Source organism: Vulpes lagopus, chromosome 24 (assembly GCF_018345385.1).
Source record: "Vulpes lagopus strain Blue_001 chromosome 24, ASM1834538v1, whole genome shotgun sequence".
In the NCBI taxonomy this organism is placed as follows: domain Eukaryota; kingdom Metazoa; phylum Chordata; class Mammalia; order Carnivora; family Canidae; genus Vulpes; species Vulpes lagopus.
Window position 1 is genome coordinate 3,663,536 of NC_054847.1, and position 72,089 is coordinate 3,735,624.

The following is a 72,089-nucleotide window of genomic DNA, read 5'->3' on the forward strand; positions in this document are numbered from 1 at the left end:
TGGAGTTATTTCTGGCAGTAACTACCGCAGTCTCCCAGTCCAGTCCACACTGGCCTGGATGTTCCCAGGGGAGGGGATGCTGACCTGCACAGCAAAGGGGGCACCCAGCGGCAGGAGGGTCCTCGCTGTCCTGTGCCCTTCCTGCCTCTGTCTTTCCTCGGGGAGAGTGCAGGGTCCTGGGCTTTGTCTCCTGGCACCCTGGGATCTGGGGCCTGTGGTGCTGGAATCATGCTCCTGGGGCCATGGCTCCCAAAGGCAGCAGGGTGCAGCACCCTCTGTCCAGAGCCACTGCCTGAGCTTCTCCCGAGGCCCCACCTCGGGCTCCAACCCTTTACCAAGCTCGGCCCACAGTGTGTGCACGCTCTACCCCGGGGTGCACTTCCTCTGTTAGTGACTCCGGGAAACTGGAGGCTCCACTGCCCCTCCTGCAGTTCTGCCTGAGTTCCCTGCTAAGCATCTTTCCATCCAGGAAGAATCTGGTGCGGATTTTTAACATTACTGCTTCTCCAGGACTGGGCTTTCCTGTCCTGGTGGCTTTCAGGGGCTTTAGCCTGCTCCTCATGGGGGCCCCTCCCCCATTTGATTCTTTTTAATTTTATGATTATTATTTTTTTTTTCCATCTTCTTACCTTGTTAGAAGTGAAAACTCTTCTCTCTGTAGCGTTCCAGCTGTTCTCTCTTTAAATCTCAGGTTGAATTCATAGGTTTTCGTGATGATTTGAAAATTAGGTAAGTTGGTGGGGCCAGGGGACTTGGGGACCCTACTCCTCCGCCATTTTGTGCCACCTCAATAGTTTATTTTTGATTTTGTTTCTCTTTCATCAGGATAGACATCTAGAAAAATGTTGCTATGAGCAGTGTCAGAGAAATTCTTGCCTATGCTCTCTTCTAGGATTTTTATGGTTTCAGATCTCACATTTAGGCCTTTCATCCATTTTGAATTTATTTTTGTGTATGGTGTAACTAAGAAAGTGGTTCAGTTTCATTCTTTTGCATGTAGCTGACCAGTTTTCCCAAAACCATTTGTAGAAGAGACTTTTTCCCATTGGATATTCTTTCTGCTTTGTTGAAGATTCATTGTCCATATAATTGTGGGGTTTATTTCTATTCCATTCTATTGATCTGTGTGTCTATTTTTGTGCCAGTACCATACTGTTCCGATTATTACAGCTTTGTAATACAGCTTGGAGTCTGGAATTGTGATACCTCCTCCAATATTGCTTTGGCAATTTGGGGTCTTTTGTGGTTCCATATAAATTTTAGGATTTTTTTTGTTCTAGTTCTGTGAAAAATGCTATTGGTATTTTTTTAGGGATTGCACTAAATATGTAGATTGATTTGTATCAATGTATAGACATTTTAATAATATTTGTTTGTCTAATCCATGAGCATGGGATGTCTTTCCATTTCTTTGTGTCATCTTCAGTTTTTTTCTTCAGTGTTTTATAGTTTTCAAAGTACAGGTCTTTCACTTCTTTGGTTAGGCTTATTCCTAGGTATCTTATTATTTTTAGTGTGATTGCAAATAGGTTTTTCTTAATTTTAATTTCTGCTTCTTCATTGTTAGTGTATAGAAATGCAACAGATTTCTGAACATTGATTTTGTATCCTGCGACTACTGAATTCAATGATCAGTTCTAGTAATTTTTTTGGTAGTCTTTAGGGTTTGCTATGCAGAATATCATGGTATCTGCAAATAGTGAAAGTTTTACTTCTTCCTTACCAATCTGGATGCCTTTTATTTTCTTTTTGTTGTCTGACTGCTGTGGCTAGGACTTCCAGTACTATACTGAATAAAAAGTAGTGAGAGTGGACATCCTTATCTTGTTCCTGACCGTGGGGAAAGGCTCTCAGTTTTTCCCCATTGAGCATGATGTTTGCTGTGGGTTTTCCATATATGGCCTTTATTATGTTGAGGTATGTTCCCTGTAAACCTACTTTGTTGAGGGCTTTTATCGTGAATGGATGTGTACTTGCCAAAGGCTTTCTCTGTGTCTATTGAAATGATCATATGGTTTTTATCCTTTCTCTTGTTGATGTGATATAAAGTGTTGATTTTTTTTGTGCAGATATTGAACCACTCTTGTATACTGGGAATAAATCCTACTTAACCATGGTAAATTTTTTTAAAGGATTATTAGTTTTTTTTACTAGTATTTTTTTGAAGATTTTTGTATCTATGCTCATCAGGGATATTGGCCTGCAGTTCTCTCTCTCTCTCTCTCTTTCTCTTTCTCTTTCTCTTTCTCTTTCTCTTTCTCTTTCTCTTTCTCTTTCTCTTTCTCTTTCTCTTTCTCTCTGGTGTCTTTATCTGGTTTTGGTATCAGAGTAATCCTGGCCTTATAGAATGAATTTGGAAGCTTTCATTCCTTTCCTATTTTTTGAAATAGTTTGAGAAAAATAGGTATTAATTAAATGTGTGGTGGAATTCACCTGTGAAGTTGTCTGGTCCTGAACTTTTGTTTGTTGGAAGTTTTTTTTATTACTGATTTAATCTCTTTGCTGGCAATCAGTCTATTCAAATATCCTATTTCTTCCTGCTTCAGTTTTGGCAGGCTATATGTTTGTAGGAATTTATTAATTTCTTTTAAGTTTTCTAATTTGTTTACATATAATTTTTCTTAATATCCTCTTGCAATTGTTTGGATTTCTGTGGTGTTGGTTATAACTTATCTTCTTTCATCTGTAATTTCATTTAGTTGAGTCCTTTCTCTTTTTTTTATGAGTCTGTCTAGAGATCAATGAATTTTGTTTATTTTTTTTTAAAAAAACAGCTTCTGTTTTTGTTTATTCTACTGTTTTTTAAGTTTCTATATAATTTATTTCTTCTTTAATCTTTATTTTTTTAATTTTTTATTATTTTATTTTATTTTATTTATTATTTATGATAGTCACAGAGAGAGAGAGACACACACACACAGGCAGAGGGAGAAGTAGGCTCCATGCACCGGGAACCTGATGTGTGGAACCCGATGTGGGATTCGATCCCGGGTCTCCAGGATCGCGCCCTGAGCCAAAGGCAGGCGCCAAACCGCTGCGCCACCCAGGGATCCCTCTTCTTTAATCTTTATTATTTCCTTAGTTCTGATGGTTTTGTGTTTTGCTATTCTTTTTCTAGCTCTGTGAGGTATAAGGTTACGTTGTTCATTTGAGATTTTCTTGTTCCTTAAGATAGGGCTGCATTGCTATAAACTTCCTTTTTTTGAACAGTTTTTGCTGCGTCCTAAAGATTTTGGACTGTTGTGCCTTTATTTTCAGTTGTTTCCGTATAGTTTTGGATTTTTTCTTTGATTTCTTAGTTAACCCATTCATTTTTTAGTAGCATGTTATTTAACCTCTATGTATTTGAGTTTTCCCAGATTTGTGTGTGTGTGTGTGTATGTGTGTGTGTGTGTGTGTGTGTGTGTGTGTGGTTGATTTCTAGTTTCATAGCATTGAGTCAGAAAAGATGCATGGTATGACTTTGATCTTTTTTAATTTGTTGAGACTTGTTATATGGTCTAATACATGATCTACTCTGTTTTCTAGGTCACTAATTTGTTCCTCTGCTTTTTTCTAGCCTGCTGTTCATTCCATCAAGCCTGTTTCTAATCTCACTTATTGAGCCCTTTATCTCTATGTTATTCCTTACCTCTGTGTTAAGAGTCTCAGTGGTGTCTTCTACTCTTTTCTCAAGTCGGTGAATATCTTTATGATCATTACTTTAAATTTTCTGTCAGGCATGTTACTTATATCTCTTTCACATAGACCTCCGGCCATGGCCTTATTCTGTTCTTTCAGTTGGGACAAATTCCTCTCTCTTTTTATCTTGTCTAAGTCTCTTTGCCTGAGTTTCTGTGTTAGGAAAGTCAGCTATGTCTTCTGTTCTTGAGGGTAATGGCCTTATGAAGAAGAGGTCTTATAGTACCCTCAGTGCAGTGTCTCCTATTCCCTAGGGTCTGGCATTTCTGAGAGTGTCCCCAAGGTGTGATGCATGCACTCTGCTATTGTGTTGTGACCACTTTATCTTTAGGCCAGTCATCTGCAGAGGCTCTCTTTACCTGTTGTGGGCAGTGTTTGGTTCCTGGCCTTAATGTGGTGTGTTTTAACTAGGTGTGCTATGATCTGCTTGTGCAATGAGACCTGTCATCACCATCACTGGAACTGAGGCTCTACAAAACTCTTAGGTTGGGAGACATGGTGTTGGCAGGGGTTTGGGTTGGTCTTCTGAGGGAGGAGGCTTACTGCACTGGGACTGAGACAGGTGTTTTTTTTTTTTTTTTTAATTTATGATAGTCACACACACAGAGAGAGAGGCAGAGACACAGGCAGAGGGAGAAGCAAGCTCCATGCACCGGGAGCCCGACGTGGGATTCGATCCCGGGTCTCCAGGATCGCGCCCTGGGCCAAAGGCAGGTGCTAAACCGCTGTGCCACCCAGGGATCCCAGCAGTTCCACCAGAGCATGGGGGTACAGGGCTTGGTGTAAGCAAATTAGGTCATGAGTATTGAGACTGCACTGGCTCCTACAGGTGACCCTGTGCTTATGCTGAGGAGCAAGGGATGGAAATGACACTTGCCAAGTCATTTGTTCCCAGAGGAGTCTCTTTGGAACATGCCCTGAGATGAGCAAATGATCTCCCCACTGTGTGCCCAGGTGCTTGTTAGGTCACTGTTTTCATGCTGTATGTTCATGGGCTCTTTGCTCTGCTTTCTCTCCAAAAGCAATCAATGCAGTGCTCTTGGAGCCCTATCCCAGCCAAGCCCATTGATCTTTAAAACTCTAGGCTTTAGAAGTCTTCACTAAAACTCTGTAGCAAGCAAAAAACTATTTTCTCAAAAGGAGAGTAGTTATCCAAAGTAGTTACCCAAAGGGATTTGCTTCAAAATGTTAATGTTCATACTGTGATTCACCCAAAGGGGTGTGACAAAGGCTCCAAACGGCATTTGCCTGTCACTGAAACTTCAGGCATCTTTGGATCTCCCGGGTCATATGACCCAAGTGGCAGAGAAGCTTGTGTGACAGTCTGGACCTGTTGCAGACCTTTCTTTGTTCAGAGCCTCGCTGAAAACTAGCCACGTTTTGGGTCATTCAGTAATTGAACCAGTGTAACACACTCAAATGAGGACATGTTGCCTCGAAAATCCAAAGAGATTCCATTAGGTGTGGTCCCTCTTCTTTGGTAATAGGGGGTACCATATGCAGCAGTGTGTCCCTTCACTGTAGAAGGGATATCCCACCATGCCCTATAACTCACTAGAGTTATGCCCTATCCTCATTAGATCCCTATAACTTTTATTACCAAGGAAGGACACTGAATTTGGTGGGATTTATTCTCACCCTAGAACATAAATGTTTTACCAAAGCATCTAGAGTACTTGCTACTTCTTGTTCACTGAGTTCAGTCAGCATAACATCATCAATGTAATGGCCCAGCACGATGGCCTTGGAAGAGAAAGGTGATCAATATTCTTGCAAACTAAATTATAGCACAGGACTAGAGAGTTGATATTCCTCTTAGGTAAGACAGTGAAGGTGTATTGCTGGATTTGCCAGCTGAAGGTAAACTGCTGCTGGTGCTTTATGGAGAGATGTGGAAGAAAAAGAATTTGCCAGATCAATAGCTGGATATCAGGCACGAGGGGCTGTTAATTTACTCAAGCCACATCTGGTGCAGGAGCTGCAACTGGAGTCATTACCTGGTTTAGTTTGTGATAATCCACTGCCATCCTACAAGACCCATCTGTCTTCTACATGAGCCACATAGTGAATTGAAAGGCGATGTGGCAGGAACTACTACCCTTGCATCCCTTAAGTCTTTGGTGGTGGCATCATCTCTGCAATCTCTCCAGGAATGAGGTATTGCTTTGGTTTACTATTTTTCTAGGTATAGGCAGTTTTAGTGGCTTCCATTTGCTCTTTCCTATCATAGTAACCTTCACTCCACAGATCAGGGATCCATTGTGGGGGATTCTGCTAGTTCCTGGGTAGGTCTATTCCAGTCATGCATTCTGGAACTGGGGAAACAGCCACACGATGGGCTCCACTATGAAACAGACCCCAGTTAGCACTCCACTGATCACCTGACCCCCATAAGTGCTTATTCTGACTGGTGAACTACAGTGATGTTTTGGGTCTCCTGGGATTAGTGTTAGATCAGAGACAGTGCCCAGTAATCCTCCAAAGCCTGATTTTCTTACCTCCCCCAGTTCACAGTCACCTTGGTAAATGACCATATCTTGCTTCCTAGGGAAGGCTGGGATAAAGATTAACAGCATAAATTTTGGCACTATAATGCAGTCTTTCTTCAAGGAGACCCATCCCCTCATTCAAGGAGTTCGGGTCCATACTTTACTTGTCTGGGAATTGGTTGATTAGGGGGACTTTCTGTTTTGGTAATTCAAGTCAGATTTTGCTCACTAAAGTGGCATAAAGTAAGCATAGTTCTTTCGCCACTAAAGTAAGCATAAGAACCTAAAGAACCTGCATTTCTCTGCCCCTACACTTTATCCCAGTATTAGCACTTGCCTATTGACTTGTCTTTTCCTCAGTAGGCTATTAAAGTTCCCGAGGAGAGGGTTGTGTGTGACTTACCTTTGCATCCCCAGTATAGGGCTTTGTACATAGCCAACATGCAGTGAATGCTTGTTCAATGGAAGTGTGTTTTTATTTATTTTTATTTTTAAGATTTTATTTATTTATTCATGAGAGATACACACACACACACAGAGACAGAGAGAGAGAGAGAGAGAGAGAGAGAGAGGCAGAGACACAGGCAGAGGGAGAAGCAGGCTCCATGCAGGGAGCCTGATGTGGGACTTGATCCCGGGTCTCCAGGATCAGGCCCTGGGCTGAAGGCAGGTGCTAAACTGCTGCGCCACCTGGGCTGCCTGGAAGTGTGTTTTTAAACTGTGGTGCTGAAAGTTTCTGAAAGATGTATTGACCCCTCTTGGATTGACCTGACCAGGTGAGATGTGTGGACATTCCAGATCATTCTCATGACTGTAACTTAGTTGTAAAAGGCATATTCTCAAATTTCACTAAACTCCATTCTGCATATCCAATCAGCGATGCTGGAAACTTGGCATACCCTGCACGATTTTTTGTTGTTGTTGCTTTTGACAGTCTTTGCTGTCTGTCAACATGATTCTCTATAAATTGTTCTAATTTATAAGGCATTTCACACTACACAGGCTGGCAGGAACATGGGAGTGGGGTGGAGTGGGAAAGCCAGCTCTGAGGCTTGTAAAGCTGTTTGGGTTCATGTAGAATGCTGTGGAGGGGTTGTTCTCCTGGCTGGAGCAAGGGATCAGTGCTGGGCAGGAATTTTAATTAAAGGCAAAAAGTTGGCACTTCTGAGCTTTACCACTTTCCCCAGCTCCCAGCTCTGCTTTGCAGCCCCTGGAAATTCCTGCATCAAGCAGTGAATTATTCAGCAGGACAAGGCAAGTAAACAAAGAGGTGGAAGTGTTCACCTTAGCTCCAGTGTGTGGAGGTGAGCAAAGAGACTCCACAGTGGCAAGAAGCATAAACTTAGCGTGGAAACAAGAACATTTACAATGCAAATTATTTTTAACCATCCATGTCTAACCAGAAGCAAAAAATCAGGGCATGCTTTTTGTTAGTCTACTGATTTATTTATCTATCTATCCTCATTAGGGACCCGTAACATAGCATTTTATTTATTTATTTATTTATTTATTTATTTATTTATTTATTTATTTACAATTTCATGATTTATTGTTATTTTTAAGGTTGTATGGATGTCATTTCACAGAAGCGCGTATGGTTTTATGTATGTGTTTGCCCAGAAATTAAACTTATAAAATACATTTATCTTATGAAGCAGTTGTTTGCCATATTTAAAAGTTATATCAAAGTTGCACAAATCATTTATCTTGGGCCTTTGGGGGGTTGATTTGATATTCTCGCTTTAGGGTTTGAAAAAATGGTAGAGAATTTACTTCCGGCATCCTGTCAGTAGGGAAGTGGGCTAGAATATTGAGTATGGGCTCTGTTTTCAGGCGATACCTTCCCCCTCCACCCTCTGCCTTGCCCATGTGTCTCCATGTGTACATCCATGAGGAGACTCAGAGTCTCACTGAGTGAATGTGGACAGCACAGAGCCACGATGGAAGTGAATGGCATAGCCCAGGACAGTACAGAAGGTGAGACATTGCAATACTGCTCAAGGGAAGCTCTTCAGGTATCTTAAATTTCTCTCTCTGATTCCCTATCAGTTAAAATAAATGTCTCAGGGGTACCTGGGTGGCTCAGTGGTTGAGCGTCTGCCTTTGGCTCTGTTGTAATCCCAGGGTCCTGGGATCAAGTCCCACATCAGACTCTCCACAGGGAGCCTGCTTCTCCCTCTGCCTGTGTCTCTGCCTCTCTCTCTCTGAATAAATAAAATCTTAAAAAAAATCTCACTCTTTCCTTTAACACTGAGCTGTTGTTCAGCCTGCTGCTTGTCCTTTAGCAAACATCCTCTCAATTAGAAACAGTATTTTCTCAAACACCTTATTTTCACTTTAAATCATTTAGCTCATTCTTCATTGTATTTATATTTTGTTTACATACCTTATCTCTCCAGACAGACTACAGGCTATCTGACTGCAGGATTTGTGATTGGTTTGTCTTTGTATTACTGATATAATTATTGCTAACAATAACATATAGATGGCTTATATATGTTTAATGAGTGAATAAATGAATTAATGAAATCTCAGATCTTAATAAAAAAAAAAGCTGAAAAAAAAAAGCTACGTGTTGCATATTTATTTTTAACCTGACAATTAGCTTGGGGCAACAAAGCAGACAAAGGCATATTTCTTTTGTCAAGAATAAACAAGGATTGCAGGATTTGTGATTGGTTTGTCTTTGTATTACTGATATAATTATTGCTAACAATAACATATAGATGGCTTATATATGTTTAATGAGTGAATAAATGAATTAATGAAATCTCAGATCTTAATACTCTGGAAAAAAAAAAAGCTACGTGTTGCATATTTATTTTTAACCTGACAATTAGCTTGGGGCAACAAAGCAGACAAAGGCATATTTCTTTTGTCAAGAATAAACAACATTGTTCTAACATTTACAGGTCAGATTACCATTAGTTGAATATATAAGGAAGACATTATGTTGAGATGTTGCAAATGAACTGACTTTGCCTGAGGCTGTCACAGAACATTTTGGGACCCCAGAGCCAAGAAAGGGTATGAGGTCAGACAATAACAGCTTCTGGTAGGGACCACAGTCAATTAGGCTTCACACAGGTGCAATTAAACTGTATGTACCAGATAACATTTCTAAGTTGGTGCTACTGGGGTTGCTACAGAGATATGTAATTTATTCAGAATTAGAATAGGTTTAACAAAGACTTCACAAAAAAATCAAACCCCAGTCCAGGGGAACTCAGCCCAGGAAGGGAGACCTACATGTTAACAGACACTTCTAGTGGCTGGATGGCTGTAGGACATACACTGTGTCTTGGGTGTCATGGGTCCCCTGGTCAGTCTGCAGGTGTGAGGACTGACTTTCCAGAGCAGGCAGAATTTGTGTTGAGAATCAAAGGAGAAGTAAGAATTTTCTGGGAATATTGGTGTTTGGTGGACAAAAATGTCCTGGGAGGAGGGACCAGAATAGGCTAAATCAGAAAGTGTGTGTGTGTGTGTGTATGTGTGTGGCACGTGTGTGCACATGTGAGTGTGTGCGTACATGCACACATGAGGACACAGAGGAGATGGGGAGAAGGAAAATGGTTCCTTTGATGACTTAGGGGTCGTTGGAGGATAATATGTTAATATTTTACCCTCAAAGTGGTTCCAGAAGGGATTACAGAGATGCGTCAACTGCAGTTACACTCAGTCACTGAGCGCACAATTGTCACATGGCTGCAGAAAGCAGGGTGCGGCTCTGGGGGCTAAGATACAGAAATGTTTCACACACACGGTTGCCTGCGTGGGCCCACGTCTCCTAGGAAAGGCAGACAATAAGCAATACAAGAAGGCAGAATCTGCACAGTACCAGAGAGGCAAGTGCTAAGAAAAACGAAGCAGGAAAGGATGGACAGTGTGAGGGGTGGTGGGGTTGCTACTCTGAAGTAGGTGGTCAGGAAAAGCTCCCTGAGTGACACTGACATCAAGAGCGGAAAGAAGGGACGCTGTCTGGTGGATGCCCCAGGTTCCCTGTTCTATTACGTGCAGATGAAATGGGTTTCAACCCCTTGAGGACTTGTACTGCAGACCCTTCTCCCAGTGGTGCTAACAATCAGCTTCTCTCTGTGTGACAGATACTAGGCAGAGAGATGCAATGGAGGGATTTTTCTTTGCCAGTTTACCTGGCTTTCAGTTGCTGTCTGAAGGTTCCTTTTCCCAGGGCCGCAGGTCCATGGCCTTCACAGGAGCGTGTCCTTCACATCGCTGCAAAGCTGCCCATGCTGTCTGAATTCCTTAGCCCAGAACAATACTGTCCAATTGGACACTTGTGATAAAAGAGTGATTCTGGATCTGTGCAGAGTGCTGGAAATGCAGCTGGTGTGTCTGAGGCTCTAAATCACAATCCAGCTTAAGTTTAATGACTTAAAAGGTAAGTAGCCACAGGAGGCAGTGACCACTGCATATTGGAGAATGAGATCCGGAGTAACTCTCTGGAAGGCATAGGGCGGTGCTTTGGAGTACCGTTCCAGGGTGGGATTTTCAACTCTCTGTCATATCCCCGTCCAGGGCTTTCCACCCTTGGGGGAAGATATTCTAAGTGTCTAACTTAGACACATACATGCAAGCACAAGTCCCTCTAGACAAACACTGACTTTCATAGATTTCAGTCTATACCCTCAAGAGGACAAGCTGCCACGTCCACAGTGGAGTTAGCACTTAACATTCATTTGTTCCTTCTCTCTTCTACCTTCACACTGTGCTCACTAAGTCCTGATGGAAGATGGGATTCTGTTTTACTCATGACCTAATGCCTCTTAATGACCTTTCCATTGCCCTCAGCAAGGCCAATGGAAGCTTTGAAGTATAGCTTTGGCTGCCTTTAGGGAGTTATAGGCTGATGGGCTAGTTAAAACAACAGAGTAGCCTGTGTTAAAAGAGGAGCAAACAAGAAAGATAAGGGCCAGGAAAAAACAAGCCAGGAGTAGGACCCAAAATGCAAGCCATGGTGATGAACGCACTTTATAGTTGTACATCAGAATTGACTCCCTGTCATCTAGATGTCTCTGTAAGGGGAGGATAGCAAGCAGGTGCACAGCATGAGAGGGGGAATGCACAGTGATTAGAAGCAAAGCCTCCACGCTGAACTGATATCACACCAGTATCCCTGAACATAACCGTGCTCAGACCTTGGGTTCTATACCATTCTCCTCTAAGAGGAACCAGGGCCCCTTGGGGAAATAAGGACACAGGGCTGGGACAGGGAAAATACAAGATGACCCTAGAATATCTTGTACTAGAGAGATAGTGTGCAGAAAACAACAGGGATGCTTCAAGGAGACAGAAACTGCTTTGATCAGGTCACAACCAGGCCACGTCCAGGATCAGCAAAATAAATGATAGCAGTGGATTATCACTCAATGTGAAAAAAATAAGAATCCATGAGTCCATACTGCCAATGAATGATGAAATGAAGGAAAAGAGGAAATCAAGTAATAAATGTAGAAGGAGTGGTAGAGTTGGGAAACTGGCCACTACCGCATCTGAGTGCCACTAGATTCAGGGAAGCGTTGAGGGTTGCTCAAGTGACAAGTGAGACTCGATGGCAAGTGGCCATTTACATACTTTCAAAGTATGTCCGCATAGATCACTTACTGATTATAAAAAGAGTGCCATTGTGATGGAGATCCTGGCAGATACCACCCTCACTGAATGATCGAAGCTAACATCATCAGGACTGGGGCAAATTGGGGCGCCTGGGTGGCTCAGTTAGTTAAGCATCTGCCTTTGGCTCAGGTCATGATCCCAGGGCCCTGGGATAGAGCCCTGCATCAGGCACCCTGCTCAGCTGGGGGCTTGCTTCTCTTCCTCATACTTGTGCTATCTTGGATGCTATCTCTTTCTCAAATAAATTAATTAATTAATTAAAAAAAAAAGAACTGGGGCAAATCAACATCATGTGCCTCCTGCCATCATGCACTGAGAACATATTATCACTTCTGGGGATTCCTGCCAAAAATGAACGACCTGAATTTAATTATGAGAAGACATCAAACATCTGATGTACCCAAATGAGGGAAATTTGGGGAAGAATAAAACCACTCTGCATTATTAAAAAGTTTCAGTATAATAAAAGACAAAGAAAGGCCAAAGAGCCATTAAATATTAAAGGAGGTTAAAAAGACATGAAAATTCTGCACCATAAAAAAATAGTAGTCAAGAAGAATAGTAGTCAAGAAGAAGAATAGTAGTCAAGAAATTGGTGAAATTTTAACAAGGTCTGTAGAGTCACACATAGCATTGTTATCAGTCTTAAGTTTCCTGAATTGGATAATCATATCTTAAATCTATAAGTGAAGGTTATTATTCTTAGGATTTCCACTCTGAAGCATTTAAGAGTAAAGGGACATGTTGGCAATGTACTCTCAAATATTCAAATAGCCAAGAGAGTGAGAAAGAGTAATAAAGCAAAAATAGGGCAAAATGTTAATAATTGGTTTATAGAGATTTTTTTGTGATGTTTTTTCAATTTTTCTGTAAACTTCAAATTATTGAAAAAAAAAAAACCAAAAACAAAAAACAAACCTAGGCTTTGGTGTCATATTGCCTGGATCTGAATCCAAGCACTGCTACTTATTACTCTGTGTCTGTGGGCAAGTTATTTAACTTCTCTGGGCCTCAGCTTCTCTATTTGTAACATAAGGAAACAGGACCCTTTCAGAGTTGCAAATGAGATTAAAGAGTTAACACATGTAAAGCACTTAAAAGAGTGTCTGGCACATGGCACACACTGGACAGCTGGTGGTTGCTGTTTTTGTACCTAGAGATGGAATCATGGAACGAGGAAGGTGAGGTGGGGATTTCTCCTAGAGTGAGAGAGCATGTGATGGGGTAAGCAGTGCTCAGGGCAGCACCTTCTGCTCCTCAACCCAGGCCCATGAACCACCCAAAGCTCAGTCTGGGTTGGAGGTGAGAGGTAGGATTGGAGCAGGACCATGCCCAAGATAAGACTCTGTGTCTACTCAGAGGACCAGGAAGGGTGGTGGGCCAGCTGGCATTGTGCTGTCCTGGGATGCTGCCCCTCCCACCCAGATGGTGAGAATGTAGTGTGCAGTGCCCCTGGCATGGGCCTCTTGCTTGTGCCTGAGTGGTAGCAGATGCATTTGGTGCCCAAGGGCACTACCGGACACCTAGCTGGCTATTTATCCCATGGCAGGGCAGACAAGAGTCCTCCCTTCCTTTGGTGTCCTCACGTATAGCTGTTGACCTTTAGCCTACTACGTGACTCTTCTGAGCTTCAATTTCAAACTAAAGATTATAATACCCCTCTAACTATTCACTGCAGCAATATTTATTGAATGTGTTGAATGTGCCAAGCATTTGGGTGGATAATCATTTAATCCTCAAAACAAACATCTGAGGTAGGTACCATTATTATTTGATTTTATATATCAGCCATCAAGGCTTAGAGATGTTAATTAAATTGCTCAAGGTCACACAACTAGTAAGTGGTGACACAGATTCATCTAGGCCAGTGGGGTAACCACTTGTTCTTATTACTGATAATAACGCGTTGATTCTGAATATTTTTTTATACTTTTCTTTCCTTCATCTCTCCCTCCCTCCTTTCTTCCCCACTTCCTTCATTCCTTCCTTCTTCTCTTTCTCCCTTCCTCCCTCTCTCCTTCCTCTCTCCCTCTCTCTTTCCTTCCTTCCTCCCTTCCTTCCTTCCTTCCTTCCTTCCTTCCTTCCTTCCTTCCTTCCTTCCTTCTTTCTTTCTTCCTTTCCTTTCCTTTCCTTTCCTTTCCTTTCCTTTCCTTTCCTTTCCTTTCCTTTCCTTTCCTTTCCTTTCCTCTCCTCTCCTCTCCTCTCCTCTCCTCTCCTCTCCTCTCCTCTCCTCTCCTCTCCTTTCCTTCCTTCTTTCCTTTCCTTTCTCTCAGAAAAGTTCCCATAGAGGTTTAAATTAACTCCTATAAAATCACAGAGCATGTAAATTACTCAATAGCCGTGTCTTAACCTGGGCCTGCTAGCTAATGTTGCAGTGTGCCAGGGAAGTTTCTTCCAACTTGACCAGGACATCTACCCCGTGGTCCAGCATATGTGCTAAGTGTCAGTTTCCCCAGGGGCCAATGTCATGTGGCCTCACCCTTGCTAGGTAGGTGGCAGTTTGGAGACAACATGGAGGCTTTCAGCCCAAACCAGGGCTGCCCATTCTCCAAGAGAGAGAACTGCAGAGAGGTACAGCTTCTTCTGAAGTGCCAGGTGAGCACCTGCAGGAAGGGGTGGCAGGGACTTGGCCAGCTCATTTGCAGGGCATTATGGACTTTGGTTCTTTGTTCCTAAGAGCTGTCTCATGCTGGGTCAGGGCCAGGGGCAGAGCATTCCCAGACATGTGGGGAGTTTACCCTCTTACTTGGAGGCTTTGAAGATGTTCTTTAAAGGTGAGGGGGATTTATTTATTTATTTATTTATTTATTTATTTATTTATTTATTTAAATTTATTTTATTTATTTTTTTTATTGGAATTCAATTTGCCAACACATAGCATATCACCCAGTGCTCATCCCATCAAGTGCCCATCACCCAGTCACCCCAACCCCCCGCTCACCTCCCTTTCCACTACCCCTTGTTCATTTCCCAGAGTTAGGAGTCTCTCATGTTCTGCCATGTGAGGGTGATTTAGACCCAGGGCCAAGCAGTTGAGCCACGTGAGAAATGTTTGGGAGAACAGTAAACATTTCTGCTTCATGAGAGCTATTACTTGCTGGGCTCTTTCATTAATGCTGACTCCTTGAATCCTCATCTTTCTGGGTGCTGGCTCTCCCTCCAGTTTCACAGACGGGGAAACTGGATCTCAGGCATGTTAAGTGGTCTACCTGAGGCCATCCATTAGTGACGGGTGCCCCAAAGCCTATGCTGTTAACACAACTAGACTTTTCTGGGGTTGGGGGCTGGGGTAGTGATGTGTACCAGTTATGCTCAAGATCTGAAGACAGTAGGAGGCCCCAAGAGATGAGCAGGAGAATTCAGCTACTCCCTACCAGAATTACCTGGCCAGAGGCTGGCTGGTCAGGTGTGGGGGATGTATAAAAAGTGGCATTACCTGGAGGTCGGATTTTAAGAGCCATGGGTCTGAGAGTTAGAATACTAGGAACCCAGTTCTTTGTATTTTAGTGAGAATTCAGTTATCAGAGGAGGTCCTGCTGGTTTTCCCTCCTAAATATCTCTTGAGTTTATCCACTCTTGCCCATTTCTAAAACCACATACTTCGAGTGCCAGTCTGCTGTGGCTATGGCTTCCTTATTGATCTCATCTTTTCTTTCTGGCCCCTTATCCATCTTTCTCCAGTCTGCAGCCAGTCTGATTGCTTCAAAATGTGAAATTGTCAATGTCCTTTACCTCCTTCCTACCCCCATGCACCAGCTGTTTGCATGGCTTTCTGTTGCTCTGATAATCTCTCGTCCTGATTACAGGCCCATATGGTCTGCACCCCTGCCCTGCCTCACCATGGCCCTCTTCCATATTTCTCATCCTTCCACATTGGCTTGTGGGATGGTTGATTCTGGTGCTGTTCCACCATAGGGTCTTTGTGCATGCTGCTTCCCTTCCACTCCCCATTACTCTCCACTAACTGTGACGTTCTTCCATTTGACTCTTACCCAAACTTCAACTCTGAGCTCATGCATTACTTTCCATAGAAATCTTTCTTGATGGCCCCAGCTCTACATTATGTCCTATACTGCTCATATTTTATTATAATTACACATTGTGGATGTGATTATTTCTTCCTTGAGTGTCTGTTCTCTCTCAGGTTGTGAACTCCATGAGAGTGGGCACCAAGTCTGCTTTGCTCACAACCTATCTACAACATATAGCAAAAGAGTATATACCCCAGACATACCTGCTACATAAATTTACTGGCAGGTTCTTGAAGCAATGGGACCCAGGAAAGAGGATTTTGAGAAATGGAAGGGCTAGCTTGTCCTTGCTGACAGGAGGGCTGTCCAGGGTTGTCTGGTCAGCTTCTGGCAGCCAGTGATGGCAGAAGGTCCTCTCATGGGGAAAGCCTTCACCTAGGCATCTCCTCTGTTGGAACAACTTTTGACTCTCTTCTGTGTAGGGCTTTATGATCTGTTGGAGGTAGAGTTACAGGTAAGAGAGAGTGGGCTCAGACCCAGGGGTCCAGAAGGCACACTCCAGAGTCTGCACAGTGTAAGTGGCTGTGGGTCCCACCTGGAAGAGGTGTTTACTGATACTTCAGTGACTTTTTCACTCTGGCCCTGGAGGTCTCCAGTATTTGTGTAATCATGCATTCATTCAATCCTTCATTATTTCAATCCTTCTTGAGCATCAGTTATAAGGTCAAGAGGGAAGACTTATGTTAATTGAGATAATTTCTTACTAAATAATGTTAATTTGGACAAATATTCTTATTTCTCTGCAAGAATAAAGTGATAGGTTAACCTTTCTGAAGATGGTTTAATATTGAACTATAACAAGAAACCAAAACTCTTGCTAAATTGTCTCCCTTCTGCTTGAGAGCTGACACTCCAACATATGGTTGATGGAAATGTGATCTCATCAATTACCTGTGCTAAAACCTGAGGCTTCTTCTGCTGACTCAGCTGTTCTAATGAAGCTAAATATTTAATGTGTATCTAGTTCACTTTATCTTCTCGGCCCTAAGTTAGTTTGTCTCCATCACAATCTAATCCCAACCTCCCTTTATTAAGAGGGCTTTCTTACAAAGCAGAACACTTGGGTGAGTAAGTAAGAAGTATAGAGCAGTGCTAATCAACACTGTCAGACTGAATACCCACTTCAGAGAAAATATTTTGTAACATTTCCTTTACTATGTCAGAATTAAATTCAAATATAGGATGACTTACTTGTACACACAATTTTTTAAAAAGTCAATAAGGCCTTTTCCATAACACTATAATAAAAAGGAGAAATAAAAACGCAATCTATAGTAAATGATTTGTGTTATAATATGTAAATGGTCAGGCCTGAATGACTCTATTAGAAAATATAATGATGTTATCAGATGTTTATTCCTACTTAAAATTAATAAAGGTAGGTGAAAAGAGTCAATAACTTTTTTGAAGATTTGTTTTATGTCTGACATTTTGAAGAAAGTGCTACAGAAGAGTACTTACATATAGAATGTACTTATTCATGGAATCACTGTGATGGCCACAAATGCAGATATATCCAGGTATTGTGTTCTGAAGATGACAAATATCTTGAAGGAGATTGCCATTGTGATGAGATTTTCCTGAAAGAAGAGCAATTATTGGTAAAGAAGTATTTCTTCCCTTGATTCATGTTATTGTTGCATTTGAAAGTACAATGTATATAAAATTGGGTAAATATACTTTGTGTTTATGTATAAAATAATGTAATATTCAAGTAGAAACAAGTCTATCATATACAAATGTGTAGCAGAACATTTAAAAGGGGATTGGGACCCTTCTATGTGGTGCAGAAGGGCCTTCCATGATACTGATAACCCCATGCACACCCACAAAGTTTCAAAACATGCCTAGAAGTTTGCATCCCCCATATGTAGAACTACTGGTGGAGAGAGTCGGATGTCAGTATGGAAAGAAAATGATGCCAAGTCAGGGTTTTGCCTCTGTTTCTGGCTTTGCTCCATAGCTATGAGACAACCATGCCTATAATAGCAATGATAGGATTCCGAGCTCTCATTTCCTGCTGGCCACTGTGGTAGCTGCTCTATTTACATGAATAACCCACATGAAGCCTCTGAGGTGAGTGTTATTACTCTCATTTTAATGATGGAGACACAGAGACTCTGAAGTTGGGCAAATAAACTTAAATTCTTAATTCTTTACCTTTCTGTTGTGTCATAAAAGGAGAACAACCGTGTTCACTTTCAATAAAGGTACAAAATATAAAATACACCTGTTTTTATTTCAGTGGGAAGTTCTTGTTAGATTAATTTATGGAAAGCATGAAATAATTAGAGAGTGGGTCTTTCTAGTTACTGTGTTAGAAGATAGACCATATGTTAGATAAGAAAACAAGTCTTAGAGAATTCAAGAAAACTGAAATCATACCAAGTATCTCTTCTGACCTCAATGACATGAAACTAGATATCAACAGCAAGAGGAAAACTGGAAAATTCACAAATACATGGAAATTAAACAACACTACTTGAAGAACAACAACAACAAAAATGGATCAAATAAACTAAGGGACAAATAAAAAAGTTGCTTGAGATGAGTGAAAATGGAAACATAGTGCACCAGAACTTATAGGACGCAGTAAAAGTAGTTCTGAGGGGGAAATTCATATTAGCTAAGATCTACATCAAGAAGCAAGAAATGTCCCAAATAAACAACCTAACTTTATGTCTTAAGAAACTAGAAAAAGAAGAATAAATTGAGTCCAAAGTTAGCAGAAGGAAGAAAATAATAAAAAATTAGAGCAGAAATAAGTGAAATAGAGAAAGGAAAAGAATAGACAAGATTATCCAAAGAGTTTGTGCTCTGAAAAGACAAATGATATTGACATAATCTCAGCTAGACTAATCAAGGACAAAAGAAGTAAGATTCAAATCAATAAAACTATAAATGAAAAAGGAGACATTACAACTGATACTACAGAAATACAAAGGATCATGAAGGACTACTCTGAAGAACCATATACCAATATACTGGGTAACCCAGAAGAAATTGAAAAATACAACTTTCCAAGACTGAATTAGGAGGAAATAGAAAATCTGAACAGATCAAATCTGTAACAACAACAAAAAACTCTCAACAAAGAAAAGCTCAGGACCAGATGTTTTCACTGGTGAATTTTACCAAAGATGTAAAGAACTAAAACCAATCCTTTTCAAACTCTACCCAAAAATAGAAGAACAGGGAACATTCCCAAACTAATTTTAGTAGACCAGCAATATCCTGATACCAGAGCCAGATAAGGACACTTACTAGAAAAGAAAACTAAAGACTTATGTTCCTGATGAACAGATGAAGAATTCTCAGCAAAATTCTACCAGACTCAATCCAGCAGCACACTAAAAGGAAATGCTGAGAGGTTGAACATACACAAATAAATCAATGTGAAACACCACATTAGTAGAATGAAAAAAAAATCATGATTATCTCAATAGACAGAAAAAGCATTTGACAAAATTCAACATCTGTTCATGATAGAAACACTTAACAAATCAGCCACAGAAGGAATATATCTCCACACAATAAAGGGCATATATAACAAGCCCATAGTTAACAGCATACTTAATGGTGAGAGATTGAAAACCTTTCCTCTAAGATCAGAAATAAGACAGGACTGTCCACTCTCGACACTCCTATTTAACATGGAATGGGAAGTCCTGGCTAGAGTAATCAAGCAAGAAAAATAAATAAAAGACACCAGAATCAGAAAGAAGTAAAATTGTTGCAGATAACATGATTTTATATAGAAATAATCCTAGACTCAACCAAAAAAACTGTTAGAAATAATCAACAAATTCAGTAAAGCTGTAAGGTATAAAATTAACATGCAAAAATCGATATTATTCTTATGTATTAATAATGAATTTCTGAAAATGAAATAAAGATATCAATTTCATTTACAATAGCATGGAAAGCAAAACACAAATAAATTTAATCAAGAACATGAATGGTTTCTACTCTGAATACTATAAGACATTGATGAAATAAATCAAATAAGACACAAATAAGTGGAAAGGTAGCCTATGTTATCAATTGGGACAGTTAATATTGTTAAAGTGTCAACCTATCAAAAGTCATCAGATACAATGCAATCTCTGTCAAGATTCCAATGGAATTTTTTACAGTAATATAAAGAAACCTTCTAAAGTATAACATAGAAGAGCTTGAATAGCCAAAAAATTCTGAGAAAGAATAAAGCAGGAGGCACCACACTTCCTGATTTCAAGGGATACTACAAAGCTATGGTAATTAAAATAGTTTGGTGTTGGCATAAAAACAGACCAATGGACCAATTGGATGAGACAAGTGGAATAGAATTGAAAGCCCAGAATAAACCCAAACATATCTGGCCAACATGATATTTGATGAGGAAGCCAAAAATATTTAATAAGGCAAAGACAGTCTCTTCAATAAAAGGTGCTGGGAAAACTGGATATATTCACATTTAAAAGAATGAAATTTGACACCTATCTTACACAACCCACACAAATAAATTGAAATGGAGCAAAGACTTAAATATAAGACCTGAAACCATGAAAGTCTTAGAAGAAAACAAGAAAAAAGCTATTTGACAAGGGTCTTCATAATAACTTTTTGGAAATCCTACGTAAAGCATGAACAATAAAATAAATGATAAATAGGACTACATTAAACTGAAAAGCTTCTGCACAGCAAAAGAAACCATTAACAAAGTGAAAAGACAACTCACAAAATTGGAAAAATATTTCTAAACGATATATCTGATAAATGATAATGCCTCAAGTATCTAAAGAAATCCTATAACTCAATAGCAAAAAAAAAAATGTGTATTGTAATTGAAAATGGGCAAAAGACCCAAAGAGACAGTTTTCCAAAGAAGATACAAAAATAGTCAACAGATACATGAAAAAGATGCTTAATATCATTAGTCATTTGGGAAATGCAAATTAAAACCATGATGAGATATCACCTTATGTTTGTTAGAATGGTCATCACCAAAAAGCAAGAGAACAAATGCTATCATGAATTCTATCACTGTTGATAGAATTATAAACTGGTGCAGTCACTATGGAAAACAGGATGGAGGTTCCTCAAGGGATTGGAAATAAACCATATGATCCATTTCTGGGAATACCACTTTTGGGCATATATCCAAAGAAATTAAAAAAATACTAACTCAAAAAGATACATGCATCTCTATGTTCATAGCAGCATTATTTACAATAGCCAAGATACGGGAACAACCTTAATTGTTCATCAATAGGTGAATGGGTAAAGAAGTGTGATGTGTAGTTTTCCCTTTAAAGTGGGCTTAATTATTCATAGTCAACTCCTTTTTTTTTAAAAAAAGATTTTATTTATTCATGAGAGACACAGAAAGAGGCAGAGACACAGGCAGAGGGAGAAGTAGGCTCCCACAGGGAGCCTAATGTGGGACTTGATCTCAGGACCCCAGGATCACAGCCTGAGCCAAAGGCAGATGCTCAACCACTGAGGCACCCAAGTGTCCTTCATAGTCAATTATTATTGTTATCTTAATACAATTCAGAATTTAAGAACCAATGTGAATATTGATACAGACTGATAACCTGAGTTTCTTGGACCTCACTTCACTTCTTGAATTAAATAGAGTCTCAGTAAGACTTGAGTTGTTCTAGGTGGGCACCTGGATGGCTCGGTGGTTCAGCATCTGCCTTCAGCTCAGGTCTTAATTCCAGGGTCTTGGGATCAAGTCTTGCATGAGGCTCCCCACAGGGAACCTGTTTCTCCCTCTGCCTCTCTCTCTCTCTCTCTCTCTCTCTCTCTTTCTCTCTCTCTCTGTGTCTCTTGTGAAAAAAAAAATAGACTTGAGTTGGTCTAGGTGCCTGTGCCTTAAATACTATCTTTCCTGTTTTCATCAGTGCTCAGAAAGATAGCCCATAAGAGGAAGAAACTGCTAGAGTCACCATTCCACTAATGCAGGCAGCTTTTAATGATAGTTTCCTCGATTTGAAGCATCTTCTTTAACTTCTCCTCTTAGAGGGGATATCCCCAAATTCTGCTTGGGAAGACAATTCCTGCCTGACACCACAGGAGAAAGTTTGGATCTAGCTAGTGCTACCTAGTGCAATAAGGCAAGAAAATGAAATAAATGGCATCTAGATTGGAAAGGAAGAAGTAAAGCTACTTTATTTATTTACTCATTTTTGTATATTTTTAAATTAGAGTTCAATTTGCCAACATATAGCATAACACCCAGTGCTCATCCTGTCAAGTTCCCCCTCAGTGCCCCTCACCCAGTCACCCCAATCCCCCGCCCACCTCCCTTTCTACTACCCCTTGTTCATTTCCCAGAGTTGAGTCTCTCATGTTCCGTCACCCTCACTGATATTTCCCACTCATTTACTCTCCTTTCCCCTTTATTCCCTTTCACTATTTTTTATATTCCCCAAGTGAATGAGACCACATACTGTTTGTCCTTCTCCAATTTACTTCCTCACTCAGCATAATACCCTCCAGTTCCATCCAAATGGTGGGTATTTCTCGTTTCTAATGGCTGAGGAATATCCCACTGTATACATAGACTACATCTTCTTTATCCATCATCTTTCGATGGACACCGAGGCTCCTTCCACAGTTTGGCTATTGTGGACATTGCTGCTAGAAACATCGGGGTGCAGGTGTCCCGGCGTTTCACTGCATCTGTATCTTTGGGGTAAATCCCCAGCAGTGCAATTCCTGGGTCGTAGGGCAGATCTATTTTTAACTCTTTGAGGAAAGTCCACACAGTTTTCCAGAGTGGCTGCACCAGTTCACATTCCCACCAACAGTGCAAGAGAGTTCCCCTTTCTCCGCATCCTCTCCAATATTTGTTGTTTCCTGCCTTGTTAATTTTCCCCATTCTCACTGGTGTGAGGTGGGATCTCATTGTGGTTTTGATTTGTATTTACCCAATGGCCAGAAATGCAGAGCATTTCCTCATGTGCTTGTTGGCCATGTCTATGTCTTCCTCTGTGAGATTTCTCTTCATGTCTTTTGCCCATTTCATGATGGATTGTTTGTTTCTTTGCTGTTGAGTTTTATCAGTTCTTTATAGATCTTGGAAACTAGCCCTTTATCTGATACGTCATTTGCAAATATCTTCTCCCATTCTGTAGGTTGTCTTTTAGTATTGTTGACTGTTTCTTTTGCCGTGCAAAAGCTTGATTAAGTCCTAATAGTTCGTTTTTGCTTTTCTCTTGCCTTCACAGATGTATCTTGCAAGAAGTTACTGTGGCCAAGGTCAAAAAGGGTGTTGCCTGTGTTCTCTAGGAATTTGATGGATTCTTGTCTCACATTAATATATTTCATATATTTTGAGTTTATCTTTGTGTATGGTGTAAGAGAATGGTCTAGTTTCATTCTTCTGCACGTGGCTGTCCAATTTTCCCAGCACCATTTATTGAAGAGACTGTCCTTTTTCCAGTGGATAGTCTTTCCTGCTTTGTCAAATATAGTTGAGGGCCCATTTCTGGGTTCTCTATTCTGTTTCATTGATCTATGTGTCTGGTTTTCTGCCAGTACCACACTGTCTTGGTGATGACAGGTTGGTAGTACAACCTGAAATCTGGTATTATAATGCCGCTGGCTCTGGTTGTCTTTTTCAATATTCCCCTGGCTATTCGGGATCTTTTCTGATTCCACACAAACCTTAAGATGATTTGTTGTGACTCTCTGGAGAAAGTCCATGGTATTTTGATAGGGATTGCATTGAACGTGTAAATTGCCCTGGGTAGCATAGGCATTTTCACAATATTAATTCTTCCAATCCATGAGCATGGAATATTTTTCCATCTCTTTGTGTCTTCCTCAATTTCTTTCAGAAGTGTTCTATAGTTTTAGGGTATAGATCCTTTACCTCTTTGGTTAGGCTTATTCCTAGGTATCTTCTGCTTTTGGGTGCAATTATAAATGGGATTGACTATTATTTTCTCTTTCTTCAGTCTCATTGTTAGTGTATAGAAATGCCACTGATTTCTGGGCATTGATTTTGTATCCTGCCACACTGCTGAATTGCTGTATGAGTTCTAGCAATCTTGGAGTACAGTCCTTTGGGTTTTCCATGTACAGTATTATGTCATCTGCAAAGAGGGAGAGTTTGACTTCTTCTTTGCCAATTTGCCTTTTATTTATTTATTTATTTTGTTGCCTGATTGCTGAAGCTAGGACTTGTAGGACTATGTTGAATAGCAGTGGTGAGAGTGGACATCCCTGTCTTGTTCCTGATCTTAGGGGAAAGGCTCCCAGTGCTTCCCCATTGAGAATGATATTTGCTGTGGGCTTTTCATAGATGGCTTTTAAGATACTGAGGAATGTTCCCTCTATCCCTACACTCTGAAGAGTTTTGATCAGGAATGGATGCTGTATTTTGTCAAATGCTTTCCCTGCATCTATTGAGAGGATCATATGGTTCTTGTTTTTTCTCTTGCTGATGTGATCAATCACATTGATTGTTTTATGAGGTTGAACCAGCCTTGCATCCTGGGGATAAATCCTACTTGTTCATGGTGAATAATCTTCTTAATGTACTGTTGGATCCTATTGGCTAGTATCTTATTGAGAATTTTTGCATCTGTGTTCATCAGGGATATTGGTCTATAATTCTCCTTTTTGGTGGGATCTTTGTCTGGTTTTGGAATTAAGGTGATGTTGGCCTCATAGAACGAGTTTGGAAGTACTCCATCTTTTTCTATCTTTCCGAACAGCTTTCATAGAATAGGTACAGTTTCTTCTTTAAATGTTTGACAGAATTCCCCAGGGAAGCCATCCGGCCCTGGACTTTTGTGTCTTGGTAGGTTTTTGATGCTGCTTCAGTTTCCTCCATGGTTATTAGCCTGTTCAGGTTTTCTATTTCTTCCTGTTCCAGTTTTGGTAGTTTTTGGTTTTCCAGAAATGTGTCCATTCCTTGTAGATTGGCTGATTTATTGTCATATAGCTGCTCATAATATGTTTTTTTTAATTTATTTTTTTATTTGTTTCAACTTGCCAACATATAGAATGACACCCAGTGCTCATCCCATCTTGTGCCCCCCTCAGTGCCCATCACCCAGTCACCCACACCCTCACCCACCTCCCCTTTCACCACCCCTAGGACAAACATTATATGGTCTCATTGATTTGGGGAATATAAAGAATAGTGAAGGGGAATAAACGGTAAGGTAGAAAAACTGAGTGGGAAATATCAGAAAGCGAGACAGAACATGAGAGACTCCTAACTCACAATATGTTTTTAAAATCGTTTGTATATCCTTGGTGTTGGTAGTGATCTCTCCTTTTTCATTTGTGGTTTTATTAATTAGAGTCTTTTCTCTTTTGTTTTTAATATGGCTGGCTAATGGTTTATGTGTCTTATAAATTCTTTCAAAGAACCAACTCCTGGTTTTGTTGATCTGTTCCACAGTTCTTCTGGTCTCTATTTCATTGAGTTCTGCTTGATTCTTTATTAACTCTCTTCTGCTGGGTGTAGATCTATTTGCTTTTTTTCTCCAGCTCCTTTAAGTGCAAGGTTAGCTTTTGTATTTGAGTTCTTTCCAGTTTTTCGATGGCTGCTTGTATTGCGATGTATTTCCCCCTGCTGTATTCCAAAGATTTTGAATAGTTGTATCTTCATTCTCATTAGTTTCCATGAATCTTTTTAATTCTTTTCTAATTTCCTGGTTGACCCACTCATCTTTTAGCAGGATGCCCTTTAACCTCTACGTGTTAGAATTTCTTCCAAATTTCTTCTTGTGATTTAGTTCTAATTTCAAAGCATTATGGTCTGAGAATACGCAGGTGACAATCCCAATCTTTTGGTATTGGTTAAGACCCGATTTGTGACCCAGTATGTGGTCTATTCTGGAGAAAGTTCCATGTGCACTTGAGAAGAATGTGTATTCAGTTGCATTTGGATGTAAAGTTCTGTAAATAAGTTGAGTATGTTGAAGGGGATCTAGAAGTGGAAAATATATCTAGGACCTGTAATTGTAGAAATATGAAAGTCAAAAAGGAAGAACCTTAAAAATGAAGAGGTGGTAAAATATTGTAGCTAAGGTGGCAAAAGAGAAAAAAATTATAAATTTACAGTATGATATAAAAATGAGTTGTACTGGAAAAATGAAGAAAAAAAAAGAGGGGTGCCCTCTGGTTGTATATACTGTAAATCCCTCGAATTCCCCTGGAGCTTTCCAGCACTGTTTGGTCAAGAATTTGCTCTTCCCCTGTTCTTCCAGCTGGGTTCTGGGGAAGGGCCAGCTGTGCTAATTCTCAGGCATGTGTACCTTGTTAGACGTGAAAACCCTTTTGTCTGTAGCATTCCAGCTGTTCTCTCTTTAAATCTCAGGTCGAATTTGTATGTTTTCAGGATGATTTGAAAGTCACCTAGGTAAGTTTGTGGGGACAGGTTACTTGGGGACCATACTCCTCCTCCATCTTGTCGTGCCCCCAGTAAAGCTACTTTAATTGAGGATAACATATCATCCGTCTAGAAAATCCTATAGAATCTTCAAATGAGCACTAGAACTAATGAGTGAATTTAGTAATTGTCAGGATAAAAGATCAATATGCATAATTCAATTGCATTTTCATATACTGGCAATAAAACAGAAATTAAAATAAAAATATCTTTGAATAACAAAAATAAATATTTTGAGGTAAATTTGACCAAAAAATGCTAGACATGTACCCTGAAACTATACATTGCCATGAGAAACTTTAAAAGAACTACATTAATCTAAATAAATAAAATATTTGGATAAATGTTGTTCATGGGTTGGAAGACAATATTGTGATACTCTCTTCAAATTAGTCTATAGATTAAATAAATCACTATCAAAATTCCAGCAACATATTAATTAATTTATTTATTCATCCATTCATTTATTTATTTTGTAGAAATGGACACAGTATTTTTTGGGACTCACAGGGGTTAAATTGCTAAACTAGTGAGTAACAGAAGTAGGATTTATAACAGCAGACAAGAAGAATCAGAGCATTTTAGAACTGGAAGGGAATTTTTAAAGGAACTAATTTAACTTCCACAGAGTAGAAATGAGAAAAGCAAGGTCAGAAGAGAGGAAACAGCTTCCCAGGGGCTCACTGCATGTTAAATTGCTGACCTCCTGACTCCCTGATGAGTGGTCTTTCCATACCAGAGCTGAAGCTAGGCAGGCTGAGCTAGCTACTAAATAACTAGCCTTCTTTTGCTTGTCTTTTTCTAAAAAAGGTTTATTTCTAAAAATGGATGCCCCTCATTATTTTATTTTTCCCTGGGTGGGGAATTGAGATAACACAGGAAAATGATATTCCTCTCTCCCTCTCCAAATTCAAAGTGTGAATATGATAGATGAGTTGTTATTCAAGCTGAGATGGGTAGCATCACGCTCTACTATTGAATTGTATTAAAATACTGATTTTGAAAGAGGAAATAATGTCCTGAACTAAGCAAATCCCCAGGCATATAGAAAAATGTAAAATCAGGCAATTTGGGGAAAACTGTGGCAGATTCAAGTGAATAGGCATTGACATACTGGCTGGTAAATCACAGATCTTTTAAAATTTCTGGAGACCTTTTCAGTAGGAGATCCTGTCATGGTGAGAGAGATGTTGACCAGGCCATCTCTGTGAGTTTCCCAGCAATCCCCTATGATGTAGGTCATGAAAGCTTGGAAGAGGACTTTTTAAAAATGAAGTTTAAAAATTTAAGATCATTGCAGATTCACATGTAGCTTTGGAAATAATATAGAGAAATGCCATTTTGTTTATTCGAAGGTAACATCTTGGAAAACCATAGCACAATATCACAACCAGGACATTGACATTGATATAATCCACAGGTTTTATTTATATTTCCCATTTTTCTTGCACTTATGTGTGTGTATGTGTATATGTGTATCTGTTTATTCTTTACAGTGTTATCCCATGCAGGTTCATGTAGTCACCACCACAGTCAAAATACAGAACAAGTTCCATTAATACAAGAATCTCTTATGTTGCCCTTTAAAAAATTAAATTATGCCTGGGTGGCTCAGTGGTTGATTGTCTGCCTTAGCTCGGGGTGTGATCCCAGGTCCTCGGAGAGTCCTGGGATTGAGTTCCTTATCGGGCTCCTTACAGGGAACCTGCTTCTCCCTCTGTCTCTCTCTCTCTGTGTCTCTTATGAATAAATAAATAAAATCTTTAAAAAATAAAATCAAATAAAAAAATTAAATTAAAAATTTTATTGAGGTGAAATTCATATAAAATATAGCATCTTAAAGTGAACAGTTCAGTGGCATTTAATACATCCACAATATTGTGCAATTATCATCTCTATATAGTTCCAGCACTCCAATGTAAAACTCCTTGCCTGTTAACCAATGTCTCCTCATTATATCCTCTCCTTAGAATTTGGGAAACATCAGTATGCTTTATTTCCCTATGGATTTATTTATTCTGGATATTTTATATAAATGGAGTCACAAAATATGTGAAGTCTTGTGTCTAGCTTCTTTCTTTTACCCTTATTATGTTTTCAAGGTTTATCAATACTGTAGCATTGTATCAGTACTCCATTTTTATGACTAAATAATATTCCATTTTATGTGTAGACCATGTTTTGTTTACCCATTTATCTGTTGACAGACTTATGAGGTGTTTCTAACTTTTGGCTATAAATAGTGCTGCTATATATATTATATATATATATATATATATATATATATATATATATATATATAGTATCTGAGTCTGAATATCTATTTTCAATTTTTTTGAGTATGTACTTAGCAATGGAATTGTGGGATTTGAGTCCGAGTATCTGTTTTCAATTTTTTTTTTTGAGTATGTACTTAGCAATGGAATTGTGGGATCATATAGTAATTTAACATTTAACTTTTTCAAGAGAGGACAAACCATTTTCCACAGTGCTAAAACATTTTACATTCCCACTAGCAATGCATGAAGGTTATAATTTTTCCAGATTCTTGGCAACACTTTGGGAGATTATTTTTATTACTGATTCAATCTCTTTGCCTGTTACAAGTTGTTTTAGTCTCCTAGGGCTTCTATACAAAATACCACAGGCTGAGGGGTTAAAACAAGAAAAATTTACTGTTCTCACATTTCTGGAAGCTAGGAGTCCCAGATCAAGGTAGTAGCAGTTTTGGTTTCCTCCAAGGTATCTCTTTCTGCCTAGCAGATGGACTGACTTTTTGTTCTTATTTATCTCTACATATTTCTCATTTTCCTATGATTTCTCCTTCTACTAACTAGTTCAAGAGTATATTGTTTAATTTCTACATATTTGTGAAATTGCCTGTTTGCTTTTTGTTATTGACTTCTAGCTACATTCCATTTTGTTCAGAGAAGATACTTTATATATCAATATTTTAAATTTATTAAGACTTCTTGTGTGGCTTAACATACATGATCTGTCCTAGAAAAATGTTCCATGTGCTCTCGAGAGAAATATTTATTCTAATATTTTTGGGTGGAGTGCTTTGTATATGTCTGTCAGGATTTGTCCATTCATAATCCTGTTCAGTCCTCTATTTCCCTACTGAGTCTTTGTCTAGATATCCTATCCAGCACTTTTATGCGAGGCACAAAGTCTTCACCAACTTTTGCATAGCTATTTCTCCCTTCCAATTCTGTTAATATTTGCTTCCTATGTTTTTGGGGTTTGTTGTTGGTGCATATGTGTTTATAGTTGTTATATTTTCCTGATTAATTATCCTTTTTATCAGTATATAATGACCTTCCTTGTCATTTGTAAGAGTACTTGGCTTAAAGTCTATTAGTCTAATATTAACTCAGCTACCTCAGGTCTCTTTTGTTTACTGTTTTATAAATAAATAAATAAATAAATAAATATATATTATAAATAAATATATATTAAATTTATTTATAATAAAATCTTAAAAATATATATATTTAAGATTTTATTTATTTATTCATGAGAGACACACAGAGAGAGAGGCAGACACATAGGCAGAGGGAGAAGCAGGCTCTTTGCAGGGAGCTCGATGTGGGACTTGATCCTGAACCACAGGATCACTCCCTGAGGTAAAGGCAGACACTCAACTGCTGAGCCACCCAGGCATCCCTGAAATATATTTTTCTCACTTATTTTGTCTTTGGATCTAAAGTATGTCTCTTGTAGGTAGTACATAATTCGTTCACATTTTTCCAAATCTATTGTGCCAATACCTGCCTTTTTATTGAAGAGTTTGATCCATTTAATTTTAAGTAATAATTGATAAAGAAGGATTTACTTCTGCCCTTTTGCTATTTCTTTACTGTATGTTTTACTATTTTGTGTCCCTCATTTACTGGCTTCTTCGTGTTTCATTAATTTTTTTACTGTGCCTTTTGATTTCTGTTGTGTAATTTTATTAGATAGTGGTTACTATAGTGATTACAATTAAGATAATGAATTTACAACAATTTATTGTTATTATTTATAAAAAAGCAATTTGAATTGATACTAACTAAACTTCAATAACACAAAAATTCTGCCTTTATATAGCTCTACCTTCTCTTTATGTAATTGTTGTCACAAATTACACCTTTATATATTATGTGTCCAGCAACATAGATTTGTAATTTTTTTATGCATTCATCTTTTGAATCATGTGAGAAATAAAAAGTGGATTTAAAAAGCAAAAATTCACTAATTCTGGCATTTATATTTGCCTATGCATTTACCTTTACTGGATATCTTATTTGTATAGATTTAATTTACGGTCTAGTGTACTTTTGTTTCAATCTGAAGAACTCTTTTTGTCATTTTTTTCCAGGGTGGTTCTAGTGGTAATTAATCCCCTCAGTTTTTGCTTATCTGGGAATGTATTAATTTCTCCTTCAGTTTTTTGAAGGATAGTTGTGCTAGATATAGAATTCTTGATTGGCTGCACTTCTCTATCAATACTTTAAATTGTCATCCCCCTGCATCTGGTTTTCACCTTTTCTGATGAAAAACTGGATGTAAATCTTTTTGAGGAGTCGTTGTAAGTGATGAGTTACTACTCTATTGCTGTTCTCAAGATTCTTTGTCTATGTCTTTTCACATTTTGATTATAAGGCATTTCAGTGTGGTACTCTGAATTCATCTGACTGGGAATTTGTTGAGCTTCCTGGATTTTTATGTTCATGTCTTTCATCAAAATTGGTAAGTTTTCAGCCATTGTTTTTTCAAATATTTTTTCTGCTTTTCCTTTTCTCTTCCTTATCTATGTCTCCCATGGCATATATTGTCTATCTGATTATGTCTCAAAGGTCCCTCAGGCTTTCCTAACTTTTATTCATTCTTTTGTTTCCTGCTTCTCAAATTAGACACTTTGAATTGTCTACCCTTAGGTTTGCTGATTTTCCCTCTACTTACTTGCTCAAAGTGACCATTGATCTCCTTTAGTGATTTTTTTTCCATTCAGTATTGTACTTTTCAATTTGGTTTTCTTATAATTCTTATCTTTTTATTGATATCCTGGTTTCTTTTAGTTCTTTTTTCATGTTTTCTTCAGCTCTCTGAGCTTATTAAAAATAGATAAATCATTCATGTAGTAAATTCAGTGTCTAGGCTTTTTAAGGGATGGTTTTCATAAATTTGTTTTCATACTGTAAACTAACCATACATTCTTGTTTCTTATGGAATTTTTTGTTGTAAATTGGACATTTGAAAATCATACCATGACAAATTTGGAACTCAGATTCTTCCCTTACCTAGAGATTTCTGTGATTGTTGAAGGCTACAGTTGACCATGTACAGTTGTTTATGCACCATTTCAAATTTTTTTTTCTTTTGCAAAGACTATTCCTTGTCATGCATAGTCTCTGAAGACACTTCCATCAGTTTATGTTTAGCTAGGGTTTTGAAGGCTATTTCCTTAAAATTCCAGGATTCAAAAAAATTAAAAATACAAAGCCCCTCCCCCAAATTCAAAACAAAAACAAAAAAAACAATAGAACAGCAACAATAAAGACTACCACTTCTATTCTTTGCAGATTGACTCGGTAGTATGGCCCTCCTTCATGACTTAACCAGGCTCTTTACTACTCTGCTTTAGCTTTCAATTACTGCCTGTATGAGAGAACAGATAGAAATGAAGGCCAAGAGTATTCTCAGGCCTTTTTAAGTCATGCAACCTGCTCTAGATATGCATATGGCTTTCTAAATTCTCCAGTATACATGAGTACTTTCTGGATGATCCAATTTCTCAATGAGACTCTTCCCAGATTATCCTACATGACTTTAGATATTTTATTGTGTATCTCAACTGTAATCTTTTGACACAGAAAGGTATAGGGTTTTCAATTGGCTTATGTTTTTAAGCAAAGGTTGTCTCTTTTTTGCACTAAGTGATTTCTGAATCAGGGGAAACAGAGACGATCATCTTGAGTCAGTCCTTCAGGTAGCCTCTAGCCTCAATTAGAACAGACAAACACAATAATTTAAAAATAAGATCCACTCTGCTCTCTCTGAACCAGGGACCTGCATCCCACACTCAGAGTGTAGGCTGTGTTTTTTTTTTTTTTTTAAGGCCACTACAAAACTGTAAGGGGAGTGGAGGATGCACAAGTTAAAATGTCACAAAACTTTTCTCTTATTTCCAAGTTGCCTTTTATTGATTCAGCATTTACTTGATTATTCAGATTTCCTTCGTTTTTACTTAATTTCTTTCTTTATTCCTGGATCTTATCCAGGATCCCATATTATATCTGAACATTTATCTCTTTTGCCTCGTCTTGTCTGTGACAATTTCTTACTCTTTACTTCTTTTAGATTCTTTTGACAGTTTTGAGGAGTACTATTTATGTATTTTGTGGAATGTCTCTCAGTTGGAATTTGCCAGATGTTTTCTTCATAATTAAACTGTGGTTATAGCTTTTTGAGAAGAAGGACATAGAGGTAAAGTGCAATTTCACACATCACATCAAGGATACATTCTATCAACATGAGTTATCACATTGATGTTAACTGTTGATGTTAACATTAATCAACATCAAAGCTGAGGTAGTGTTTATCAAGTTTCTACACTGTAAAAGTTACTTCCCTATTCTTCTCTCCTTTATATAATGTACCATTTGGAAGAAAGTCACTATGTGCAGCCTTTGCTAAGAGATTGGAGAATTAGCTCCACCTCTTGAGAGCAGAGTATCTACATAAATGATTTGAAAATCTTCTTGGGAGATTTCTCTTTTCTCCCTATTTATTTACTAATATGCTCTATCACTTGTTTATATCAAAATGCTATTTACTTTATATTCTGGGTTATTACCTAATATTATTGTATTTTATTGTTTAAATTGTTCTTTATTCAGTAGGAGCTCTTTCAGTTGATTCTTGTGACCTTTTAGAATACCCCTATCACTGTGGGGGTTTTTTTGTTTTGTTTTTTTGTTTTTTGTTTTTTGTTTTTTGTTTTTTAGCATATTCTTGCTTTCTGTCACTAAAAGGTGCTCTAGGAACTACAGGACATTCTTGTCCAACTCCTAGAATCAGTCTCTACCTAAGTGTTCTTCTATATTATTGGAGAATAGCCTTAGAAAGTAAGATCTAGGCACTAGATGTGTTCATTGCTCCTGAGATGTCATTATTTATAGGTCTTCTCAGGTGAAAGACCAAGGAAATGTATCTGTGTATGCTAATTTGTATATATATATATATATATATATATATATATATATATATATATATATAAGCATAGCATATTTCTACATATAACCTGTTTGTATTTTTTTTTAAGATTTTATTTATTTATTCATGAGAAACACATACATATCACACAGAGGCAGAGACACAGGCAGAAGGAGAAGCAGGCTCCATGCAAGGAGCCCTAGGTGAGACTCGATCCTGGAACTCCAGGATCACGCCCTGGGCCAAAGGGAGGCACTAAAGGGCTGAGCCACCCAGGGACCCCCATATCTGTATTTATATTAAGCCAAATATTCTGATTCTCTAGCTCTAATCCCTTACCATATTGGTCATTCTAATCTCCTTCCTTTCCTTATCAGTGACCTCCTGCCCCAACAGTAAGAAACCTGGCTCCTACCATATCCCAACCTTTTTTCTTAATGATTCAATTCCAGTATACATATATAGTGATATTGGAATTATTATTCAGTACCCTTGTAAGAAAAAAAGCTTAAAAAAATCTATCTACAATTTTCTTTGCCTTTAATTTTATAGATTACCCTCACTTCCAAAGTTACTTAGGTCAGTATCATTTTCCCCACTCTATTCAGTGAGGTTGTTTCATACATTTGCATACAGTTTCAGTCAGTTTTTTTTTTTTTTTGTCACAGTCCACCTGGCATCTTGGGATCTCCGATTTCCTAAATAATTATTTTAAAAAATTTTCCATATGTTACAGTTCAGTCTTTGTGCTGTATAGTTCTTTGGGTTTTGACAAATGCATAACGTTATGTATTCACCATTTCAATATCACACAGAATATTTCACTGTTCTAAGAAATCTCTTGTGCTCGCCTATTCAACTTTGTCCTCTTCTCCAAACGCCAGGCAACCACTGATATTTATGATATCATTATAGTCTTACCTTTTTTGCAATGACATACAATTGGAATTATATAGTATGTATCTTTTTCAAATTAGCTTCTTTCACTTATCAATATTTATTTCGGATTGATCAATGGTTTTCAAGGCTGGATACCTCCTTTCTTTTTATTGCTATATAGTATTCCATTGTATGGATATACCATTGCTTGCTTATCTATTTCATCTATTATTAAAGATCATCTTGGCTTTTCTAACTTTGGGCCATTACGAATAAAGCTTTTATAAGCAGAGACATGTTGGTTTTGATACTGTCATGTTTTCAGTCAGTTGGTAAATGCTTAGAAAAGTAAGTTCCGTATTGTGGTAAGACTGTGTTTAACTTCTTAAGAAAGTGATGAACTGTCTTCCAAAGTAGCTTTACCATTCCTCATTACCACCAGCCATGAATGAGAATTGTTAGTTAGTTAGTTTGGTTTTAGCTATTCTAACAGGCATGTAGTGGTATCTCGTTGTTTATAATTCCTTTTTAAAAATATTTTTATTTATTTATTCATGAAAGACAGAGAGAGAGAGAGAGAGAGAGAGAGAGAGAGACAGGCAGAGGGAGAAGCAGGCTCCATGCAGGGAGGCTGCCATGGGACTCGATCCCTGGTCTCCAGGATCACACCCTGGGCTGAAGGTGACACTAAGCCACTGAGCCACCCAGGCTGCCCTATAATTCCTTAATAACAAAATGATATTGAGCATTTCCTTCTGCTTATTTGACATGACATCTGTCATCTCTGGTGAAGTGTCTGTCCAGATTTTGCACATTTTTTATTGGGTTTTTGTTTTAATTGGGTTACATTTAAAAAATTAATTAATTTATTTGAGAGAAAGGTTGGGAGAAAAAGAGAGAGAGCGAGTGAGTCTGAGCTGGGAGAGGAGCAGAGGGACAGAATCTCAAGGAAACTCTGCATCGAGCATGGAGCCTGAGACAGAGCTTGACATCACGGCACTCTTAATGATCTGACTGAAACCAAAAGTTGGATGCTGAACTGACACCTGCCTAGATACCTCTTAATTGGGTTATATTTTAAGTGTTCTCTTGTATATATTGGATACAAATCTCTTATCTACTATGTGCTTTGCAACTATTTTCTCCCAGCTCGTGGCTTATCTTTTGGTGTTCCTAACAGTGTCTTTCACTGAGAAGTTTTTCATCTTAATAGAGTTCAAATTATCACTTTAAAAATTTTCTTGTATTGTGCTTTGGTGATGTATCTGAAATTTATCACCAAACCAAAGTCACTTAGATTCGGGGGCAGATTTTTGCCATGCAAACAATGAAATTTCTGATTCTTATCTTGTTTGATTTACAGGCAGAATTAGATGAAGTGGATTATTCCTTCTTGATATATTTTCTGTACTTAAATTCTACGACACTACACTTTTCTTTCCCTCCCACATCATTAGCCATTCTTTCTCAGTCTCTTTGCTGCTTTCTCCTTATTTCTTTGATCTCTTAATGTAGGAGTGTGCCAGGGCTGTTTATGACTACTTTGCTTTTCTATATCCATTCACACCTTTAATGGCTTTATCCAGTCCTGTGTCCTAAACACCATCTTTGTAATATTGACTCACAAATGTTTTTATCCTGCTAGACTTCTTCTCTTAATTATAGATTCACATATGCCTGATTGAACCTCCACATCGATTACATCTGGAACTTAGTTGGCTTCAAGCCAAATTCTTCATTTCTGCCTCCATGCTTGCATCTCCTTGAGTCTTCTCATTTCAATATGGGAAATTGCCCAGAGATTAGCATTTTACTGGGTGGAATTTTTATTTTTAAGATTTTATTTATTTATTCATGAGAGACAAACAGAGAGAGCCAAAGACATAGGCAGTGGGAGAAGCATGCTCCCCACAGGAAGCCCAATGTGGGACTCTATCCCAGGACCCTCAGTCCACACCCTGAACCAAAGGCAGATGCTCAACCACTGAGCCATCCAGGCATCCCTTCCTGGATGGAAATTAAAGATGGTAGCCATTTTATGGAAATAGTCAAGGCTTAGTATGTAGGGGAAATAAGTACTACCTCTTGTAGTTGCTTTCTGTGGTAGATGATTCGCCAAATGGCTGCTCTTATTCCCTTTCTCTTTATTTTTTAAAGATTTATTATTATTTATTTATTTATTTATTTATTTATTTATTTATTTTAGAGAACACATATGAGTGGGAGGAGGGGCAGAGGGAGAGGGAGACAAGCAGAATCCCCACTGAGCAAGGAGCCCAGTGCAGGGCTAGATCCCAGGACTCTGATATCATTACCTGAGCCAAAATAAAGAGTCAGGCACCTAACCGACTGAGCCCCCCCCCTCAGGTGCTCCCATTCCCTTTTCGTTAGATATGCTCTTGTGTAGTCTCCTCCCATATGGACTTCAGACTTGGCCCTCCTGTGACTTACTGTGACCAATGAAATATGCTGTTGTATAACTTCTACGCCCAAGCCTCAAGAGGCTTTGCACCTTCTGGTTCATTCTCTTGGATTACATCTCTGGGAGAGCCATGTGAAAAGTCTGGTCTAGCTTACTAGAGGGTGAGACATGGAGTAGAAATGAATCATCCCAGCTAAGAGCTACATCGACTAACTGCCAAGTGTGTGATTGAAAGTATCTTTGACTTTATAGCCCTAGTTGAGTCATTTGATGACTGCAGTCATATTTGTGACCTCAGGCAAGGCAAGCAGAAGAACTTTCCAGCTGAGCCCAGGCCACATACCTGATCCCAGAATTGAGCAAATGAAATAGTTTTTGTATTAAGCACTAAGTTTTGGAGTGGCTTGTTATGCAGCAAAAGATGATTGAAATATGGGAATTTAAGCAAAGCTTCTTATCGTCAGCATCACACATAGCACAGTACAGGTTTGGAGAGTTTTGGAAGATGTGTTCACTTGGATATTACCAGTTGGTCTGTGCTATGGGAACTGAGCTGTATTTTTGTTCAAGGAAAATTCATTTCACCATCTTCCTGTTTTCCCTTATGATTTGGTAAGACTGCCAAGTTGCTTCCTGTACCAATTGGGCCCAGACTCCAAAACAGCAGCTTGTGAGCCTCTTAGTGTCAGTGTATCAAAGAAGGTCCCTTAGAGTCACTGTATGGTGGTGGTGGGACCAGAGGGAGAGAGTCCATAAGACTGCCCAGAGTCTGGTCAATCAGGTTCAACTTCTTTCCTTGGAGAAAGGTCAGATGGCCTTTCTTATTGATGATATCCTCTTCCTTTCTAGATATTTTTATAGTTCCCATACTGCCCTTCGAGGTGTTGCACTAATTTTTCTATTCATCTTTCACTCATTTTACAAACAGCTATTGAGCTTCTCCCTAGGGTCAGTCCCTTAGGCCAAACATCACAGAGATAAAAGACTTAATTTCAGCCCCAAGAGTAGGCAAGTAATTAGATGAGTTGAGACTGTCTGATAAATAGAGCAAAAAGTTGCATGGAGTATAGTGGAGACATCAAGAGAGCAGTTAACTAAGCCAGGCACTGTGCAGTCAGGAAATGTTCCCGAAGGTGATGGCATATAGGGGAGCCCAGAATGAAATGGGAGAAAGAGTGGCAGTTCCCCATCCACAGGAGATGCCTGACTGATGGCAAAGACACACAGTATAGATATGGGATAACATGGGGAGGTCAGGGTCCTGATCTCAGCCCCTGGCTCTATGTCCTTTGCAGCAGTGTTTGTCCATGCCCTTGCATGGAGCTGTGGTCTGTTGGCTCTGGTTGCTGGCAGTATTTCACTGCAGGGCCACACACAATTTTTGATAGACATTTGGTTGTTTCACGTTTGGATATGCTACAGACGGTGCTGGAATGAACACATTTGAGCACATCACTTGGTGCATGTATACACACATTTCTGTGAAATGTGTATACCCGGGGCTGAAGTGAATCTGTTCAGTTCCAGTATATACTGCCAAACAGTCTTCCAAATGAGGTTTCATTCATTAATTCATTTATTTTGTGGAGAAGCAGTCCAATTTCCTCACTGTTTTAACTGGAATTGTGTCAAGAGTCTCAGTCCTCCAGTGGTGTCAAAGAATTTTCACCTGCTCCAACATCAGCCAGATCGGCATGTGCAGGACATGTGAAGGGTGGGAAGGAATGGGAAAGGGCTTTGAAGCCAGTAAGGTTTGGTGTTGAATGTTGCTTCTGTCACTGACTGGATGTGGGGCCCTGAGCAAGTCACATCACTGCCCCAAGGCTGTTTGCTCATGATGAGGCTGGGGTTAATGATGCCCAGACTCATCGGACTGTTGAAAAGAGCTGAATGAAGTCAGGCATACTGGGGGCCAGGCAGAGTACCTAGCACATGGTGAGAGCAATGAATGGTCACCGTTAGTAATGTTGTAAATGCTTTCTGCAAGAGGTGACAGAGGAGGTGTGAAGGGCTCAAGTTAAAGTCACAGGCTGGCCAGCAGTCAAAAGTGGCTGTCATAAAGGCCATGCTCTATAACTCGGGTACTTGAGTTTAAAAACCTCTAAAGTTTTCCTTCAATGCCCAGTCCTTATTTTACACCAAGTTCTAAGACGTTTCTATTTGTGTCCTCTCTAGTTCACAAAGGATTCATAGAAGGTGTGGTGATGGTGGTGGTGGTGATGGTAGGGAGGGGCCTCCCACCCACCAATATTTAGACAAAGAGGGCAACTTTATTTTATTTGTTTGTTTATCTATCTATCTATTTATTTATTTATTAATTTTTTTATTGTAGTTCAATTTGCCAACGTATAGCATAACACCCAGTGCTCATCCCGCCAAAGGCCCCCCTCAGTGCCCATCACCCAGTCACCCCAACCCACTACCCACTTCCCTTTCCACTACCTAGAGGGCAACTTTAGCTGAAAGTTGGCAAGAGGAAAAGGACAAAAAAAGAAGAAAAAAAGAAGAAAGAAAGAAAAGAAAACCACATATGCCCATAGCCAGCCATGGCCATGCATCTGTTCCTTCAGGTACACCAAGCACATCCATGTTGATTGAGTGGAAAATCTTATTAAAGCTATGCAGCCCCTTGACATCAGCACACCCTTGGACTGGCTGCATCTATGATTTTCCTGGTGTTTTGCCCATCAGACTCCATGTCAAACCTGGTGCTTTGCCTCACACATCTTGTGCTTGTGCTGGGCTCTGAACTTACAACATCTCTGTACAACACTTTAGGGTTTGTCCTTTGTCTCCTCCCACAGCAGCCAAGAATCTCCGGGGGCAACCCCATCCCATTCCCAGGCTGTCCTGGTTCTCTAGGCAGGCCAGGTCATTAGACAGCCTGCTGAGAAAGGCAACAGTTAGTCTCAGTCTTATAGGGGGAAAGAGGGTGACCTCACTGCCAGAAATGTCCAGGAGTGTCACATCATGGTAACCCAGAAACATGATCCCTAGTCACAGCGAGGCATGCAGTTGTGTTTAAGATGGGATGGTAGAAGGCCAGCGATACTGCTGCTAAATAAAAGTGAAAAAACAAAGAAATGTTGAATCATAAAGAAATAATTTTCTATTATTTGGCTTCTGCCCAGCCATATTTGATATTACAGAGGTATCATGATCTCTGTGTGCCATTTTAGAACCTGTAGGCTTCTCCATGGTGTGGGACCTGCCAGATGCTGTGCAGCTGACTGCCAAGCAACATGCTCCTGCAGCCTGGATCAGAGGATCAGAGTACAAGCGTGTGTGTACATGTCTGGGTGTGGGACACCTGATATTTGGGGTCCTGCTGGTTGCAGGGTCCTTGGATCCTGAAGGAAAAAGCCTTGGATATACTAGGAGAGACAACAGCAGATGGTGGGTATGAAGACAGGGCTGGGACGGGTTGTCAAGGAGTCCTTTATGAGAAAACCTCAGGGCACAGACTGGGGGCAGATGCACTGGGAAATGCAGAAGCCCGTATTCCATCCTTAACTGTATTCAATATCCACAGGCTGGAGGTGAAGTGCATTGCCAAAGAGGTGACCAAGGTAATCAAGGCAATTGACTTCTGTTCCTTGGCAGCAAGCAGGATACTGTGCCGGGATAAACAGCACCGACTGTAGAGACAGGGAGAATTGCAAAGGTGGTTGAGCCTTCCCATAGAGCCCAGCCTGGAAGCCTGTAGGCCTTTGCTGCAGGCCACACCATACTCAAGTACAGGTGCTCTGATTCTTGAAATACCAGCTGGAGCCAGTGCACGCATCGCATACAAGAAGGTACCCCAGTTGGATTAGGGTAGAGGTGTTCTAGACTTTGTGGTTTGTTTGTTTTTGTTCTTTGTTTGAGAAGGCCTGTGAAAAATAGGTAGATTAAAAGGACTTCCAACCGTAAATTTTGCCAAATTAGGTCACTACAAAAAAATCCACTATTGCTAACCATAGTTAACATTACTTCAAAGAAAGGGCATTTTAAACACCAAGAAGAAGAAAATAATATCTCAGAATAAAGCATAGTCTTTTTTGTTGGCTAAACAGATTATATTTTTTGATGTTTTTCCTTTTAAAAAAACTTCTCCAAAGATCACTGGAAGGTTCATTCTGACCCAGGACAGCAAGAGGATTTCAGGCTGTCTCAGATTCAAACCACCGGGCCTCAGAAAATTTACCTGCCTTTGGGCCTTAACCTTTTGGAGTATCTTTGGGTTGTCCAAAGAAAACTGAAGCAACAGGGTGTGTGTGCCTGCCTGTTCATGCCACGTGCGCATGCATGTGTTCCAAAGGCAATCTGCTGGCAGAAGCCTGTCTTGAAGAGATTCCATCTTTGTTCCAGTAAAAGCCTTCAACTGATTGGATGAGGCCCACCCATACCATGCAGGACAATGTGCTTTACTCAAAGTCCACCAATTTAAATGTTAATGGCAGCTAAAACGACACCTTTACAGAAACACTTAGAATAATATTTTGTCAAATATCTGGGCACTGTGGCCTAGCAACATGCAGCATTATCCATCACACTGATCTCAGTTTTCTTAAAAATGAAAATAATAATCCTTTTCACATAGATTGGTTAACAGGACTTGATAAAATGGCAAACCAAGGCTGCACCAGAAAGACTGACCCAGCCTCTGAGGCCCAGCTGCACGCACTGTCCCTTCTCTAGACTCCCCGAGCCCATGCAGACAGGCACTAGACTCTGAGCTCTGGAGAGTGGAATCGTGTCTTCCTCCCAATAAGCCCTCCCAGAGGCCTGCCCCAGGTGCCTCAGCAAGCTCTGTGCCATGACTCCCTTGTGCTGTGGGACAGCCCAGCTTCTCCACCTGATGCCTTGCTCCTCTCTGCCAGCAAGACCTCGGTATCTGGTCAGTATGTGGAGAGTGGCTGAAGAACCAGACAAATTAGGGGATTTTTGGTGGAATTTTGGGACTCCATCTGGGACTTTACAAGAGCTAGACTCTTCCTTTGCACCAGCCTGTTGGTGCCTACTCCTGCCCTCACTGCAGGCAAGAGGGCTTGTGCTCTGTGTCCTGAGCAGTCACATTCACCTCTCACAGGTCCCCTCCCCTGGGTCCCGCAGCAGTCTCTGTCACATAAAGACACCAAGTGTTTGCTCCTGCTCACCCTCTGTAGCCACCGTCGACTTCAGGAGTCCCATCCAGGCTCCTGCAGAGCTGCTCAGGTCAGGCTGCTTTTGGCCTTGCAGAGGCATGGCAACCTGATTCATCTCAGGGGAATTTCCTCTGCTCCCCAGAACCTCCAGGCACCTCTTCATGATCCAAGACAGCTGCTTTGTGTCGGTCAATAACTTGGCTTTCTGTTTTACTGGAACTTCTGTTTCCCACCTGGCTTCTTTCACTGGCACCACAGCACCACAAACCCTCTCTCCATCTTCACCAAGTGTCCACATCTCACTGGGAAGCAGGTGGCATCATTTCTCTGTTGCTGTCTCTTAGAGCCCTAAATGGCAGTGATTGTCCACTCTTCCCTCTCCATCTGGGAAGAAGCAGCCTCAGGTTGAAGGCAGTTCCTTCCCCTTCCCTCCCACGAGGTCCTTGCTGTTTTGCTGAGCATGGTGTGATGAAAAGGAGAATATCTGGGGCGCCTGGGTGGCTCAGTGATTGAGTGTCTGCCTTTGGCTCAGGTCTTGATCCTGGTCCTGGAACTGAGTCCTGCATCGGACTCCCCACAGGGAGCCTGGTTCTCCCTCTGCCCATGTCTCTGCCTCTCTCTGTGTCTCTTATGAATAAATAAATAAAATACTAAAGAGATAGATAGATGATAGATAGATAGATAGATAGAGAGAGAGAGAGAGAGAGAGAGAGACAATGTCTGTGGGTTTGGATAAAGTGATTCCTGTGGGACTTTAGAAGCATCGCTTCACCTCTTTGAACCTCAGAGTCCTCCTGTCACATAGTGAAATCACTCCCGGGCATACAGGAGCCACTGGATATTCAAGTGCTCAGCCCAAGGGCTGGGCATGTGCATCTGTATCCCACCCTCCACATATACGCCAAGCATGGGACGTGGCTGGCCTTTCTTCTGAATGGCGAAGTTGGGTTGGGAGAGTAGCAGTGGGAAGAGCAGGTGCCTTGCCTTTCCCATGGGGTGGTGCCTGTCTTGGGATGGAGGCAGAGGCCTCACGGTGGGAGGTGAGGGGTGGGAACAGGGTTTCTGTTGCCTGAGAGTGGCCTGGGATCTCAGGGCCCAGGAGGCTGGACTGGGCCTGTCTGAAGCTGGCCAGGCTCCCTGACTTTCCTGTTCTTCTGCCCATGACTCCCGCCATCGCCCTTCCTTTTCTCTGAGAATGTTCATGTAGCCCATGGCCTGCTGGCATGCTGATATAGGGCCTTGCTCCCTTGAGGCGATTATGGCTTTTACTTCCTCACTGTGGGTGGGGGCTTTGCCTCTCACATGCCTCATGGCTCACATCCTCATATGACCCTTCACCACTTTGGTCTGGTTTTACTCTGGACAGAGTAGGACAGAGTTCCTGTTCCCAACAAGGACAGCCCCTCCCCTTGAGGTTCCGTGCTATTGGCTGTGAGGTATATGGGTGAGCAGGGGACTGTACAGAGGACCACCGTGTGCCTGCCTGGCCCAAATGCCCCAGCTTAAGCTCTTGTTGAACTGTGAAGACTGCAATATGAAATGACAACAAATTAGTGGAGAGACATCCTTGAACAGGGCAAAAAAAAAAAAAAAAAAAAAAAAGAAACCAACCAGTGGGGTGGGACACCTTGATTGTGTTACATATTCAGTTGTGGAAAGAAAAAAAATGTATATGATTAAGCATTTGCTGAACATCCAGACTTCACTGTTAGAGCTTTTGTTTCAAGTGAAGAGCTTGCTCTAGGCTTTGGTGTGCATTAATGCCACTTGCAGGGAAGGCCTGGGATGTGGAGGAGAGGGTTATCCAGGGTGAGCTGGGGGAGGCAATGGCCACTAGGCCCTCTAAGCCAACAGCCTGAGTCTGCCTCATTTCTGTAGATGGGAAAATAGGCCCCAGAAGGGGGCAAGATGGGGGTGTCCAGGCCCAATGCTTCTGCCACTGGAGAACCCCACCCCATTGCTATGGTACCGTTCTATGTGCACAGTGATTTTGGGGCACATCGCAAGCAATTGTATTCTTTGTCTGCAAACTTGTGACAGTCATGTCCCGGGCAGCCCCCAGTGCTGGGCCCAGCACCTAGTAGAGCAGTACTCAGGAACTGTCTTTAGGTTGACAAAGACCATTTTGAGATGGTTGGCTCACGCGTATCTCCATGTCATTGGAGGCAGAGGCCGAGTGACATTACCCACTGTGTTCCTAGTCTGGCACATAGTTGCACCCAATGAATTGCTCTGATGTCACCATAGCTCTTCTGGGGCAAGAAAATTGAATCCAACTAGCACAGAATAGTCACCCTATAGCTATGGACCATGTACGAGGTGGCTGGAGGACCCGGGGACCTAAGGGGCAGACTTAGTTTTTCTGGCAAAATTTTTCCTGATGGCTTACTTATCATTCCACATGGCAGTCCCTGCGGCCACCTCTGGGCATGGGGTGCAGTCCCTCGACACCTGCTAGCGTGGGATGAAGTGCTTATGTTTCAAACCCTCAACCCAGCAAGTCACTGAATCACCGGTGTGATGCTCACATGAAAACTTGACTTCATATGTCTTCTCTCAGATCTGGTGGCCGCTGATGGCCATTTTGTGATATTGCCCCTGATAACCTTGTATGCTACCCTCCCTCCTGCAGGGGAGAAGCAACCTACTCAGGGGCAACTGGGTAGAGCCAGGGCTGGATCCTGGAAACTGCCCACTCATGCAGGGCCTCAGATCAGCTGACGTACTCACTCAGCATCCTGTTCTCGTCCTGCTGCTGGGACGGACCACTGAGCCTGACTGGGAGTGACACCTGTCCTGCCACTGCTCAGTTATGCCATATCTTCCAGCCCTCCCACCCCCACCTTCCTGGCTCCAAGCTTGCATATTTGGTGATCCCTGTGTACCTAAGGAAGCTCCCACGCCTCAGCCTGGAGCCTGGGCCTTCCGATTTGTTGCTCTGCCAGGAGCCCGTCTCTATCTGGTGTGCTAGCCTGATGCAGGCAGTGGTTCTTACTTTGCAGCTGCCTCAAAATTACCCAGGGGTTCTAATTCGGGATGTGTTGCTTCACACCAGACACTGCTTTTCTCACAGCACTTATCCCATGTCCCTAAATGTAAGATGTGCTAGAGCAGAGATCCCTTATTCACTGCTGCATCTTCAGAATCCAGTACAGGGCTTGACACCATATGGCATTTTTCATAAACAAAATATTTTTAAACGAACATAGTTACCTGCAGGGACTGTGTTGGGGAATCAGGTCCTGAAGACCCACTAGGTGTAGCCATAGGGGTCTCCTGAAATAAGCTGGCAGAGGCCTGACTTCAGGCTCACAGAGACTGCTGCCAGCCCAGAAGCAGAGAGTCAGGAAGCCAGAAGGGGGGATGTCAGGCTGGACAGGCTGATGCCCAGGAGGACAGAGAGAATGGGGCCAGCAGCTGCTCCTCAAGTCGGCACCCTCCTGAAGGCGTCCACTGCTTGGAACCCCTTCCTCTTTCTTTTGAACTTCTGATTTTGGGGGCGGGTGGTGAGATAAGCTGCCCCTACTGAAAGTGGAAAAGTTACAGTTCTACTTATTGATCCGATTTCTCACTTTATAGTAGGGAAATTTTTCAACATCTACAAAAGTAAAGACTAAGCGTAATGAACTCCTGTATGCCCATCAGTAACCTTTTAATGATTTTTGATGTTTATCAGTGTCCTTTTATCTATTTCCTTCCACTTTCATCCTGAACTGTGGTAAAGCAGACCCCTCACATGATGTCATTCATTTCTAAACGTGTGGATGTGCATCTCTTACTGATAAGGATGTTTTCTTTTTAAACATGGGGACCATAAGCCTGCAGTTACCTGGCTGGGGAGACACTCTCCAGAGCCAGCCACTGGCATCCTTCCATTTCCATATGGAAACACCCCACACCTCAGAGGGGGTTCATTTCCCATCCTTCCAATCTGGACTGGTCTTGTGACTTGCTTGCACCACAGAATGTGGCGGAAGTGACACTCACTGTGAAACATCCAAAGCCAGGTTTCATAGGCCTTGTAACTTCTGCATTTTCTTTCATGGGACCTAGTTGCCATGTGGGGAATCTCAGGCCAGGATATACATGCTGAGACTCCATGGAGAGAGAAACCCAAACACCTACGAGAGCTCTAGCCATCCCAGGAGAGGCACAAGCCATGTGAACGAAGCCTTCTAGAATGGTCCAGCCCAGCTGGGCTCCCAGCTGAGTTGAGCTACATGAATGACCCCAGCCAGCACCACATTCAACAGGAGAACCACTCCATTGAGCCAAGCTCCAAGTGCAGAATAAATGGTTCTTCCGTCTGAAGCTCCATCATGAAGGCCCTGGCCTCCGCCCCTGATGTGAGCTGTTCATAGTAACCATAGTAGCCTTGGCAAAGGAGGGATTCTAAGCTATGAGGAAGCAATGGTGAGGAGGGGGCATGGCAGGGCCGGTATGTGAGCCCACCTCCCAGAGCACCAGGGGCGCAGTGGGGCCCGACTGGACAAGGTTGGCTCTGGCTTCTGCAGAGTGGGAGCCAGGTCCTCACAGCCTGGCCCACTAGAGCCACCCGCCAGCATTGGCTGAGCCACCTTTGAGTGATGACTTGGCCCCTGACGCTGTGCTGAGGAGGGGATGAGAATGTGGATATAGGTCCTACACCAGTTGAAAGGTCCTTGTACATCCTGTACTTAACGCCTTTTGAAATTAAAGCAACACTTACCTCCATCTCCTTCTCTAATTTTAATGTATATATTTCTGTTATTGAAAGGATGCCCCTGGATATCTAACTTTCATGAGTTTCCATTTTCTCCTGTTCGGGCCATGGAACCGAGGCCTCCTCTATTCCTGCTTCTGGGAGGCATGTCTCTGGCGTGGCTGCCAGGCTGGGCTGGGCTGAATGCAGGACACCACCCAGGTGGCTCTGACTCCAGGGCCTCTCCTTGAAGGGAGGAGAAGGAGAAGCGTGCACCGTAAGGAGCTCTTTAGGGCCTGGAGAAGGGGGGACCACTTCTCTGCTGGCCAGAGCTAGGGTCCAGAGCCCTTGTCCATACATAGGCAGTCACTGCATGGTATTTACAGGGAACATGTGGGCCCCTTGTCCCCTTTCTCTGGAGCTCTGACCTTTCTTCTGGTCACCTTTGTTCTCTGACCACTGTGGCCAGCACCCTGACCCTCCCCTTACTTCTCGTCCCTAAGCATGGAAATAAGCCCTTCATTTGTGTCCCCAGAGCATCAGCAACACTGTGACTGATATTTCGCAAAACTTTTCTAGGCTTGGGCCTGGTCTGGGAGACTACAACGGCAGAGGGAAGTGTCACACTGTGTTTCGTGCATGTGCACAGAACATCCGAGGAAGGACACACAAGTCTCGTGTAGCCTGGAGAGGTGAGGACAAGGAGGAAAGAGGGACTTGCTTTTTGATCTAAATTGTTTGAATTGTGTGCTTGGGATTTGGAACCGTGTGCATGTCTATTTTCCCAACTCAACCAATTGATCAAATAAGCAAACAAACAATAAACAAACAGGCATTACTATTTCTCATGGTGGTGGTGGTGGGGTCTTACATCCCCAGCTTGCTGCTACAGAGAGTCCCCATGGCTCTGAGTTTCTACCCTGAGTCCACAGAACACTCACGTGGTGTCCAGATGGCAGGATGAGAAAGCCATGGCATCCCGTCCTGTCCTCCAGGCCTGGCTCCACTCATGCATCCTCTGGTCCTCCCCTAGGATTTCCTCACCCCTGGGCAGATGGCTTGTGTCACTATGCCGTATACCTCTTATTTCTCCATCTCTTCCTTTTAAGAAGAGGATTCAGGCTTTACCTGCATGACCACAAGTCCCACTGAAGACTTTGCTTCTGCTTACAGAGGCCCACTGCTGAAAGCCAACTAAAGACAGTGCTGGCAGCCCCAAAGCTGTATTTTTTCACACTTTACATGGGATTAAGGAGATGGGGGTACCTGGGAGACCAGGTGTGCAATCAATTCATTTGACAGATGAAGATACTGAGGGTCAGAGAGGAGAAGGGACTCAAACCTGCCTTCCACTCCACTCAGAGAGCTCTGGTGGTTGTGCCATGGGTGGGGCTCTGACTCTGTCCTCCCTGCCCTCTGATTCTTCCTGCAGGCTCCCCTGGAGCATGTAGCTGAGCCTGGAGTGGGGTCCCCTCAGCACAAGCCACTGCAGAGTATCAGAGTACTCTTGGGGCAGGTAGGGAGAGGGTAAGATCAATGTCTGACCCAGGTAGAGATGTGACAGTTGGAAGGTATCGCAGCCCTAAAGACATGGATTGCAGGGCATAGGGGAGGAGGAGTCTCTCCCCACAGGGAACATCGTGCTGATGATTGTGATTGGTGCCCAGGCTGTAGGTACAAAAGCAAGGGTTCCTAGAAGTGGGAGGAGGGAGCTGATGGCCAGCCCCACAGGCTTGCCAGCAGCAGCACTCAGATGAAGCCTGCAGCGCCACAAGGAACTGGGGTCAGCCAGAGAGTCTGGAAGTCCTGCTGGTGGTCCTTGCCAAGGCTGAAATACTGCACAGTCTGAGTCTGGATGATGATCTTAGAATCAAGGGTGATGACCACCAACACGGCATCCTGGGACATCATCTATGTATCTGGTTTTGTTTTTGTTTGGCTTTTCTATGTCCCTTGGGGGCAGTTATTAATCACGGGTGTTTTTGGAATCACCCACAGAGTTGCTTTCCCCAACATTGACCTATGGAAGCCCACTTCAGGGGTTCTGATGACAATTCTGAAATTCTCCCTGAGTGATTCAGTACATGACAAACCGATCCTCAAACTGTCTCCTTCACACACATGTCGGCACCTGGGTGTCAGCAGGAGTGGGCTAAGGGCTGGCTCAGAGCTCAGGGTGCAGAATCTCCCTCTTCATCTCCATACCTCCCATCAGAGCTCCAGCTGCTCCCAAGGTCCTGCTTGAGCCTGTTGCATTTACCTCCAATACACTCTGCTCACTTCTGTGATCCTCCTTTGCCTATAACATTCTTCCAGCTGCAAAGCTTGATGCTTTTCATTCTCAGGAAGCCTCCCTGATGACTTCATCTAATCCTCTGACTTCCTGATACTGTGACAAACCATGACCCTTGGTGGACGTTTGCCACATCCTCCTTCACCATTAAGTCAGGTGACTCACCTCTTATCAGGTTCTGCTTTCATTTCCTAGAATACCTAGCCAAGTGTTAAGTCTACTGAGCAAATGAAACAGAAAAAATGAATATGAATAACGCAAGCAGAAAGAAGAAATAAATTAAAGCAGAAATAAATGATCACAGGCCCCCCCCGAAAAGAGCCACACTTGCATCTGCCTTCCTACGCCTCTTCCCTCTTCATGAAGTGGCTGAGACTGGGAGTGACTTGATTTGATTTATTTAACCTGCTAGTGCTTCCTGACTGATTTAAGCCAGCTCAGATAGGCCTCCCGAAGCGCCCCATTTTGCCATGTTTGCCCCCCTCTGTTGCTCAGCAGTTACCCCTCTTCTATATCAGGCATTTTCTGCTCTCGGAGCACTTTGGGTGACACTCTCAGGCTGGAGGCTCCACAGCCAGATTATCAACGACTTCTGCCTGCTTTTTCCGCCGACTGTTGCCAGTGCTAGCAGAGCTATTTATACTTTGTCGGTCAGCTGCCTTGGAACAATGCATAGTAAGCAGTTTCATCCCTTGGCTGACTTCTCTACACACTGTGTGGTGGAAGGGAGCCTGATAGGAGGTGGTGTTGACAGAGCCCTGGGGGGCTGGCACCTGGATCTGTAAAGCTATAGATATACCAGCACCCGACTCTCCAGAAAATCAGGTTTTATATCTAAATTCTACGTGTGTGTTCCTGGACACATACATCCTGAGTCATTTCACTGAGGTGATTTACAAGGACTTGGAATTGGGGTATCTCGGGGTTATCCCAATGGGGTAATGTGCTAGGTGAAAACCTGGCAGTGGGGAGAACCAGGTAGCTTTGTCAGCTCAGTGACCTGAGGTTAGATGCTAGCAGTTCCAATGTGATGTCCTGCATCTTTGTCACTCCCATCCCTGTCCCCACTGCCACCAAACACTGCCATCACATGTACCTATCCAACTCCCACAGCTACCACTGTTAGCACTATCATCTATAGCTCACTCAGTTGCAAGCCTAGTAAGTCACCACCCCAATTCCAGCACAGCTGTCACCCTGCTCCCATGTCCCTATCCCCTCAGCTATCCTTACTGCATCCCCCATGACTAGTACTTGGATAAAGAGCTGAAAGATCCTTTCCCCATATCACATACCTGCTTAGGATCCATTCTCCTTTCTAAACTGCCCATGAGGTGTATTTAAAGCCAATCTGATTTGTGTAGTGGAGTGGGAGTGAAGGTTGCTGGGATGGTTGATGACACCACTGGAAGGGTATATTGGCCCTAGACAATGGGATACCTTGAAAGCTGTATGTGTCATTGTGAACTTAATGTCCGGGTTATATTTATGAGCCCAGAGCAGAAAGTTTCTGAGCAGAAAGTTACAGGAAAACCCTAAGAACCATAAGAGATTGAAAGCTAATGGTCATTCACCCAATGAACACTCATGCCTAGGAAGGAACAACATAGTGATGCAATGGAAGTCTAGACAGGGGAAGGCAGACAGAGTGTTGGAACAGACTGCTGAGGGGGCGACATTTGGGGAAGAAGGAGCCAGTTACCTGAAGATCAGGGAAAGGAGTGCTCCTGGGAGAGGACTGAGCAGATGCAAGGGCTCTGCGATGAGAAAGAGCTTGGCTTACTTGGGGAGTAAGGAGGAGGTAATGTGCGTCTGCGAGCCACTGCTTCCTGGCTTACTAATGAGTAAATACGACCCTCAAACAGTTATTATTAGGGTTAAGTTGGATAATGTGTCTTTGGCACGTGCTGTCATATCTCAGACATATTTTGCACATCGTAAGCATTGAATGAAGAACTGCTATGACACTTTGCCTTTTAGAAGCCTTTACTTCTCTGCCTCCTCCACCTCCTCTAGAAGTTTATGGCTGGTAAGGGGCATGTAGTGACTTTTATGAAGTAGTTGAGTGGGACTGAAAAAACACGATGGCAGGTGAAAAGCAGATTAGCAAATTCTAATTTTTATGAGAAGCAGTGAAGAGTCACGTTTGAGGTGAGGGGACCAACACTGCTAGATGAACAGGACATGTGACCTTGCATTTGTGCCCCACTACTAATGAAAATGTACCTCTTGGATATTCACTAACTATTTCCTGAAAGATTGTATTTCTACCTCTTGGAGACTTTTTTGTTGTTGTTCTAAGAATGAGAAATTTGACTTTCCTGGCCACAAACCTCCAAGGGACACAAAGCAGAATCTCTCCCTTTCATAACAAATTCTTGTGTTTTATTTCTTCCAATGCAGCATATAGATCCCGGAGTCCACCATTTGCAAGTAACACAGAATCCTGCCCTTTGGGTACTAACTGCTGACCTTACGTTTGAATTATCGGTGCTTAGGATGATTTATATTCTAGAGCAGTTCTTGCAGGACCAAATACCAGAAGGGTACACTGAGTGAACTGGGCACAGCGTGAAAACTAACAACTATTTACTTCATAACAGTGCCTTCGGCTGCATTCTTTTGGCACCAATTTTATTTTTTATTTTACTCTTTTGGCACCAATTTTATTTGCTTGATAATCATGTAAAAGCACTATTTTCTTCCATAAAGTAACATATTCTCTCCCAAACTTCTTGAAATGCATGGATTCCTGGTCTAGCTCTTTATATTCCATAAAGAAGCAGTGGAGAGGCAGTGATAAATGCAGCTGACACAGGGCATTGGGTAGGGAAGTGATGGGGAGAAGGGAGGCTGGGGTCAGACAGGAGAATGTACCACCTGCAGTGAGCAGCCATCATTTGCTTCCAGAAAGCCAAGAGGGACAAAAGCCCAATGTTTCTGGCTGTCCTAATTTTTCAAGAGAACCCAGACATCCAGATATTTATGGGATGTCTCCTGATTTGTAAAAGTGGGCAAGTAATTCAATATTTTTAAAAAGTGCTATGCAGGGCCACACTGTGAGATCCACCAGTGAAATGTGGAACTCTATTCTGGAGGGTTAGAGCCCAAAGCTTGCCAATCACCCCTCCAAGCTTCTCCAGGCGCTATCCATGAGGATGCAGTAGATGATGCTTATGTACATGGGTCAGATTACTCTGATCCTTCATAGAATTTCATTTACAAAACAGACTTTTCTCCACTTGGTCCAAGGTGGGGGACTGCCTGCCTTTGTGCCATGTTGCCTGCATCACCTTGCGTTGCTCACTATCTTAGGAGGACTGAAGCATGTCTTCTCTGGGATCAATCGAAAATCTCGTAGAAGGGCTCAGAGTTAGCTCAACTAGAGCCAAATTTGCTCATCTATAAAGTGTGTGTGTGTGTGTGTGTGTGTGGTGGGTGGTGGGGGGCATTTGTGATGTCCTGTGATTGACCCCATTTGTGTCATGTGCTTTGTCTGGACCAATCAACTGTGGCCAGATTCTGCCTGCAGGTGGAGGATTACCTGTAAATTACAGGGAAAGGGCTGGAGGCGCTGGTCTTTGAAGAAGGGTGATGTGCTGGGCAGGCAGGTCTGAAATATTCCCGATAGTAAGAAACAGACCCTGCCTGTCATGACCTGGACATTTGTGTCCTCCCCAAATCCATATGTTGAAGCCATAAGCTCCAATGGGGTGGTATCCGGAGATGGGGTGTTTAGGAGGAATTTAGAGTTAGATGAGGTTGTAGGGGACGAAGGAGTTACCCTCTCTCCTCCTAGGTTTGACAACAGCGTCTATAAAATAAACTTACAACAGGCAAATCAATAAGAGAAAAGGTACACAATATATTAATTTTTAATATCATGTGCATGGAAGCATCACAGGAAAGAAGGTAAATACTCAAAAAAGTGGTGATACTTGGAAGCTTATGTAGCATCTTAACAGGGAGTGTGAGGGAGGCTGGAAGCCACCAACAAGACAGTCAATGATTTTGAGGAAGGATGGGCCTACGGAATGGCCCTTAGAGGAAGAGATAGGAGGTGTGATAGTCTGTGACAAAGTCTCTGTGGCTGAGGTATAGACCTTTAGTCTTGTTTTCTGTGATAAGAGTCCCAGCTCTTCTCTGGCTGATACTAACTCTCCTCCTCAGGAGATGTCAGAGACTTGTCACTGAGTTCCTGTTGGAGGAGGATCTGTCCTTATACAGATAAAGAGTTCACAGGAAGCTTCTTTCTGCATTTACTCTTCTCTAAGTGCCTTCAGCTCAAAATAATTAATGTAGCAATGTGCGTGTCCTGAACTCTTTCAAGATCTGGAGGGTGGGGCCCTTAGGATGGAGTTAGTGCCCTTATAAGAAGAGATCAGAGCTTCCTGCATTTCCCTTTCTCCCTCTCACTGTCCCTGTTTCTACCAGGTGAGGACACAGCCAGAACCCAGCCATCCCTAAGCCTTGTCTTTACCCAAACCTGTCCCTGCTGGCACCATGATCTCTGGCCTCCCAGCCTCCAGAACTGTGAAGATTAAACACAGTTTAAGCTTCCCTGTCTGTAGTATTTTTTTCAAGCAGCCCAAGTTGACTAATACACTGCCCCAGGAAAACTAGACCTGCTGGGACATTCAGTTCTTCAATAGGAACTAACTGCTAAAAATACTCTTTCCTAATGCAAGGCCTTGCCACTTACTGGCTCTGTCATCTTGGGTAGTTTTTTGTTTTGTTTTGTTATTTACTTTCTGAATGTCAGAGCTTTAATTTCTTTAGTGAAGGTAACTGTATTTATCTCCTTTCTCCTTACCTTTAATTCTCCTGGAGAACTAAATGAGATAATGCTGATGGAGTGCCCAGTACAGCTCTTAGCACATTAAATAATAGCTTGCCCCTGATTCTGTTATAATTATTACTGCTATGGCTTTTTTTTTGGCATATTTTTTCTTCTGTCTTCGTGTCTTGGGGGATGATAACAGAGAGCTGGTGTGTGGGTTCTATAAATGGTGCCAACAACCACTGTAATTCACTTCTTTGGCTTGCTTTTGCCTTTTTTGCTGATTCAGCATTATTTTGGAGCAAACGTGGTATGGGTCATTGTGTCAAAGGTCCCATAGCTCTTTGGGGGGATGGACAGCAGGGTGTACCGAACTTGGTGGAACCATATTTGACAGTGATGGGGTGCTGTGATTGACTAGTGTCAGAAGTCTTGTCCTCCTGTACTCCAGAGCAAAGCCCATGCTGTCATTCAGCCCAGGTTAGCTGAAACCCATTTTAATGTTAAGTCTGCAGCCTCTCACTTGAACCTCTGAGTCCTGGTAGTTTGCTCCCAGCCTGCCGATGTTCCAGGGCTCCCTCTACCTGTCTTGAGAAGGCAAAGGCTGATGGACATGGGGAATGTCCAGAGCCAAGCACCAGAGATGTCTGGGGAAGGAATTACAAGCAGGCTGAGGCCATCCTAGGAAGGGGGTGATAATTTGGCTTTTATTTTTAAAAATGAGCAGGACAGTGATGGGACATAAATGAGAGGGACCCAACCCCATACCCCTGGGGCTCTTTAGTTTCCGTTTAACACCATGCTCTGGCTTCTCCGCTCCATCTGTCCATCTGTAATTTACTCTGTCATGCTGAGTTTGGGACTCTGCAGACCCTGGTTTTACTTTACCAGCTTCTGCTTGTGAGGTTCTGCCGATCAGGGCTGCTGCAGGGCAGAAGTAGGGAGAAGGAGCTCACTCCTTGTTTTCTGTCAAAACCCTGTGTGTGCTACCCTTTCTGGAGAACATCTCCTGGTAGTACTAGTAGCCACAGAACAGAAGTAATTCCTTCATGGGCAGCAGCCATGGCCAGTGTGCAGTTGCCCACCATCCTCATTATTCTCTTAGACTCACCGCACCACCAAACAGCACACTTCCTTAGATCTGGGCTAGGGCCGTCCTGCAGGCTCAGAGACACCAGCGCCAGTGGTGGAGATTAGGAAGTTCAGATCGAGATGCATAGAAACTATCTTCTTTAGTTCCTCAAAATCCGGCTTTCTTATGAAAGTGCCGTGTTAGTTCTGTCATAAATTAGGTTTCATGTATAAGTGGGTCTGCTTCTTGGCTCTCTATTCATTTTCATTTGTCTCTTCCCCCCATCTTGCACCAATACCCGATTGTCTAATTACTTGAAATTTATAATGATTCTTAGGATCTAATAGGGTAAGTCTTCTCACTTAATTTTTCTTCTTCTCACTTTTCATCTCTTGGTTATTCATACTCTTTGCTTTCCTTTCTAAATATTAGAAATAGCAGATCAAGATACATAACCACTCATAACAAACACAAATCCTCACCACTTCTGTGTATTTTGATTGGAATGCATTGAAGACGTAGATAACTGGGATTTTTTTTTTTTTTATGATAGTCACAGAGAGAGAGAGAGAGAGAGAGGCAGAGACACAGGCAGAGGGAGAAGCAGGCTCCATGCACCGGAGCCTGACGTGGGATTCGATCCCGGGTCTCCAGGATCGCGCCCTAGGCCAAAGGCAGGCGCCAAACCGCTGCGCCACCCAGGGATCCCAACTGGGATTTTTTTTAAATTGAAGAATAATTGACAGACAATGTTATGTTAGCTTCAGGTGTACAACATTGACTTGATATTTATATATGTTTTACAATGGTTGTCACAATAAAGTCTAGTTATGATCTGTAACTGCACCAATTATTATAATATTATTGACTATTCCTTATTCTTTACATTACATCCCTGTGTTTTATGTATTTTATGACTGAAAGACTATACCTCTTAACCCCTTTCATCTATTTCATCCATATCCCCACTCCTGTCTTCTCTGGCAACCACCAACTTGTTCTCTGCATCTATGAGTCTGTTTCTCTTTTGTTCGTTTGTTTTGTTTTTCAGATTCCACTTGTAAGTGAGATCAAATGGTGTTCAATGTAAGTGATGCAAGAGGTCCTTTACCTATCAGCTTGTCACTGCTATATATGATGTCTTTCTTTGTCTGATTTATTTCACTTAGCACAGTGCCCTCTAGGTCCATCCATGGTTGTTGCAAATAGCAAGATTTTATTACTTTTTTTTTATAGTTAAGTAATATTCCGTGTGTGTGTGTGTGTGTGTGTGTGTGTGTGTGTGTGTACACATACCACATCTTCTTCTTCATTTATTTATCTGTGGGCATTTAGGTTTCTTCCATATCTTAACTATTGTAAGTAATGCTGCAATGAACATAGGGGTACATATGCCTTTTCGAATTAGTGTTTTCATTTTTTTTAAAATAAATTCTTAGAAGTGGAATTGTTGGACATATAATAGCTCTATTTTTAATTTTTTGAGAATCCTCCATCCTCTTTTCTACAGTGACTACACCAATTTACATTCCCCGCAACAGTGCTTGAGGGTTCCTTTTCTCCACATCCTCACCAACACTTGTTATTTTTGTCTTTTTGATACTAGCATTTTGGACAGGTGTAAGGTATATCATTGTGTTTTTTTTTTTCTCATTGTGGTTTTAATTTGGATTTCCCTGATGGTGAATGATGTTGAGCATCTTTTCATGTGTCTGTTTGCCACCTGGATGTTTTCTGTGGAAAAATGTTTGTTCAGATCCTCTACCTACTTTTTAATAGGATTATTTTTTTAAAATATTTTTTAAGGAATTATTTGTATATTTTGGAGGCTAACCCCTTCTTGGTTATATCATTTGCAAGTAACTTTTCCCATTCAGTAGGTTGCCTTTTTGTTTTGTTTCTGCTTTCCTTAGCTGTACAAAAGATTTTTAGTTTGCTGTAATCCCACTTGTTTCTGTTGTCCTTGCCTAAGGAGGCAGAACCAAAACATATCACTAAGATTAATGCCAATGAACTTACTGCTTATGTTTTCTTCTAAAAGATTTATGGCTTTGGGTTTTATATTTTAGTCTTTAATTCATTTTGAAATTATTTTTGTATATGGGATAAGAAAGTGGTTCAGTTTCATTCTTTTGCATGTAGCTGATCTGTTTTCCCAGTACCATTTATTGAAGAGCCTGTCTTTTCCCCATTGTGTACTCATGCCTCCTGTGTCATAGATTAATTGACCATATAAGTGTGGGTTTATTTCTGGGCTCTCTGTTCTATTGTATTGATCTATTTTTGTACCAGGACCATACTGTTTTGATTGCTATAGTTTTGTAACATAGTTTGAAATCTGGAATGTGATACCTCCAGCTTTGTTCTTTTTTAAGATTGCATTGGCTATTTGAGATCTTTTGTGGTACTATACAAATTTTGGGATTATTTGTTCTAGTTATGTGAAAAGTGCCATTGATATTTTGGAAGTGATTGCACTGAATCTGTAAACTGCTTTAGATTAGTGAGAACATTTTTTTAAATTTATTTATGATAGTCATAGAGAGAGAGAGAGAGGCAGAGACACAGGCAGAGGGAGAAGCAGGCTCCATGCACTGGGAGCCTGATGTGGGATTCGATCCCGGGTCTCCAGGATCGCGCCCTGGGCCAAAAGCAGGCGCCAAACCGCTGTGCCACCCAGGGATCCCCTAGTGAGAACATTTTGACAAAATTAGTTCTTTCAGTCTATGAGCACAATATATGTAACTGGGATTCTTTAATGTTTTTTTAATGAAGTTTCTAGTTTTGTCCATATAGTTCATCTACATCCTCTGTTAGATTTATCCCTGTGGACTTTATATTCTTGAGATAATTTTGAATGATATTTACAAAAATGACATTTAAAAACATTTGTTGGTAGTATGTAGAAATGCATTTTAAAAAACTGGGTATTCAGTAATCTTGCTAAACTCTCTTATTAATGTAATCATTTAGGTTTTGTACATGGACAGTAAAATCATCTGCAAGTAATGACTGTTTTGGTTCTTCTTCATTAAAAAGAAAGATTTTATTTATTTATTTATTTATTTATTTATTTATTTATTTAATTTATTCATGAGAGACAAAGAGAGAGAGGCAGAGACATAGGCAGAGGGAGAAACAGGATCCTCATGGGAAGTCCAATGTAGGACTTGATCCCAAGACCCTGGGATCATGACCTAAGGAGAAGGTAGATGCTCAAACGCTGAGCCACCCAAGTGTCCCTGTTTTAGTTCTTCTTGTCCAGTCTTTATAACATTTGTTTCCTTGCCTTTCTATGCCACCTGGGAGCTCCAGTATGGTGTTCAATGTAAGTGATGCCAGTGGACCCTTTAGCTAGTCCTAATCTTAAGGAAACACTTAAAAATGTATTTAAATTCAATTTAATTAACATATATTATATTATTAGTTTCAGAGATAGAATTCAGTAATTCATCAGCTGCATACAACAACTAGTGCTTCTTACTTTAAATGCCCTCCTCAATACTTATCACCCAGTTACCCCATGCCTCCACCTACCTCCTCTCCAGCAACCCTCAGTGTGTTTCCTATAGTTAAGGGTCTCTTATGGTTGGCCTCCCTTTGTTTTCCTCTTATTTATTTTTCCTTCCCTTACCCTATGTTCATATCTGTTTTGTTTCTTAAATTCCAACTTGTCACTGTTATGTATGATGTTTTCACATCAGGTTGAGGAATTTCCTTCTATTTCTAACTTGCTGAAGATTTTTATAATGAATATATGCTAAATGTTATTAAGTGCTCTTTCTGTAACTAATAGATTAAGTCCATGATGTTTTCCCTTTGATATGCTAATGGATGATTTCTATTCATTGAATTTTTTTAAGTTAAAGTAACCACACATTTCCTAGAATAAATCCAATGTGGTTGTGATATATAAGTTTTTTTTTTATATATTGCTGGACTCAGGTTGCTAGTTGCTAATACATTTTTAAGGATTTCTTATATCTATATTCATAAAAAACAGATGGCCTAGGATTTATATAAGAAAATACTTATACTGTTGGATTTTGGTATTTAGTTTAGGCTGGCCTAACAATAAGTCCATTGCATTTTCTTTGGAAGAGCCTGTGTAAAATTAGAACTGTGTATCTTTTAGGTATTTGGGATAGGTCTTGTTGGAACTCCATGGATCAGATGGTCTCTCTGTGGGGAAGTTTTAACTATTGGTCAGGTATTTTTAATGATTATTGGACCACATAGAATTTCTGTTTTTAAATTTTTCCTGTATTAGTTATATTTTTTCATAAATCTGCACATTTCATCTAGGTTTTTAACTTCATTGGTATAATGTTCCTCATAAAGTCCTTGTATTGCCTTTTTAATATCTGCAGCATTTAGAGTTATGCTTTCTGTTTTATTCCTAAATTATTTATTCAATCCTTTTCTCATGTTTTTCTTGATTACTTGTGCCTGAAGTTTTAATATTAGCCTTTTCAAACAACCAGTCTTTGGCATTATTTTTCTCTGTATTTTATGTGCTTATTTTTTCCATTAATTTTTTTTCAATAAGCAGGGAGTGTTTTTTATTTATTCATTCTTTTTAAGCTTTTTTTTTTTAAGATTTTATTTATTCATGAGAGACAGAGAGAGAGAGAGAGAGAGAGATTGAGAGAGAGGCAGAGACACAGGCAGAGGGAGAAGCAGGTTCCACTCAAGGAGCCCGACGCGGGACTCGATCCCAGGTCTCCAGGATCACCCCTGGACTGAGGCAGCGCTAAACCTCTGAGCCACCTGAGCTGCCCTCTTTTTAAGTTTTTTTTTTTTTAATTTGAGTGTAACATTACTTTCCGGTGTACAATATAGTGATTCATCACTTATGTCCAACACCCAATGCTCATCATAAGTGCACTCCTCAATTCCCATCACCTATTTCACCCATCCCCTACCTACCTCCCCTCCAGGGACCATCAGATTGTTCTTTATAGTTAACAGTCTATTTCTTGGTTTGCCTCTCTCTTCTTTTCCCCTATTTGCTCATTTGTTTTGTTTCTTAAATTACACATATGAGTGAAATTATATGGTATTTGTCTTTTTCTGACTGATTTCACTTAGTGTAATATTCTCTAGTTCCGTATATCATTGCAAATGGCAAGATTTCATGCTTTTTTATAACTAATATTTCATTGTGTGTGTATACATATATGTACATGTGTGTCCAACCCTATATATAATATATATAATATATATGTGTGTATAATATATATAATATAGACTATATAGAATATATGTGTATATATATAGGCTTCATCCTATATATAGGATGCATATATATTTTATTTATATAAATTTTATATTTTAAATATTAATATAAATATATTTTATATATTTAAATTTTAAATATATATTATATATAAGTATGTAATATATATTTATCCTATATATAGGATGAATATTGATTTTATATATATAAATAATATATAATATATATATAAAAAATCACTTCTTTATCTATACATCTATCAATGGACTCTTGAGCTGCTTCCACAATTTGGCTATCATAGATAACGGTGTCATAAACATAGAGATGCATGTATCCCTTTAAATGAGTATTTCTGAGTCCTTTAGGTAAATGCCTAGTAGTGCAATTGCTAGATAGTAGGATAGTTCCATTTCTTCACTTTTTGAGGAGCCTGTGTACTGTTTTCCAGAGTGGCTGCATCATTTTGCATTCCCACCAACTGTGCAAGAGGGTTCCCCTTTCTCTGCATCCTTGTCAACATGTGTTGTTGATTTTAGCCATTCTGACAGGTGTAAGGTGATATCTCGTTATAGATTTGATTTGCATTTTCTCTGATGATCAGTGATACTGAGCATCTTTCCATGTCTGCTGGCCATCTGGATGTCTTCTTTGGAGAGATGTCTGTGTCTTCTGCCCATTTTTAATTGGATTGTTTGTATTCTAGGTGTTGAGTTTGATTGGTTCTTTATATATTTTGGATACTAACGCTTTATCAGATATGTCATTTGCAAATATCTTCTCCCATTCTGTACGTTGCCTTTCAGTTTTGTTGTTTCCTTCACTAATAAAAAGCAGTAGATTTTTATTTCAATAAAGTCTCAGTTTATTTTTGCTTGTGGTTCTCTTGCCTCAGGAGATATCTAGAAAGAAGTTGTTATAGCTGATGTCAATAACATTACTATCTGTATTTTCTTCTAGAATTTTTATGGATTCGGGTCTTACATTTAGATCTGTTATCCATTTCGAATTTGTTTTTATGTATGGTATAAGAAAGTGGCCCAGTTTCACTCTTTTCCATGTTGTTGTCCTGTTTTCCCAGCACCATATGTGGAAGAGACTATCTTTTTCCCATGGATATTCTTTCCTGCTTTGTCAAAGACTAATTGACCATATAACTGTGGGTTCATTTCTGGGTTTTCTATTCTGTTCCTTTGATCTATGTGTCTATTTTTGTGCCAGTACTATATGGTTTGATTATTTTTCATTAATTGTTGCGTTTATCTTTAATACACTCTTCTTTCTATGTTCTTTAGGTATGTTTCTTTGTTCTTTTTAAGTCATATGTTTAGGTCACTAAATTAATATCTTTCTTGCTCTTAATATAAATATTTAAAACCATAGATTTCTGTCTATATATCAAATTAGCATTCCATTCCATTTTGATGTGCGGTCTTTTATTATATTCCAGTTTGAAAAGTTCTCTAATATCCAGTGGTATTTTTTCATTTGTGCTATTCAGAAATATGTCATTGAATTTATATACAATAATTATCTTTATTATTCATCTCTAACTTAATTACATGGTAGTGAGAGAATATAGTTTGAAGATACCCTGGTACAAATCCCTTACAAATATTTGAGACATTTGTTTTGTTTGCTTTTAGTCTTAATATGTGAAGAACTTTGTAAACATTCCACGTATGATTGAATAGAATGTGTATTTCTTAACCGTTGAATGCTATGAATATTGTCTATCTATAATCAATCTGATTATCTATCTAATCTGTTATATCAAGATTTGTGTGTTTTTCAAATCTTTATGTCTCTGATTTTTAGTTTTTGCTTTATTTTTTGCTTGTTTAATTTAGCTTTTCCCAAGACAGTTGTGTCAATATCTCCTAAAATAGTGCCATATTTGTCTTTCTTGCAGTTCCAACAACTTTTGGGTTTTATATTTAGAGACCATATTTTTATATACATACAAATTTCTAAATGTTATATTAGCTGTTGAGGGAATCAATTATTTATGTGTGTGTGTGTTTACTGTTTTACTTTTATTTTGTGTGTTTATAGCTACTTTACTTTTCTATTTTGACAATCTTTTTTAAAAAAGATTTATTTACTTTTTCATGAGAGACACAGAGAGAGAGAGGCAGGGACATAGGCAGAGGGAGAAGCAGGATGCCCACAGTGAGCCCCATGCAGGGCTCCATCCTGTATCCTGGGATCATGCTCTGAGCAGAAGGCAGATGTTTAACTGCTGAGCCACCCAGGCATCCTGGCAATCTATTTTTTAAATGGAGAATTTAATAAATTTAGACTTATTGTATTTTTGATAGAATTAGATTGATTTCCAATAACCTCCTTTGTACTCTTCTATACTTTTCTATGTATTTCTTCCTTTATTTTTGGAATTCATTGAGTATTTTTTTCTCATTCCATTTTTTTTGCTTCCAGTTTAGAATTTATACATTTTTGTGAATGTTATATAATATGTATATTTAACTTATCAAAGTCAAAATTTAATATCATTGTCATTTTCCCAAACAATAAAGGACCGAAGAACATTTTAATTTTAACTTCTCTTTCTAAATATGGTATTGATGTCCAATATTTTAGCCAAACCATTTCTAACCTCACAAGACATTGTTATTATTGTTTTATAAAGTATGCGTTTGTTTAGATTTACTTATATATTTGCCACCTATTATTGCTTAGTATTTTAGTTTGCGTCTTATACTTTCCATCTGAGATTTTGTCCTCTTCCTGAATGTTTTTAGAGGATGGCAGGGACAGAAGGAGGGGGGAGAGAGAATCCCAAACAGGCTCCATGAGTAGAGCCTGACTGGGGGCTTGGTCTCATGATCCTGAGATCATGACCTTAGCCAAAATCAAGAGTTGAACGTTTAACCAGAGTCTTCCTGAATTATTTTAGAATGTCTTTTAGTGAGAGCTTCTTGTTCATCTGAAAATATCTTTCTTTCATCATATTCTTGAAGGGTAGTTTTGGTAAGTATCCAGTTCTGACAGTTTTATCTACTTATTCTTTGAAATTATTAATTCAGTTTTTATGGCTGCTTTATGTGTGTGTGTGTGTGTGTGCTTTTTTTTTCTTTTTTCTTTTTTTTTTTACTGTTGAGAGGTTATTTGTCAAAATAATTTTTGACCTTTTAGAATTTAACCTCTTTTGGGATCCCTGGGTGGCGCAGCGGTTTGGCGCCTGCCTTTGGCCCAGGGTGCAATCCTGGAGACCCGGGATCGAATCCCACGTTGGGCTCCCGGTGCATGGAGCCTGCTTCTCCCCCTGCCTGTGTCTCTGCCTCTCTCTCTCTCTCTCTCTGTATGACTATCATAAATAAATAAAAATAAAAATAAATAAATAAAAAATAATTTAACCTCTTTTTTTCTACTATTATTTCTAATATATTCTTGTCTTCACTGCTTAGCAATTATGTGCCTAGTTGCAGGTTTCTTGTATTTTCCTACATGAGAATATTTGGGATTCCTATATTCTGAAGATTAATAATTTTGAAAAATTACTTCTCTCTGTTTCTCTCCTCTCTTTCTAGAAATTTGATTCGATGTATATTAGATCTCCTTATTGAATCCTTTATATATCTTTCATCTCTTCTTTTTCCATTTTTTTTGTATCTATTTTTCATTTCCTGGATAATTTTCACTCAGTACATTGTAGGTAATTCATTGCCTTCTGATTTTCTTAGCTGTTGTTAAGATATCATCTGTTAGCCCAACTGTTATTCTTTCAGAGGCAATCTCTTCTACCCCTGTTCTCTGTGGTTTCACCAGGATGTGTCAAGTTGTGAACTTCCTTTTGCTCATCCTTCCTGGCTCTCAGAGGGCCAGTTTTCTCTGAAAGTCAGACTTTCTAAACTCTGTGTCTCTCTCTATCCAGGTGAATACTTTTACTTTCTGTTGCCCGGCCAGATTCATCACTGAGCCAACAAGATGGTGCTTCTCTGCACCTCTATTCCTCTTCTGACTCCACAGAAATGTCTTCCTTGTTTTTGAGGCTGCTCCCTTTTTTGGGGGCTTTACTTCATATTACTATATGATGGATCTAAAAAGGGAATTAACCCGTACCATCTTGACTAGAGCCATTACTTCTGAAAGTACATAAAAATAATAGTAAAATAAATTAAATGAACTTCCTATTCATTTATTTATTTTTAAAATAAATTTATTTTTTATTGGTGTTCAACTTGCCAACATATAGAATAACACCCAGTGCTCATCCCATCAAGTGCCCCCCTCAGTGCCCGTCACCCAGTCACCCCCACCCCCCGTCACCTCCCCTTCCACCACCCCTAGTTCATTTCCCAGAGTTAGGAGTCTCTCATGTTCTGTCTCCCTTTCTGATATTCCCCACTCATTTTTCTCCTTTCCCTTTTATTCCCTTTCACTATTTTTTATATTCCCCAAATGAATGAGACCATATAACGTTTGCCCTTCTCCGATTGACTTATTTCACTCTGCATAATACCCTCCAGTTCCATTCATGGCGAAGCATTTAGATTTGCCTTGTCACTTAATCTGAAAAAGGGATCCAGGTTAATCTGCTATACGTGTTTTTTGTACCGGTGGTTCTACTGTATGAGTAGGTGAGTGTTAAGAAATTACCCAGGAAGATACAGTGAAACATCCAGGGAACATATTTGCATGCTACTAACCTCTTTTCTGGAGATAAATATTCTCAATTTGAGATTTTAAAAAGCAGTGGGAATTTTCATGACTTTAGCCCGTGGAAGGGGAAGAGTCTGTCTTGCTCTTCTGTCATCCACTAAAAATAATGTTTCTGAATTTCAAATCTGATTGGGCTTCTCCCTGCTCAGAGTCCTCCAGCAGGTTCCACGGATTATTGAGCAAAATGCACACTTTTTAGCTTGACCATCAAGGCTATTAATTAACATTCTTCTAGGACCCTGAGCACACCAGATCCATTTCTACCTGTCACCACCTCTTTCTGAGATTCTCTTTTGTTAATTCAAATGATGGTTAACTCAGTAACTCCTACTTATTTTTTTCAGACTGGCAAGCATAGTTCTTCCTCCAGGAAACTTCACTTGACCAATTCCTCTCTTCTCTTCTACCCCAACCATTTCCTTCCCCTTGCTTCTCTCCCCCATCTCACTCTCCTGGGTCACATATGAAAACATTCTAGGATCCCTTCTGTCTCTGTATTTAGTGAGCTGTGTTGACACTTTTAAGTTTTAAGTCCTTTCTATCACTATTTTTGTGACCTCCCTCATTCATTGATGTAGACCAAGTGTACACGTAAGAGTAGGCCCTTAAAATTTCTCTGTATATGCTCTGTGATTCGGATGAAGGCACATTCTTCTACCATGGTAAACAAGTGGCTATCTGCCCTCCCCCAGGGTTTTGTTTTGCTGTGGCCAATGAACAAAGTTTCCTGACTTGGCTCCTGGACAACATCATCTTCAGGGTTTTCCATTATTCTGAGAATCGAGTGTCTGTATCCACGTAGAATGTTTCTGAAAGGCAGCACCTTTCCCTCCTCCAGTGCCCCTCTCATACAGACATCCCTGGGGAAACAGGGATATCCTGAAGGAACAGATATCTTGTGGGATATCTCTGAGAATGTATTTGCCTGGCCTCTGGGAGTTTGCTTGGGAAAACACTTACCATCAGTTGGAATAAATTCTAGTTCAGTGGATAGAGCTGCTGGTTTGGCTGGGCCAAGGTTGCACATGAGCCCACTTACCTCATGCCAGAGAGAGCGGGTATCTAGGCTAGAACAATTCTCCTGCAGGCCCACAAATCCTAGGTTCCTAGAAACTCAGGGAAGCTCTTCCATTTCAGAATCAGCACTTTCTGAAAAACTGTGTGGTGATGAAGTGCATGGGCTGAAGCCTGAGTTCAAATCCTGGCTTTATGCTATATCATGCTATGCAATCTGGATGGCCTTCCTAATGTCCCTGTACTCAGTTTCCTCACCTGTAAAATGGAGCCCTACCTACAAGGACTGTTGTGAGGATTAAATGAGTTAATGGGTCATATCTAGTACACACTCAGTGACTAGGAAACTTAGAAAGGTTAGTTATAGCTCAGTTCCAATGCACTGTATTGTATCCAACAAGCCCTTACCCCATCTCTGCTTGGTGTCTCCCTCTGTTCAGTGAGAGAGCTGGGCTATATAACCTCATCTGTGCCTTCTAGCAGCAGGAGCCCCTAATCATATTCCATCTTGTCAGCTCCATGCCCTGTGCTTCCGAACATGGAGGTATGTTCATGGAGTAGTGTGGCTGGGCATAGGTCTAAATCACTTTTTACATGGATGGCCTTATTTGTGGTTTGAACAATACTCTTGCACTGTTTCTCTGGCTGTAGAGACCATCCCTTCTGGGTAGGTAACCTTCACTAGGGGAATTCACACCAGGATTTGCAGCCTTGGGGCTCAGGGAGGAGTGGGATGCAGAATATTCTGAGTTTTACAGCAGAGCCAATTTTTGGGTGAGGTTTGTTTAATTTCCACTGCTTTCTTTCTGACCATATATTTTTTTGTAGAAGACCTGAAGGAAATAGCAGAAAATGATGACTCATACCTATTACTGTCTTCTGCAGAACCTCTGCTTCTCCAGAGGAGTTAAGCTCCCTTGCAATAGCTGGGACAGAGAGAGAGACTTCTGGTTTGTAGTCTCTCAGTGTGGACTCACAATGCCACAGTGTAGACCCCTTGACAAGAGATATACAGTAGGGCAAAGGAGCCCATGAAAGTGCTGAGGGTAAAGAGGGAACAGGCCACAGTGAAGCTCTGGTATCAGTCTCCAAAGGGTGAGGAGTCTCAGAAAAGCTTCCTTGATCCCCATGGAAACTTCTCTCAATGGTCTCAGCACCCTGAGTGGTTACTGTTAATGTGCAGGTGGGGTTTCCAATCTTTTCTGTACCTTTTTAGCATGCCTGAGTTTGCACTGGATATATTGTGTATTTTAATGCTTTTCACTTAACATTGTATCACAAGCATTTCCTGAACTTATTAACAATTCTCTGAAACATCATTTTATTGCTGAGAGCATCTAATTGCAAGCCCACATCATAATTTTCTTAACATTCTCCTAATGATAAACACTTAAGCAGTTTTACATTTTTCTTACTGTAAGTAGAGCTATTATGGACGCTTTTTAACTGAAATCCTGGTCTGCATTTCAGGTTATCTTCTCAGCATAGATTTCTAGAGGTAGAATTTCAGGGTCGAGGAATGTGAACATTTACGAGATTCTTGGCACACTGCCAAACGGACTGCCAAGCCTGCTCCTGCCAGCATGTGGCCATTGCACACTTAGTGGCTTTGGGTAAGTGCCTTTTAGATAATCTCTGCTTAATTAGTAAAATAAAATGGATATACATATTTCTTTGATTAGTAATTCAGCAGTGCATTTTTTCCTCTTAGAATCATTTTTCAATGCCAGGTAATTAATAATAAGTGGGATAAACAAGCTAGAGAACTTCCTTCTGCCTCCCTGGGGGGAAGCTGCTGTTAGCTGCCAAGAATTCCAATTCAGCTTGTCTGTTGAAACTCTCCAGCTTTTTTATTTTGAAAATCGAAATGCCTGTGTGTGTGTGTGTGTGTGTGTGTGTGTGTGTGTGTGACCCTCCATATAAGCAACACAAACACATTTTTGACATGGTACATGTCAACAAGATATTGAAAGGGATGGGAAGACTCGTGGTGGAGGCTTTCCGGCCATCACACATTGGCACCTATATCTCAACATCAGCTAATTCTGACAGCTCCATGAAGAAGGGACGTTAGGACTTTTCTCCCCTTTTTACTAATGAGGAGATGAAAGCTCAAAGAGGAGAGCTTCCTGACTCTGGACAATGTCAATTCCCAGGAATCAACTCATCTCCCTCAGCTAGTGAAAAGCAACTACAAGATGCCAATGATTCACTTCAATTGTCAGACCACATCTGGATCTGGCTTAGGCTGCTGGGAGTTAAGTTTGGGGGGAAAGGTGAAGCCCAGCTGGCTCCAGGGGGAGAGCAGTGTAATCAATTAGTAATACGTGCCAGGATCACAGGGGATGAATGGGAGGACTTCACATGTGCCCACTACTGCTCAGGTGTCCACTACTGCCCAGATACCAGTATTACCCAGGTGCTGCTATTGTGTAGTTGCTAGTATGGCACAGGTGCTGGTATTTTACAAAACACGTGGAGCCTCTCCCCTTTGGAGTCTCCAAGACCCTATTTTTCCTCTTCCAGGGAAATTAGAAGGTTGGACATAAGCATACACATTTACGTCTGTGACCTTGGCATATGTCTAGTTATTGTGCCTGACCTCAAGAATAGACTCTTTTCTGTATCATGGTCCTATGTGGGCCAGGATGGGGTTCTGACCTGAGAAAGGTTTCAGAGCTGAGCCTTTGTAAAGTAATGGAGTTAGAAATGTCTTCTTTTCCTGCCTTGCATGGTAGAATTTCTGACTTACTTGGGGTTAGAAGTTTGGTTAGAATGCCTTTCCTGGGCATCTCAAATGCCATATAGTCAGGTTTTAAGAGGTAGCCCCTTCTGAATCCCTTGTTGTCTCTTCTGGGGTTGTAGTCAGGTATTTTTAGTCCTAGGGGAGCTACAAATGTGACTAAAGGGTGCTGAAGACTTTGGTTCATTCTGTGCATATTTTAGTGATAAAGGCTGATGAAGAGTCTACCTCCACAAACTCAACAAATCCAGTATGAACTTCTGCTCCAGGGGCTGGAGTGCTCTGCATGCATGGCGTCCCATCACCAGGGCAGTCAGGTGAATTCACAATTGTGTCAAAAGAGGATTTTGACAAAGGATCTGTTACAAGGGGCTTTTCCCTATTCAGGCCTCACAAATTTCTAGGCTATCTTTCTTTCCAGAATACACCTCTAATTCATCTTCAACACTGCCTGCCAATGTGACTTGCAAACTGGACTGCATCTGTGCCCCATTCCCTCCTGAATGTCCCCCTCCCCCAAGAGCTCTCCACCACCCCCCACGGCATGACAGCCAGGCCCTTCATTACCTGCTTCTTTGTAGTCCATGGAACTAGCCCCATCCTTCTTCACTTTTGCACAGACCACATGCCCCAGGAATGGCAGAACCCTGGAAGTTTCCAGACTCACTTTTACTTCTCTGCATTTCTTACCCTTGTGACTGGCTGAGTCCTTCAAGAACCAGGCTCAGAGTTCTTTTTCCAAGAATCCTTCCCTGGCCTCCTTTAGGCTCTTCAGTATTTCTCCACTGTGGGCTCTGTGCAACTTGAGCTGTTTTAACACATTTCCTATTATGGTGAGTGTCCCCAGAGTAGTGGCAGGGCCTTGCTCATCCTGTCTCTGGCATTGTGCCTACCATGTGGGATAAGCTCAGAGAACATTTGTGTACTGAATGAAGGTGTATCACTGCCTAGATGCTGAGGTCTGGATGCTCACCATCATTTTGTCCTAATGTCTCCACCTATGACTGTTAGAGGACAGTCTGATGGACAACAACTGTGAACTAAATAGTTCTCCCCTGGAGGAAGAGGCAAGGGTGGTCTGCCCCTGAGCCATCTAAGGAGGCTCACAGAGTACTTTATCTTCAGAGAACTGAATGTAGAACTCTTTCTCACTTTTTGACTTGGAGAGAAAAATAAGAATTTCAGCTATTTGAAAAAAAAAAAAAAGGTGGCCAAAATGTTTGGTTTAAAGTTAAAGACAGGATGGGGGGTGGGGTGGGGAGGAAGGGTCTGCCTATTTTAAGCATCCTCTGAGATCTATAATGTTGGTAAGAGAGACCTCTTGATCACTGGATGACCTTAGAAATAGGAGCTGGAGAATTCCATCTAGCTTCGTTGTCAGGGCTCTAGATTTATGAGTTCACTCATGAACTGAGAGATTCCCATGGTGTACACCTGTATTCGTTCCTGTCTTTGTGAACCGAACACCAGAGAATCTGCAGCCATATCTCTTGAGATCAGGAAAAGAATGGGGAAAAGTTTTCTCCTTTAAACTCCCCCATGTACCTTAGGAAGCAGAATATGCTTTTTGGTTGGCTGGTGACAAGGTAGGGATATTTAATAGGCTCTGAGCCCAGCTACTTAGCACATTGCTAAGGTTTAATGTATGTACCCACTTACTCAACAAGTACTGAGCACTCGTGAGCACCAGGCAGTTGGGCAGTGCTTACCATGTTGAGGGGACAGTGCTCTGCACGTGTCTCAAACTTCTCGTATCTTGTGAGGAGTGAGCTGGTTATTCTAGGCTGTCTTTGCAAGGATGTTTGTTTGGCAAGCGGGCTTGGAAGATGGAGATAGTGCCTTTGTCCAGCGCAGAGGGCAGGCTTGCTTACTGCCCATCGAAAGAGACTTTGGTTATCTTAGCTTAGGGCTCTTCTTTGGGACTCAACCTACCTGTGGGCAAGCATCCATTGGGGACCATCCACATTGTCCACATGGGGCTAGGGGAGAAGAAGTGCCGACGTAAGTTTGCTGATGTTCGTGCCCTCGCTGTGAGTAATGGAGCTCTCTATCCCGTGTCTTCTGTCAGTATCCATGGAACTGTAAGGCGTCACTTACCTCATAAGCGGGTAAAATCTCAGCACCTTTATGGTTTCTTTTTTTTTTTTAATTTTTATTTATTTATGATAGTCACAGAGAGAGAGAGAGAGAGGCAGAGACACAGGCAGAGGGAGAAGCAGGCTCCATGCACTGGGAGCCTGATGTGGGATTCGATCCTGGGTCTCCAGGATCGCACCCTGGGCCAAAGGCAGGCGCCAAACTGCTGCGCCACCCAGGGATCCCACCTTTGTGGTTTCTGACCAGCTTATATCCTCATTGAATTTCATATTCAAAATGCTCTAAAATTAAAACATCTTTACCTTCATTTTGTGGATTAGAACTGAAGTAGAGAAGAAGAGATCCATTGCCCCACAGGCAGGATGGGCTGAGTCATGTGAATTTCAGGCAAAATAAAATGTTGCTGCGGTAATGGGTTTGCGCCAAGATGACAGAGGTCTCCAGGCCCTTGCCAAGCCTGTAGAAGCCCCCTGGCACGTTTCCACGGTGCATTCTCATCTGTGTCATCGCCTTATCATTATGATAAAGAATGACCTGTTTCTCTAGTGCCTCCATATGGCCTGTGGCGCAAAGCCTCATTTCTTAGCCGGGGGCCCAAAGCCCTCTGTGGTCCAGTCCTCGTCTACTGTGTGGCCAAACCAAGCTTTCCTTCTTGCCTGAAGGCTTCCTAATCCACCTTGTCCTTAGGTGGAACCGGTGTCTTCTTTCATTGGTCTTCACGTTTATCTGTATCCCTTCTCTCACAGCATCTGTAACACTTTAGGGCTGTAACACTGACATGTTCATCTTCTCCACCAAGCCATGAGCCCTTGAGGCAAGGCCTGCTATATGCAGCTACCCCACCCACGTTTGCGGATTGTAGCTATATCCTCAGACACCACACTTAGACACACAGACACACACATGCATACTGTCTATCTCTGGGCTTGAAATTTCATCATTAAATACTCTTCTTTTGGGGTTAAACACCTTTTAAAACCACAAATCATCCAAGCAGGATTAGTACAGATGTTATATGGATGTTTTGACATGATGTAAGCTGCCTCATCATTGTCCTCTTCCATAAGACCTGGGTGGCAAGATTCTTGGGTGCTTGCATGTGAATCAGGTGTAATCAGCCTGAAAGCACTTGCTGTCTGTATCTTGTTGATCATCCTGCAGAGGGCCGACAGTTCAGGACTCCATTTGGTCATTGACTCCCATGCCGAGCTGCCTCTATCCCAGGCTAGCCCTCGTCAGGGATGGAAATGTTGGTGTAACAGCCCAGGGCATTGCTGGCGGAGATGGGGCCTGGGGTCCTCTGACCCCAGCACTGGGTCATTTTGGGGTCCCTAGGTCTTGATGCCACCTGTTCTGCTCCCATGAAGAGCTTTCACTGATTCACCTCAGCCTGCAGAAAGAAGACGCCTCCTCTTTCCAGACCACTGGTCAGACAGGCCTGGGTTCAAATGCCTCCATATCCTTTAAAAGCTATGTGACCTCCAGCAATTCTTCCAAACTTTCTGAGCCTCAGTTTCCACAGGGCTGAAGGGTAGATGAGGCCACTGGCCTGTGAGGATTCTGGTGAGGATAAGAGGAACACGTGCACAGCAGCTGGCATTGCATACAGAGTGCGCTAGCTCCCCT